The sequence below is a fragment of the Genypterus blacodes genome, unplaced genomic scaffold, assembly GCF_046128005.1.
Source record: "Genypterus blacodes isolate CSIRO-AG114 ecotype Tasmania unplaced genomic scaffold, CSIRO-AGI_Gbla_v1 ptg000003l_1, whole genome shotgun sequence".
Lineage (NCBI taxonomy): Eukaryota > Metazoa > Chordata > Actinopteri > Ophidiiformes > Ophidiidae > Genypterus > Genypterus blacodes.
The window spans coordinates 9,961,457-10,032,944 of record NW_027466817.1 but is presented as its reverse complement, the minus strand read 5'-3'; the positions used below and the strand labels follow the sequence as shown (position 1 = coordinate 10,032,944).

Sequence of the window (71,488 nt, the reverse complement as noted above, 5' to 3'; positions counted from 1 at the left end):
AAATTTTGACTGTCAGGTGTCAATAAATTCAAATCAAAAATTTGAAAATTTGCTTTGCAGTCTGAGTTTCACCCATAACTCCTGAATATATCTGTCAATAAGAATTCATGGCAATCAAGCTAAAAACAAATAGAAACCAGTCCACAAACATGGCAGCCATGACTTTGACTTCACAAAGGCTTTTGTAATTCCACTTGTTGCTGGATCCTTGATGTACAGAGCAGCAGGGTCACATTCACATGCTTCGTTAGACAATAATTGTGTTCAGTGTTCAATTTGTTAACCCTAACTCACATTGTGTGTGTGTGTGTGTGTGTGTGTGTGTGTGTGTGTGTGGAACAGGGACTTTGCCGGGTTTACATTCCTGACCTGCTAGTTTCTGCATACCACAGATAGCTGTGTAAACCTGCGAGACTGGAGGGGGAAGTGAATCCAACCCTCACACACACACACACACACACACACACACACACACACACACACACACATATACATGCATGACAAAACAACAGTTAAAACGCAAATATGCTGTTCCACCCTGCTGCTCTGTACACACTGTACACAAACACACATCATTTTACACCATGGAAAATAACATTAGGCACACAACCCTGAAGGCATTGAAACAGCCTGCCGGTTTATCACGCAGACACACACACACACACACACACACACACACACACACACACACACACACACACACACACACACACACACACACACACACACACACACACACACACACACACACACACACACACACACACACACACACACACATCCTGCAGAACTCAAACCCTGAAGCTACAGGCCATCGTGCACCAACAGAGACCCAACTTTCATGAGCTGAGAAATCACACAAATTGTCTTTCACAGCAGAGGTCATGGAGGTCAAGTGAAGAGTGAAGTACACACCTCCACCACCTGCACCCCCACACACACTCACACACAAGCACACACCTGTCTGCCTATCTGGCTACAGTGTTGCAGTCTTGTGGGCAAAATGGAGCTCAGACTGCAAAGCAGAGAGAGAAAACATCCGTGAAGAGAAAGTGAAACACACACAGAGAAAACAGCAGAAATGAGAACACGTGTAGAGAGGGGAGAGGGGCGAGAGAGAGAGGGGGGGGGGGGGAGAGAGAGGGAGAGAGGGAGAGATGGAGAGAGAGAGAGAGAGAGAGAGATTGAGTGGAAGAAAACAGGGAGAGAGAGAAGAGAGAGAGGGGGTGAGAGAGATTAAGAGAGATTCAACCTTCATCTTATCTGATTATTCTTTAATTGAGATTTTATTTTCCTCTTTATGCACGTTGGTCTCAATGATCTTTTTACCTAGTGTGTGTGTGTGTGTGTGTGTGTGTGGGTGTGTGTCTGCAGTCATTGAGCAGAGGAGGCTTAGTCTCGAGCAGGAGCTCAGGGACAAAGCGTCTCATTCTGCTGCGAGCATCAAGCAGGACGGGCAGGGAAACATGAGAGCCGTGGCCGGCAGGAGAGAGGGTCTGAGGATAAAGGAGGCACGCACGGCTGCTCTGAAGCGACCTTTGTTGCTCCTTCCTCCTTACCTCTATCCTGCTCCACCTCCTTCTCGGTTCTGGGCAGGTAAGCTGATAGGAACCTTGGATCCAATCCACTCTGTGTGCCGTGAACAACCCATTGATTCACAGCAAGAGTGTAAGGAGAAGAAACATTCTTTTAAGATGAGAAAGCAGGTCTGAGTAAAGAACTAATTAAGACGGAAACTAAACGAGCAACAAGTAGCACAAAAACTGAAACTACTTTAAGTGAGACTTTTTTTGTGACTGTCCAGTGAAAAGATTTGTTTTCCACAGCAGAGCAGAAAAGTGATCGGTAGCAACGTGGATGTGACTCTAATGCCTACACAATATGTATTCTATACATTCTTCTCACTCCTCTGTAAGCGTTGCTGAAAGATGGTTTAGGTCCCATCTACATGACAGTGAGCAGCACTGTGAGGTGCCACAAGGCTCACTGCTCGGCCCTATGATGTTTTCTCTTCACATGCCTCTGTGAGGACACCTCAGACACATTAGCATTCAGGTACTCAGCATCAGAATATCATCAACATACAGTAGTTGCAGAACTAGTTAACGTTTGTTTCTCCATGTCATTGTCTTTTGTTTCTGCATTTTGAATTTCTGACATCAGAGTGGATGCACTAATCCACCAGAGAGAGGAAATACCTAAGTTTGATTACTGATCCATACACACAGGCAAATACCACACAGGAAGTGTGGCACAAGCTCAGGAGTAAAGAAATAAAATACCTATTTCCTATCTTCTATTCTGAAGACTACAAAAGGCCTGTAACTCCACTCTATGGTTATAAAATGTTAATAACTCCTTCACGCTAATATTATTTACTGCTATTATATAAATGTTTTACTGCACCACTTTACTCTTTCTGATTCATGAATTCGTTTGTTTCCTCTTCGACGTGTTGTGGTGAGCAGCTCCAGAGAATAAGGAAGTGCACACTGAAGCACGTAAATCAGGTGAATGGAAACACAACACACACAGACGATGTAAGATAAGATGTAGATTTCCTTTTGGCAGGATCCTTAAAAAGGTCAAATCTCATTTGACTATCAGTGCAACAGATCGGGCCTCACCGAAGGGACAATTATCCTGTTAGTTAAAGTCTTCAGTTCTACATTGGGATATAATGTGTTAGCGTCGATCGTTTCTCACTTAGGATTGCGTTCATTTGGGCCTTTTAAGCGTTTTAGTGATAGGACTATGAACAGGGACGGTGAGAGGTGCAAACTTCACCTTTCTATGGTCACAAAACATGGAAACGGCTCAGTATCTGACAAAGAAGTCATAGTGTCATAGAGAAAATTTCAGTAGCATTAAGGTGTATGCATCACCTTTAGGAAATCTTAATCCTAGTATACATTATTGAAGGTTCAAAGTGGAACTAACCTGTAAAATGAAAATGCAGTGTGTGAAAGTATTTCTTTGGTAAGTAGCTACAAAACAAGCAGGATAACGCTCCGTCAGCAGGCGACTGGAGTGAAACACGCACACACACATACACACAGATGAAACACACACACACACACACACACGCACACAGCCTCTCATAAGAAGAACTGTTTGCACATTCTTTACATGTGCTGAGAGTGTCATGGACACACACACACACATAAATCTGCCTACTGAACACCAGAAGTAGGGACATTACTGCACCCTGAGTCATCTTCTCCTCCTTTATGTTTGTCCCTTCTCCTCCTCTCCACATGTTGCTGTACCTCTCCTCTACTCTCCTCGTCTCCTCGTCTCCTCATCTCTCCCCTCCTCTCTTTATCCTAACAACAACAGCATACACTTGTCGGACACAGACCATCTGACCTGGCCTGTGGACGGGGGGTTTCCACCTCCTTCCGACTCTCCCACAGGCTGATCAGACGATGCATCCTGCGGCATTTAGGCTTCCTATTTTTCTACGTTTCCTGCAAAGGTCCCTCACAGAGACTCTTCAGGTGTCCTCAGACCCCATATTGAGAACCCAGGGCCTGACTTTGTCTAGCCGGTGTCTTGTAGTTCTTTTCCAGGTGGTGACTTTTTCCTCCACACTGATGTCATGTGTTTATCTACTGAGGTAAGACTGCGACGCTGCCATTTTCCAAATAATACCCCCTCCAAACACATGCACACACACACACATAAATCCGCACTGCTCTAGCATCCCAGACCAGCTCAACACCCGACCCACCCCACCAGCCCACACACTGACCCCATTGTCTGCCATCGTCATCCTAAAAACTCATCACTTTTCACACACACACACGACATCAACGCAAAACCCCACAGCATCACTCACCACATTTCCATCCAAGGCCATCAATGTTTGTGCTCATCAAATTATTTCCTGTTACAGTCGTGAATTATCTGTTATATTGGACAAATGTTGACATAAACTTTTCTTTATCTGATATTTTTATGGTGACCCTTTCATGGCAGGCGAGTGTGTGTGTGTGTGTGTGTGTGTGTGTGTGTTTATCTGCCCTTGATCTCCAGCGGCCCGTCCATCCCTGAAAGAGCCCTGTGTTGTGCTGTTTATTTGACATGAGAGGAATTCTCTCTTAGCGGCTGGTACAAACGTGGAACCAAACGCCACTCGGCTCTGCTGCGCGGCTCACAATTGGATTACGGCACAAAACCCTTTTTTACCAATGCTAATCAGCGGATTAGTATCATAAGGTCTCCTTTACTCGGGAGAGGAGAAGGAATGTCGGGATATGCGAGGCCGAATGGGAACACAAACAGAAAGGAATAAATAAAAAATGTGTTGTTATTCTAACCAATAATCATTCACAAAAATGAAAACTTGTGCTGGGAAAATGACTGCTGCCATTGCCCTCGAACAAGGCACACACTCATGGGTTTCAAGCAGATGACACACTTCTTTGTACTTTAACAATAACAGATTCTTCAAAGTGAGTTCACAAACGATTTATAAACAAAAGGTTTTTAAACAAAACGAATGAGAACACGAAGGAACGTGTGTGTGAACGCAATACACCCAGAAAAGATCAACCATATTCAAATCGCAGCTATGGCTCAACATTAAAACTTTTTACATCTACATCCCACCATCCCTCTATCCCTCATCCTCTTATTCCTCTTCCTCTGATGTCTGATATGGTTCCATCCCCGCCACCAGGTGGTGAACCGCACTTTGAATAATCAAATAAACCTCCCTGTTAGGTTTAAAGCTATTGGTGCGACAGTCAGGAAACACGGAGCGAGGGCAGTCATGCAAAGCTGTTCCACTACCATGCAAAGAGAGAGAGAGAGAGAGAGAGAGAGAGAGAGAGAGAGAGAGAGAGAGAGAGAGAGAGGGAGAGAGAGAGAGAGAGAGAGAGAGAGAGAGAGAGAGAGAGAGAGAGAGAGAGAGAGAGAGAGAGAGAGAGAGAGAGAGAGAGAGAGAGAGAGAGAGAGAGAGAGAGAGAGAGAGAGAGAGAGAGAGAGAGAGAGAGAGAGAGAGAGATTTGGGTAAGCAGAACTGATACATGTGTTTGAAAAAAGACACCGTTTCCTTTCCAGCAGTCAGGTTTAACAAAGTAATTATGGCGGCTGTGTGTTTCACAGCGTTTGGTCAGTTGCCGTGTTGTCATTACTCAAATTTCACGCGACTGGATGAAGGTGCGGTTTGGCTACCTGGCAGTTTTCCTAATTGCCCAGCATTTATTCATGGAGACACAAAGGCCTGTGAGATTTTGACACGTACATGCGGCTTTTTAATCATGCAGGAAACCCAACAAACCGTGCATGAGTGCAGAGGATAAAGGTGAAGCTATAAGGTTTTAACCCAAGTGAGCGGGAAAAGCCTTCACACATTTAGCCCTGTTGTTGTGCGTTACAGTGGGGGTCTTTATCTGGAAAATCAGGGTCAATCGTTAAGTCACACTACAACTTGTGATGTGTGTGTGTGTGTACGTGTGTGTGTGTAGAATAAATGTGCAAGTGAGGTAAACAGGAGATGGTGTGTATGATCCCATTCCCAGGGCCAAACAGCTTCTCCAGGGAGGGAGATAAAGAAACAGCGCCTTCCAAAACGGAGGTGGAAACAATGGACAGGGCAGGACTCTCACAGCTGTGTGTGTGTGTGTGTGTGTGTGTGTACTACTGTATTTCTTTGTGTTTTTTTAACCAACAGTTAGTAACTTACAGTACTTAATAAGAACTAGGATGGATAGAAATGTTTGGCATAAGATAACAAGAAAATTTAAGTAATGACCGCGTACATCCAGTAGGTGATTTGACACGGCTCATCTGTTTCATGCGGTAACTCATTAAGCTGTTCACGTGTTTAAACCACGTAAGCCTGAGTGGAGCCTGAACAAGGTTTTTATCATAAATGTTTTTTGAGAAATATAAATATAAATGAAAGACGGATGATTCAGGGGACTTCCAGGTTCCCTGAAATAACAATGATTCCACTGAGTGGCGCTGTAGCACTGGGCCACTGGAAAGGGACAGAAAGGGGGATAGCTACTGTCCTTACCCAGGGTATGAAAGGTGGAAGCTCACCTGAGATACAGTATAACGATGTATTATATGTGATGCTGAATGCCAGAATGAGCAGAGTTGAATGTGAAATATGAACTTAAGCCATTGATACTTCAACAACAACTTAATGTGACCACAGCCCACAATGGCAGGACTCAACAAGTTTGATACACACACATACACTCCTGACTTCACACATTCTATTACTCATACATGCTGTAACACACCCGATCAGTGCGTCGAATAAAGAGCAAATAGAAAGCCAGCGCTGATCAGACAGAACTTTAAATCCATCAAGACAAGAAGATGTCTGCTGCATTCATCAGTCAGGATGTTTACAAACACGTGAAAACTTCAATTGTGCTCCGATTAAGGCTGTAAGTCATTCAAAAGGTGTGTACGCACATGATGCTTACTCCCAGTTACAGATGTAGAGTATGACGTTTGTAAATCTATTTATTCATGTGTGTAAACATCATAGCTGGATACCTGCACATTCATTTCAGACTTGCTTTGTCGCGTATATTCACCAAACCATATTACATCTACTCACAGTACAAACACATAAAGAGTTGTAGGTACACATAAAAAGTTAGTAGCGAATTTCTGAAGTCGCATGATTTAAGACTTCACTTGGCCTTTTGGCTCCAAAGTTCCCCAAACAAAAGAATAAAAGTGATGCAATGGTTAGTTTTTAAGTTTTTATGTTGTATCTCTTTAAGTTCATCTGCTAAAGAAAATCCAGCCCATGATTTTGACTCATCCCCTCCTGGAATGTTTGGCTTGAATTGTTCTCCTGACTGGATCAATGAACTCGATCATTGAGGAGGACTCAGCAGGAGGTGCAGAGAGGAAGAGGGGACTGAATGTGTAAAGGAGTTGAAGACAAGAGGAAGGGACAGGAGATGAGAGGATAAGGAGAGGAAGCGCAGGATCTAAAGGGAGGGAAAGGCGGGGAGCAGGAGGAGGAGGAGGAGGAGGAAGAGGAAACAAGCGTCATTACATGAACAAAGGATGGCTGACCTGATGGAGAGGAGAGGAAAGGAAAGGAAAGGAAAGGAAAGGAAAGGAAAGGAAAGGAAAGGAAAGGAAAGGAAAGGAAAGGAAAGGAGCTAAGAAATGTTTTCAATGATAATGAAATGATGTCAGATGAAAAGACATGGCGGCGTCAGAACAGTGTGTTTTCACCTGTCTGCAAACATCCAATATTTGGTAACCATGACGACGTTGAAGTTTCAAAGATGGTGGAGGAGCAGAGGTTTAGAATTACAAACATCAGCGCGACTGCTCAATGAAAAGCATCCTGGCTTAAAATCTCACAAAAAGAAGAAGAAGAAGAAGAGGAGAGAAGGTGTGGGATTTTCAAACACTGGGAGATATTGGTTTGCAACAGGAGTATAACAGGTGAATCCTGAGCAGGAACAGACTAGAACCTGGGAGGCGACCGTTAAAAGTGGATGTATTCTTCTGCAAAGGTAAACAAAGTGTTGTGTTGCATGTCAACCAATTTCCTGTCATGAGGCAAGTGTGAACTGTGCACTGTGGTTGATCTAAATGTGACACTGCTCACACGTAAATGTCTGCAAGAGTATAAAATAGAACAGCCCCGTCAACACATCCGATCGATACCCGATCGACACCAGTGTGGGTTCACTACGCAAGAGGAGAAGTGCAACAGAGCCTAAACTCCGAGTTGGCGTGGGGATCTGCAGCCAGGAGAGCGAGTCAATGGAAAAACGTGTGAATGGAAGGCGGGAGCCTGTGAATAAACAGCAGCGGTGACTCACGCTTTCTGGAGCGGGAGAGACATATGAGGGTGGGGGTGCGGGGTACCAAACACTGCTTTACCCCTAAACACACCAACGCGGGCATTCATGCATGCCGACATGCTCGTATCACACACACTCCCTCCACTCACTCACTCACTCCCTCGCCTGACCAGGACAAGCTGCTTATTGTACCAAATTCCCACCTAAAGCTGCAGCAGTTTTGTATTTAGGGGATTTTGGGATCTCAGCTACGCTAACAAGGCGTGATCTTGGATTTGTCTGACTCACAGTAACACAACAATGCAGCCATGCAAGCTTGTGTGTGTAGACCTGTGGTGATGGAAGTGTGTGCTTGTAAAGATAGTAGTTTAGGAAGTGTAACTGTAGGAACTATGATGTCCTAATTGGATCGGTAAAAAAGCGGTTTAACACTTATCGGGTTTGACACAGCATCTTTTCAGGAGAAAAAGAACCTAAATAATGCGAGAGATAAATGTAAAAATGTGAATTCAATTGTCAAACTACAAACTAAATGCTTGTGTTTATTTTCTCTCTAACTAACTGTTTTTGACGGTAAGCTAGAGACTAAAAATAACAGAAACCTAACCTTTTCTTCAAATACAATTTCTTCAGCTGACTATTTCTTTCCAAATTGAATGTTGCATACGGATATTTAAAAGGTGGACTCATCGGAATTCCTTTCTTTACTTTAAAATACCTCGGAAGTAAAGTCTAGGTGGTTGTTACCAGAAATAAAATGACCGCTGTAAGTATCCACTGTGACTGGAGGCCTGATTCCACTTTAGACAGCAGTAATTCTTTGTAGTTTGTACACACACACAAACTCACATATTTACAGTCATGTGGAGACTTTGTATTGACTCGGTGGCTTTTCCTGACCGGAGCCACCACACTACCCTAACCATCACTCAAGCCTGTTTCTAACCTTAGCACTCAAAACCTAAAATAAATGGTTAACATTGATGGTTCCCGGATTTTGAGGCGCGTCTTCCCATTATGACTCTGTCCATATTTTTGTCCCCAAAACATGATGAATGCCTGATTGACACACACATATACACATATACTCACCACAGGAAAGGAAACACCACAAACTAGTTCTGTCTGCAAAAGATATTGATTAGCTCTAGTGAGTTCTTGGCGGTTGATCAGGGCGACTAACTTGCCGCCTGATTGCAGATTTAATTTCCTGAGTTTCCTGGTGTGTTGCATGATGCTGCATTCCTGTGGTGTTGGAAAATATCAATTTATACACCTTGGATATTGCAATCGAAGTCGTATTTAGGTCGTATGTAAATAACGTCAACACGTACCTACCAGAGATGAACTCACTGAGGCCTTGTGGCTGTTCAGTGTCTAAATCTACATCAGTCGTCAAAGCAGCCAACAGATTTAACGGGTTTGGATCAAAAACGATGCGGTGCAAAAGCGCAAGGATGCATCTTAGCTTCCACCCTTCAGCGGCGACATTTCTCACGTACTCGCTGGTGTATTCTTTGTCAATACTCTTTCCACCAGGGGGCAATATGAGGCCTGATGTTGCTCAACAGCTTAAACAAAGATGCGATGATCATTTAACTTGACACAGCACCAGGTTGGTTCTCCGCAAAAGTTTCAGCGGTTTTTGCTTGCGAAAATTAAATCGTACTGAACACTCCTAAATGAGAATGTTCCAGATTTATTACTGTGCGTTTCTTTCGGAAATTAAATGAATACATGCTATGTCAACTGCCAGAGGGAGAACCATAGAAGAAGAACAGTCAGTATATTTACATCTACTTTATACTCTGAGCCTTTCTTTACTGTGATTAAAGGCAAAAAGTGCAAGTTGTGTATGTACACAGGATGGAAAGGATTGGGCCATTCTTTGAATATACAGTATATGACAACTTGGGTAATCGCGGTCGGAGGTTGGAGACTTTGGAATAGATTTACAATCAAATAATCGAGGTCTGTGACTCGGAGTAGGGATACTTCAATTTGTACGGATTTCACTCGCTTTGAGGTGTGTACATTGTGTCTGAAAGAGCCGGTCTATTGCCTTCAACGCTTTGTAATTGAAGTTTCAAGTATGAGTGTTAAAGTAAACCATCAGGTGAAACAAACTTTGTCCTCAACCTATCAAAGCTCTCCATCGGCAAGCTGCATTAAAGTCTTAACAAACACTGTGTTCTCTTGTAACTGTACGAGGAAAAATGCTAATTGCTGTAATTAGAGCAGAGCAAAATGTGACATAGTTTCCTACTTTTCCTCAGAATCTGCCAGAGCGGCCTGTTCAAACGCTTTGTCCCTCTGCATGTTTAAACCAATGAAAGGTGAAGTATAAACAAGTGTTTGTTTGTAAGACAGGGTGGTGTTAACACAGAGCGAGGAGAGAGAAAATCACACAAAGAGACAAAACAAACTAATAAATAGCTCAAAGATATGAAGACGAGACGAGTAAGTCAAGTTTTACGTGGGAGATGACGCCACACACACACACGTTCACACACTCACAAAGACACACAGTTCACAATTCTTACCTTGGTGTCAACGATGGAGCAGGCCATCTGTTTGACGTAGGCCAGGTCAGCAGTCTGGGGCATCAGGACGGACTCTCTGGTCAGGCCAATCTGGATGATGAAGGACACCCCCGCTGGCGTGGGAGGCCCAGGGATCACAGCCCCACCAGGGGCCATTGCAGCTCCACCAGGGACCTGCCCTAGTCCCAGGTCCATCAGGGGGAAGCCACCCTGAGTGGGAACAAGTGGAATGGACAGTGGTGTCCCCGGCTGCATTATAACTGAGCCTGGGGGAGAGGAGCCCCCGGGAGGAAAGAAGACCTGGGCCATGGGTCCTGAGGACATACAGGGGCTTGCGTTGGCCATTTAGAGTCCCGAAACATACACGCTCACAAACACACAGTGCACGACACAACTCACAGAAAACACACACTCATTCAAACTGTGTCAGTAAAGGAGAGAGTCCGGGTGTAAACACCCTGAACTACACACACACACAAACACACGCACACATCAAGCAAGGGAGTCCCAGTTCCTCTGGGTCTTGTGTGCACCTCCTCCCCGTGGCTGAAAGAAGAAATCCTTATCCAGGAAGAGGTGTTTTTCCTCCTTTCTCACACGCTCTGTCCAAGCTCGGCTGTCAAAAGTCTTCTATTGTCCCAGCATGAGAAGCATGAGAGGCTCTGAAAAAAAGTCTAAGAGGGAAAACCGCCCTCCTGCTGCTCTTCCTCCTCCACCTCCCCTGTCTAAAGAAGTTGTTCTGCAGAGGAGAAAGTCCAAGCTCGCCTGTGAAACTCCCGCTGTGGGAGAGTAAAATAAAAACAATGCCAAAGTTTGTTGTGCTCCTCTCCAGACTGAGTTACAAAATGGCCTCCTTGAACAGGAAACTGTGAGACTGAACGAGGGCAAGAGACTGCACTACTTTTACAAGTCTTGCCCTGTTTCAGTTTCAGCTCCAGTTGAGTCTTTTGAGTAGAAAAGCAGAGAGAGCGAGCGAGCGAGTGAGAGAGAGAGAGAGAGTGGTGTTAGTGTACCTCCCTCTCCCTCCCTCCTGCTCTCTCATCTGTGATCTCAGCACAGACAAGGAGGAAGTGAAATGATTGACGCAGCCCTCAGCCAATAGATTTCCCTCCTCAGAGTTGAGTGACGTCACAGGCCCTGCCTCCTTCCCTCCCTCCTGCCTCCCTCCTGCCTCCCTCCTCCCTTTCCTCTCTCCAGTGGCGTAACCCGTCCTGTTTGTCAGCAAGGGTCCTCTTTCACAGCCTCAGGGGCCACTCAGAGTCCCTCCCATCTCCTCCCGTCAGCCCCCTTTCTGACTGAATGAACTTCTCTCTGTCCCCCCCACCAATTTTGCCTTAAGACCTTTGACACCTCGCCTTTTCTATGCATCCGAGCACTGACGCATCTCTCGCCCACTGCAGGACCACACCTACCGCTGCATGAGATTAGATCTCAAAATGGGGAACTTGGCTTCAACAGCCCGGGAAGATGGGGGAAGGCAGGTTTCAGGCCCCTGGGTAAGTCGAGGAAACTGGGCTCGGTCGAATCAGTCAGTCCCATTTTAACTGTGTATCATTTTCCCTTCATTAAACAAACAGGACTGTCATTTAATAGGGCATAAAGTGAAGATGACCGATACAAATGCCCGCATAAAAGCCAGGGAAATTTTAAAAATAAGTAATAATATATATTTGTGAATTAACTACTAAAAAACACACAAACTGAAGGAAATTAAAATAGAACAAAACATAACGTATAGATAAAAATATGAAAAAGTGTAAGTAGAACTGAATTTAAAATTTCATTAAAAAAGGATATAATAAAGGGTTTTATATAGAGGCTTTTGTAAATCTAGACAGACAGACTCACTTCACTTCTCGTTTTAATGGACTTTCTTCTATATTTGGTCATGAAAACCTCCTGATAAGATTGGAACACTGAGGCTTACTCACCACATGAAGTTCATCATCTCTGACTTACCTTCTTCTTTCCAGCCAATAGTTACTCACGGTATGTTAAACTCAAAGTGATTAAGTCATTACTGTTAGATAACGAACCACAAGTTAAAATACACTGCTGACATGAGGCAAAGGAATATGAAATATGGTATGTACTCACTGGTGAGGGTGTAATGCTCACCACAAGAGGGCAGCGTTCTGTTCTGTTTTGAGGGACAGACTGATTTATCCGAGAGTAAGCCATGTAACGTTTTCTTCAATTTTACCTGGAGACATCTAAAGACACAAAAATAAACCAAAAGTAATGCATTTCTGAATTAAATGCTTTTCTTCAAAAACTTACAAACTATAATATCAAACAGAACAGCAGGCTTGTGAGAGTTTAGTTTTGGATACACTTATTTGGCAATTAAATTCCATTGCTGTTCCCTCACTTTGCCTTAATGTCAGAAGATTATAAGTACTTTCCAAACCTGGGAATATTTCAGCTTTTTAACCGACTTTGTGACCACAGATCCCCTTAATTGGAGAACTGAACCACTGCATCTGTCAAAGATGTTATTAACTCCTTTAGTTAAAAGGACTTTGAATTAATACAAACGACATGCGACACAATTTCGCTGTACAAAATCTTTCATTTTTTTGTTTTTCTTCCTTAATGACATACAACAGGGGACCCGTAAACAAAAAGAAAACGTCATTTGATACAAGCTAGAATGCAGTTCAAAAATATATAATAAAACAAAATTAATAAAAAGCAGGTCTCTTATCCCTTGCAGTTAGAGGAAATAGTATGAATACAGCTTAATATGATGTACAAAATATCACACAGTGATAAATTGCTAATAAAAAAATAAAAACACAAAGAAATGAGTCCTTTACCTTGGCCTCTGACTGGTAACATCATTTTTTAAAACGTATTTTCTTATTTTTTCGTGTTTTTTTTAAGTCATTTTCCTTTTTTACCAATTATACATTGCCATTATCAATCACAAGCAGTTTCTATGCCTAGCAAGGAATAATGATTCACTTATGATACTACAGTATTCTTACATCTTAATAATCATATTCATAGTGAGAGAAAACAAAGGCAGGAAGGAAAACATGGAAATGAGACTTTTACAGCACACAATGGCATTGAGTCGTCATTTACAGCCTCTGCTTCTCTTTGATGTGTCACACTGATTTGTCTGTCAGAAAGGGGAAACAACGCTCAGAATGAAACCAAAGCTTCCTTAAATCTAAATCTAAGCATTAACCACTTAAGCCTGAGCAGACCAGGTGAGGGGATCTTGATCAATGTTCTTTTTTGAATGGTCTTAAATATAAATAATGGCTATAAAATGGAAAAAAACTATTATTTAGGGGACTTCCGGGTCCTTGAAATAAAGATCATAACCTGACTGTCCACTGAGAGGTGCTGTGGCACTGGGCAACTTGAAGGGACAGGAAGGGGGATGGTTACCGCCCTTATCCAAAAGACATCCCTCCCCGCAGACATGAAAGCTGGCGCCCCTGGTGGAGGTAGAGCTCTGTGAAGCCTTTAGCGGCGCATCAAACTCCCCTTACCCAGAAATAGAGCTTCACAGGCTGCATGAACAAAGAGGAAGAGCGACAAACAGAGCTGGAGGTCTGCTCTACTCTGGATAAGGCTGCTAGAAACCACCAGAACTTCATTAATAAAGGTCACATTTGCACAAACACTGACATGAAAGCACAAAACACCTAAAGGAAACTTTTTGTGCAGACACATTTGAGGTGAAGTGAGGACACAAATACGTGGTCACTTAGTTTAATTTTGGCTCTGCTAAATCAAGACAGACTGAACAATTGTCGCCATGAGGGTTCAGGATTTATTGATGAGCTCACCTGAAAAAAAAAGTATTACAGGCGATGCTGACTGCATATTTCTTCAGCTACTGAGCTCGTTCTTGCAGAGTAAAAGTAGTATTTTCCCCACTGGGCTTAAGTGGTTAACTGTGGGCCTCAGCTGGTCACAGACAGCCTTACAGTATTTACTCCACATCGGATAACAAAAACGTACAAAACAAGATTTCTGCACCCTGTCTGTTACCAACGCACCCATCAGGGAGATCTTCCAGAGCTTATCCACTATTAGATGTAGTGCAACATGGAGCCTGATGGTAGTTGTGGTGATAACAGTACGCTACGCCCAGCAGCAATATATTATTGACATTGCACCTGGATTATTCAAAGCAAACGGCGCACAGCAGAACATCAGCCCACCACCCTGTTTGAGAACCAACATATCTGAGCTCTAGTTTAGTGTCACCACTGATTAGGAGAGGTTCCTTTCACCTCCAGGCTATGTTGAGCGCTGCGATCTGACCTCTGGCGTGACCCTGTAATCCTGTTGAAGAGAACATTTTCCAGCATTCTAGAAGGAAATGGCGTGGTCAATGACTTGCCATTCCTGATTTTGTTTTACGATTACTTTTTGCGACTTTCTGGGAAATGGCATCTGAAAGAGGTCACCGACATTGTGTTTTGGGATTTTCTCAGGGCCGTAAGCATTTGTGTTGAAAAGCCTCTAAATGCTCCTGTATATAAAGCTGGAAGTTTAGTTTGGAAGGCAATACGTTAACTGTTGCCTCAGCAAGTGATTTCCTTGAATATTGGGGTGATAAGACACTAATAGTTTTTATTGTGGAATGCATAACTTCTGCAGTTGAAGAAATAACATTGATCCATAAGGGTCCATCAGAGACCTGGTGAGTGGAAATATCTACAGAATGATGCAACTTCAAAAAAGAATATGTCAGTGACCAAGTTCAGACGTGACTTCCCATGAAAATTATGACATTTTGTGAACATGTGACTGCAGTTTATTAATAGAAATGCAGACGTGCGCAACACTCGAAAGAATTGTCTGCGATTGTAATTCTCGCTGACCAAAATCACCAATTGCCTCTTAAATCAATGGAGTTTGGTGCCTTATTTGCTATCATCCGATTGATTGTATGCAGGATTCCTTCAAACTTTCTAAGACAATTTCGACAGGAGGAAGAACACAGGGCCCAGGGACAATTCCACGACTGATATGCAACAATCCTGATCAACATCGGACATATTCAATCCTGTGATTGACTATTGATGGGTGAATTCTGGTCCAGGTACATTAATCAAACGTGCTTTTCCTTATAATCGCTGAACAGGGGTTTGCTCCCTTTGCCTCACAGCTGTTTGGACTTTTTTGGTCTTGGCAGAGGTGTGCGCTGTATTGATCTCCCTTCATTCTGTTGTTTCTGTCTGGTTATTTAGTGTGATATTGAGGGTAGTGCCAAAGTAGTTGCCTCCTTTTTTCCCAGCATGCCTCTGGAGACCACATCCTGACGTCTCCCCTGGCTCCAGTGGTTTTCCATGGATGTGGTCCCGGTGCCAGTACAGATCTCCAGAACAGAGAGAAGAGCTGCCTGGGTGCAGTTTTAGCCCAGAGTTGGTTTAGCACCAAGGAACCACTGACGCCAGGGGCTCACGGGCGGGGACGATATGGCACCGTCTCGGTTTGTTCACCAATAAGGAGGAGTTGATTTCAGAATTGTAAAAATGTTTTACAAGCAAGTAGTATTTACAGACAAACACCATCATCTTCCATTTTTGTTCTGATCCTGCCGTTTATCGACTTCTTATTTCCTGTTACATATCCCACAAACCTGCGCATACATGGGAGGGGGAGGGGGCTAGTGAAGGTTCTAGGCTCGGCGCCGACACTTTGTCTATGGCAATGCACTATGGGTAATGAGCTGCAATGCAACTGATGCACCTCATTGAACAAGAGGGGAGAGGAACCGAGCGATGGTACACCACCGCAAAAAGAGGCAAACAGTTTCAGTCCACATGGTCCACACACACACACAAACACACACACACACAGAATCTCATCAACAACTCAATGAAACAGAATTTAAGTCAATTCGATTCAATCTATAGCGTCACACCCACACACACACTTTCTTAGCATCGTGATTTAACTAGTGCATACACACACACACACACACTCCTCTGTACAGTACAAATGAGCAGGCGTCTTCCAAACTTAACACGAGGGGTCCACGAAGTGCGATACGGCCGTGAACTGGATGTAGGGACGCACAATTAACCCAATTCAAATTGAAATCGCAAATTAACCGAATGAGATTAACAAATCCCCAAAAGCTGCTATTCATTTAAATACAGAAGTGACTTTGCCAGAAAAGATTGCTGACACAAATTTACCATTTAATTTGTATATTTAACAAAAATGCACTGAGACTGATCCGTCTGTCACAGTTAGGGGCTGTGGAGAAAGTGTAGTCAACGTAGGCGGCCTAAATATTTTTAGCATAAAAATTTAGATACGCTGAGAAAACCCTTCTCTGCGTAGAACCATGCAGGGAAATTTTTTTCGTACAAATGCCTTGCAGCTCTGCCCTGAGGTTTTACAGGACCAATTCGGCTCTGACCTCCACTTTTTAACCCTTCAGGTACACACAAAGTACCCAGGCGAGTTTGTGAGTAATGAGGCTCACGACTCGACAACACCCCGACTCTACTCTTACCACCTGCACTTCAGCAGAACGACAATGGTGGATATACATTCATTCATCTTGTACAGTGGAGTGATTATTTCATTCATCTCGCCCGGGTGCCCACACACACATACACACACTCACAAGCATGTACAGACACACTCTCTCACGCCACTCGTCGCGTTATTGAAATACACAAGAACGATGAGACTTGGTGTCTTGGCAATAACGTTGAAATTAAAGCTATGTGTTTTTTTAACACTGGTATGCCACCGACTCGTTCTTCCTCACCAACAACTTGAAGTCACTCATCCTCCAACACCAAACACACACTTGCACACACACACACACATACACGCTCCCTGGAGTCTTTGGAATGTAATACGTTGATTTCCTAAGCAGTGATTGGTCGGGTGGTTGTGTCAACACTGGACATGGTTACGGTTGTTAGGCATGCTTACGTGCGTTATCCACAGGCAAGTTAACCTATAAAAAAAATCATCAAACGCAAAGCGGTGGTGCGTTTGTGCGTAGTGTGAGCGGTCCCTCGGCGGCTCTCCATCATCGCCAGCAGTTCAAGCGCACGAGCACACGCGGTGCGTCGTCTTAACCGTTTAAAGAAAGCGAAACAGAGCGTCGTAGTGTAGAAAAGTGTCACTCCAAACATACACGTTTGCCAGAAAGTGGGAGTTCTAAAAAAGCCGTACGATCCGTATCACAAGAAGTCACTGAGGCGTCGTCGTAGCAACGGCGAAGGGTTGAGGAGAGGTGACATCCTGTGGTGATGACCCAGCCAGTGGGGTGGGGGGAAGGGGAAGGGCAGGACAGCATGTGTGTGTGTGTGTGTGAGTTTTAGTGTGTGTGTGTATAAGAAGGTCAAATGTCTCCACTGTGGTCTTCAGTCTCTTTTGGCCCAGGTGATTTTGTAGGATTCTAGGGGAGGAAGAGGAGGAGGAGGAGGAAGAAGAAATCACAACGTTAGACGTAATATAAAGGCTGTTTACACTGGGACGCAGCAGAATTGAAAAATGGGTATAAACACACCTGAAGTATTGCAAGAAAATGTTCTTTGCTGACACGAGGTGGATTGAAGAGCAGCAATAAAGCCCTAACTTCAGTAAGTACAGATGCACACCATGTTTTGTTTTATGATTCATGAGCGATGGGGAGATCAACACACACGCGACACAAGGATTTATGGAGCTGCCAGAGGACATTGTGTCACAAAGGCTTTGATAAACAGTGGAAAGAGTACGATAAACACAGACAGATAAGAGAATGAAATGATTGTAAACAGCTCTTAGTCACACACATGATGTAATGGAAATGCAGAGAATTCACATTTTCCAAAAATGAACCACTCTTTTGGACAAAACAGGAACAGAAACTAGGGCTACTGTTTGTTTTTCTTGTTGTTATTGAGAGGTTGAATCATTGTGAACACCTTTGAGAGGTTTCAGCAGCTTAAAGCCTCCACAGAACAATTTCCTTTTGTAACCACATGGTGTGCAGTTTGAATGTGAAATAACCATTTTAATCACATACTTATAACCTCTGTTGCATTTTTTTGCCATCTGACAACTGATTTCTGTGTGTGTTTTCAGGCTGACCCAACCAGATATGACTATGGTGAGATTGGCGTCTGAACAGTGGCAGCTGCTTGCCGGTTAAAAATGCCTTCAGGATCTCAAGCATAGCGTCTACCTTATATCCCACAGATACTTCCTCTGACTACATACTCACCGGGACGAGGACCGTCCGTCAGACAAAGATCTTGGCGAGTGCGTCGGCACCGGCGCTGGCGATGAAGGGCTGCGACGAGTGGAAGGCCACGTCGTGGATGGCCTCGTCATGCTTCTTCCTGTGCGCCGTGATCTCCTGCACGCACGTCCTGTTGTCCAGCATCCACAGACGCACCGAGCAGTCGTGGCCTGCGAGCAGAGGGAGGAACAGTTTCAGTGTCAAAGTTCATTGAAACGTATCGTGGCATTTAGAGTGAAATGAGTGATTTAGGGTCGAAGTTGCTCAAAACTTCAGGTGAACGGTTTGTTACTCACTGCCAGAGATGAGGTAAGTGCCTTTAGGGTCTGTAGTTAGACAGGTGACTGCATCCAGGTGAGCGACCATGGAGTGGACCACTTTACCTGCACACACACACACACACACACACACACACACACACACACACACACACACACACACACACACACACACACACACACACACACACACACACACACACACACAAAACAAAACATCAGTTACCGATACACGCTCATGTTCAGATAGAAGCGTCTGATCTCCAACAGCTACCTGTCTTGTTGTCGAGGAAACGGATGGTGCGGTTCTCATGCGCGGTGATGGAGACAGGCTCGGACGGGTGACTGACCACGCGGTTTATCAGCTCGCTGCCTGCAGAGGGAAACCATGAACATCAGCCAGAGACACAGAGAGTGTGTGTGTGTTTATACAGCTGTGTGTGTGTGCTCACTGTAGTACAATAAACAACAAGGAGAACAGAACAGATGGAACAATGAGAGCAGAGAGGATTTCCACAGATTTTCTGAGGGGAATCAATAAAATCTTTTGTTTTATTACTAAAAACTAAATGAAAGCGCAAAAACCAAAAGCAAAACTTCAGTTCTATCAAATCTGGAATAAAGAATTCAGCAAGGATTTTAATGAAACAGACATTAACAGGTTGATTTGAGTGTTTTGATGTTATAACTGAACTTTGCATTGAGCTCTGCGGGTGTTTACGTACCGTCCTTTGTCTGCGTCTCAAGAACCATGATGCTTTGCTCGGTGTTGAGGTCATAGAGCTGCGTCTCGCCACCGTCGAAAGACACCACCGCCTGGTTGGGGTCTGAGCTCACAAATGCCACTGAGGTGGGTGTCCCGTGCTCTGAGAGGAGACACGAGAAATGGTGTTGGTTGCGACACAAAGACGGCAACAATGCGTGCAGACACTGAAACGCTCCGTGCTTACCTCTCTCTTTGTTGAAGACAGACAGGCAGGGCGACGAGTTCTGAGGGTCCCAGATACGCACGGTGCCGTCGGCTGAACACGAGGCCAGACGATGATGAACCGCAGAATACGTCAGACCCCAGACGCTGTCCTCGTGGCCAGCCAGGACACTGCTCTCAATACCAGGATCTGGGCGCACACACACATACACACACACACAAGAGGAAACTTAAGAAACGTCCCTTTACGGCCTAAAATGACGACCACCGCTTTGAGATGAATCACGACGATAATGAGGTTCTGACTGACCGTAATTGTCGTAAGGATCCACATTCAGGTCTGGCATCTTCCAACACCTCACGGTTCCGTCCAGGCCGCCGCTGTAGCAGGATTCTCCATCCTCACCCATAGTCAGCGCCAGGACGGCGCCACTAACAATGGAAAGAGAAATATCAAGGGCTGTGCCGCGTCTATACATCAGCATGTATTCTGAATTTAATAGTAAACACTATAATGCGAGTGAAAAATGCATAAATCAATTACTTAATCATTGTTTACGTCACAGGAGTTAACTACGGACAGTAATCAGAGTAAAATGTGGATGCAAATGTAGTTTGTGGGCGTGGCTTCAGCTCACCTGTGTGCTCTGAATGTGTAGATGGGCTCCACATCCAGCGCTGCGTTCCTATGGACAAACAAAGTGTTTATATTTAGATTTCTTTGTCATTTATTACTTCTCGTTTCCCCCCCCCCCCCCATGCGTCGCTCTTACTTCTTGGAGTGCATGGCCTTGTTGAGGTTCCATAGCTTTAGCGTTCCGTCCTCGGAGGCCGTGAGCAGCACAGCTTGGCTGGGGTGAAAGGTCAAAGCGCGGATGGCGTCAAAGTGGCTGCGCAGCGTGAAGCGGGGGTTCCACGTCTTCTTGAACTCCTCCCTGTTGTCCTGCATCTGTCGGCACGCACATTGACAGGGACGCAGGTAGAGCGTGAGCGTGCAACATTCAGACTACATTGTGACCTTTGTGTCAAACAGAAGCAATTGTGCCATTACATCCATGGAGAGGTCGTTGTCGTTGGCGACGGTGAGGTCGGCCAGTTCGCCCAGGTTCATGTCCCCTCCCCCGACGGCATCCATAATGAAGACGTCAGAGGAGAAGCCCAGGGCGCCACCTGCAGGTCCAGAGGGGGAAAGTCACAACAATCATGACTGCAGCAAAAACAACATGAGGGCCCCGCCGGCACCGGCTGAGAAAAAGTTTAGAAACTACAAGCAAATCTCACATCTCAAGCCAAAATCTGTCCTAGGTTTGGAAGCGAGACTGAATTTACATTTGGGATTCAACCTTTGAGCTACATTCATGCCACGGGGGGGAGAGGGGGGGTGCCTGAGGAAAACTATGTGGGTGCTGTGTTTGTTGCTCTCTGTGATTGATGGTGGGCGGGGGTCCGAGGTCGAAGTCTTACCTTCCCCAGAGCGAGCCTGTCCCGATACGGAGGGAGGCGGGGTCGGTTTAGGGGGGAAGTCCGACATCATGCCTTGTAACTTGTTCCTGCGGTTCTCTGAACCCGGCCAGAGGAGAGAGACACAAAACATCCAGTCATGCCAGAGACACGGAGGGAGCGGGGGAGAAGCCGACAGATGGACAGAGGTGAAAAGGAGGAGGAGCACGCATGGAGGCGGAGGAAAATATATACACGGCATACATCAATGTGTCATGTAGAGAAGCGAGAGTCTCCACGTGTGAGGAGGAGGAAAGGGGGGAAGGGGACGCAGGGGGGCGGAGCTTCTGAAGAGACGTAATCTGACTGGAAGAATGAAATGTGGATGTGTGAAAGAAGAGCGTCATGCACGGTGACCTCTGGAATGACCCCTGGGTATCGCAGCGCAATCACAGTGTGCGGACAGAGATGGCAGCCACGCGGAGCTAAAGAGTAACAGACCGACAGCGTGTGAAACAGGACAGAGAGACGAGTGCTTGGGAAAAGAGGTCGGTTTTATTGACAAGAAGAAGAAGAGATGCCAGGACACAGTGAGAAACAAAAGAGTAAAAAGGTGAGCGGGGGGAGAGGGGGGCAGAGCGATACACCGGTGGGGGGGATGGGGGTTTGGTTGGGTTTTTTTTTTTTGGCAGTGCCGGTGCTGATGATGTCGCTACGGCAACAGCGTACCTAGCTCCCGTCCGTCCCCCGAGATGCGGGCCTCTCCCGCCCCCTCCCCATCCTCCCCGGAGCCCAGGAAGTCAAATTCGCTGAGCGCGTCTTCCGAGTCGTCTTCGTCCTCCTCGTCCTCCGGGTCCAAGTCTGGGGTCATGGGCTCCGAACCCATCTGCATCAATGATAGCGGCGGCAGAAACACAGAGAACTGCGATTAAATCACCGTTACTCATAACAGATTGTGATCTTTTTCACCCTCTATCCTGTTATCGTACCTTCATGCGAGACTTCTTGTTTTTGCGCGGGCCGTCGATGCAGTCGGTCGCCATGCCTTGGAAGTCGTCTTCCTCATCGCTGTCGTCTTCATCGTCGTCCTCGCAGCCGTGCAAGAAGGGGATCTTGTCGAGCACAGAGCCGCCCAGGCGTTCCTTCGAGCTTTCCTTACCCGCGTTCCTACAAACACAAACACGCCTTAGCCTCCACAGGCGAGGTTTCGCTCGACGGACAGACGGCGTATTTAGGTAGCGATCGCCAAATCATATTGTAGATCCGATAAAGAGTAACAAAATGGTTCTTCAGATCATGTAAGTTGCTATGCAGCAGCTTTGGTTAATATTGAATCAAACATAAAAGAGTGACTTTTCAGTGAAGAGAAGGAAAAGTGATGTGAGCGTATAAAAAGGAGGAAATGTACTTCACCCTCTCAGCTCTCTGGACGCTCCCTGTACAAACCACACAATCAATACATGAGGATGGTGTTTGTTGCTGAATGGACTTGGAGAGGATTTGGGGTTTTACAATCATTTTCTACATCCTCGCATAAGGGAGGTGAGCAGTTCTAAATAGATGTTGTTCTGTCCTGTTTACCTCCTTTCCTGCCATTAAATTTGTTTTCTTCCGTGTGGGTCGTCTCCCGCTCCAGGGGCAGGCTCCCGCTTACGGGAAGTGGCAACACACACTCCAATAACTTTATGAATGAGAGCCAGCGGAGGCAGGAAGACGATTAACTCGATTTTATCTCACAAACACGTCCCAGATGCACGCATTGTTGTGACAGAGAGCCGATCTCAGTGAGAGCCTGACCACATTCATATGTGGGCTGACAGATCAGAGAGCTTTCGAAGAGCATTAACAATCAAGCTCAGGAGCCAGATAACAGGGTTTTGTGTGTGTGTGTGTGTGTGTGTGTGTGTGTGTGTGTGTGTGTGTGTGTGTGTGTGTGTGTGTGTGTGTGTGTGTGTGTGTGTGTGTGTGTGTGTGTGTGTGTGTGTGTGTGTGTGTGTGTGTGTGTGTGTGTATGTGTGTGTGTGTGAGTTAGAGAGAGAATCGGCTTCCACATTCTGACCTCTTGATTTGTTCCTCTATCTGTCTGACCAGCAACGATTCCCCGCTCGTCCGTGGCTCGGGCTCCGTGCAGGCGTCGCTGGGTGGGGGGCCGTTAGCTTCAGGGCTGCTCCGCCCTAGTAGGGAGCGCACGCGCTTTGAACGCATGTCCAGGATGGTGTCTGAGTAGCCCACTTCCTCCAGATATCTACACTCACAGGAAATAAAGCACACAAACACACACAGACATTTAACAAACAACAGGTCAGCGCTCATGAGAACACATCCATTTTGGAGAGAGGAGCCTTACTTGCGTAGTAGCTGGCGTCCCTCCTTCCAGGACATCTGATTGGCTGGCTCAGAATCTGACTCTGCTGGCCCGTTAGGTACTACAGCATTTTAAAGAAAAGAAGAAACTTTGAGTTAACGACACACCATTAGACAACAACTACAGTCACTTCAAACAGAAAGTTGATGAAGCTCACGTTGGTCTGCTTCTGTCTCTGGTTTCTTGTCCCCGGGACTCTGATCACTGCCCGTCTTCAGCTTCTGGTGCTTGGCCCTGCAACCCAGTAAACCACCACATGAGGGCAGCGTTACAAGCAAATGCAACTTCATCATGTCATTACGCTGCATGTAAAAATGGAACTTTGTCCAGAGAGACACGGAGACGAAGACGCTTTGTCTTACCTCTCTTGTTTGAGAGCGTACTCCAACATTTTGATCCGCCTCACTAGGTCCTGTTTCATGTTCTCCTGCCCTTTCCTCTCGCCCTGTAGAAAAGCCACCTGAGCCTGAAACACACACACACACGACTGGTAAGGAACACACTCACTGCTTAGAATTAACACTCATGACACAGTAGTGAGTAAGGTGCCACCTGCATGGAACCTTTGGGGTCAAGCGACTCCTTAGGTCACAAGGCTGTTAGTCTCACAACAGCCAAAGAGGTAGTCAGACCCTCCTGTGACCCACAGAGTCACCTGACCCAGAGTGTGAAGGTGATTAATGCAGATGAGAGCCCACAGAATGCTTCTTTAGACTCAGGTTAATGTGTTTAGACAGAGGCAGAGACGCAACCAGGTCCCATCCACATTCTCCAAAATGTAGGATGAACATTTGAGCCAAAACTGAGGAATGAGGTCAAAGAAAGAGAGAACACACACACACACACACACACACACACACACACACACACACACACACACACACACACACACACACACACACACACACACACACACACACACACACACACACACACACACACACACACACACACACACACACACACACACACACACGAAAGACTCTAGACGTGTGTGAGGTTCTTTGATATACCGTCAACAAAGATCACAAGAAAAATGCCATGATGATATGAGCAAAGTAAACATGAATCCTCAGGCTTCTCAGTGGACTAAGTAGAGGCTTGTGGAGAGAGGCTCTTATTTTTAACTTCCCCTTAACCAAGGGCTTCACCGCGCAATCTGCAGAAGAGGACAAACAAGAACCAGGCTCGCCAAATTCTCACAAGACGGTTCTTTCCTTAGTCCGCTTCCTGTCTCGCCTTCCGTCCCCTTTTGCTTCCTTGCCGGGTCGATAGCTTCTTACCTTACCGCACGGCGAGCAACAAAAGGAGGTCAGCGGGCAGGAAAGCGGCGATTATGAGGGAATGTGCGGTGACGGCGGCCTCACGCTTTGACAAGTCCTATCTTTAGATGCGGCGCTCCCCTGGGCAAGACGGCGTACGTGTGACTCAACCAAGGTAACAATGAGTGAATGGATAGAATACAAAGGTTTGAAGAGTGATGGCTTTACACCGGGCCAGAGGGCACTTCATCATGGCTGCCCCCTGCTGGATGAAGAAGAAAATGTCCCTAATAAAATAACAATAACAACAACATTAACCCCATTAATGTCTGCCATTGTCACTGGAGCATGTCTGCATAAACCTTCTTACACTGAGCTCATCTGTCACTCAGTATCAAACACAATGCATCATCTTCATCAGGACAAGCAGGACATGCATTTTAACACACACTTTTGACAGAAAAAATAAATATAAATTACACGTGAGCCAACTGAACTTGAAACTACAGAATACAATTTTATAATGTAAATTCTGACTTTACCAGGGATCATTTGTCGGTGTTTTGAGCTTTCCTGTGAATTCTTGTGTAAATCAAGCCACTTCTCATAAAGTTAGAGCCATTGTTGCAGCCTTCCAAAGCAGCAAACTTGGAGCACTTCCCCCTCGAGCATTAAGTGAGAGCTCTAATGCCAGTGCCAACCCAGAATGAATGAAAATTGATTAAATGGAACCATAATCTCCAGCGGAGAATTTTGTTTTGACAAATGCTGCTCTCTTGTGGTGGAGGTGTTTCATGTAGATATATAAAAGGTTTTATGAGCGGTGGGGCCGTTGTTGCAAGCCGGCTACAAAGCTCCCTTTTGGGTTGCGAATCATATCATGACAGAAGTTGTGATGTGAAATCCTCGGAAATGCCTACGCCGCCTAGAGCTACACCACACAAGCTATCCTCCTCATCTCTAGGATTTAGGTAAACAGAGTGCGCTCCTTTTCCCCTTTGGTGGCGGCCGATGACATCACAGGGTTATAAACCTCTGATGACTGTAAAGATCTGTATGCCTGTTTGACCCCAGCCCTCGCCCCTCTGGGCTGCCGCCTAAATCCTTTTATGCTTTACAGTTCATTTCTCTTCTAGATGCGTACATCTATGCTGACGCCTCAGCTCCCACACGCACTTCTGTTAAACTGGAGCAGTCTAAAAACACTTCCTCATGGGGGAGGCACTTGGTCTACTTGAGAGGAGAGTCCATCGACCAGACACACACCCACAGACACACACAACCAGCCGGTGACTCACATGAAAATGAGCTTACAGCTGCTGATGAGTAATCCTGATTAAGCTGGCATCATTTTACATGCTTATCTCAGAATTCTACAGATTGTTATCAAACCTTGTATGTCAAATATACCACAAACATAACACTGTCTAATATATGTAGCTGCATATTAGTTATGTACCAGTATCATGACAAAGACAACTTAATTAACTGCACTTATTTATAAGGAACAGCAGCGTAATCTAAAGTATGAGGAAATTGATCCGGTCCGCCATCTTTAAGGGATATTCCAGATCCCTTATTTCTGCTCTTGAGGGGTAAAGGAGGCTTCCGAGGAAGAGCACGTCATGAAAAGTACACGCAGTGGGAGAGGGCGAGCGGGAGAGAGAGAAAGAGAGGGAAAGAGAGAGGCCGAGAGGGCGAGCGAGAGAGAGAAAGGGCAGGGTGGTATGTGTCAGGGCACATGTTTCTGCTACAAGTCAGAGAGACGAGCTACAACCTGCTCGCAAACATTCACATACACAAACACAGCACGGATTGCTATCACACACACACAAACACACTCCTGCCACAGCGGTCATGCTGCACTCCTAGAAAGACAAGTTCCCACTGGTGTCAGACTACACGCCGACGCTGAAGAGCTCACAGTCCTGAGGCAGCTTTACTGGCATCAAGTGGCACTGGGCGGCATTAGGACGGAGACACACACACGCACACACACACACTAAGTAAGCACTACCACCACTATCATATCGTGCTGGTGTGTCTTCTGAAAACAAGACAATAACACAAGAAAGATGGAGGGCAGCAGTAATGCAAAGTTTGAGTTGAGTGTCAGTAAAGTTAAAGATCTAAGAAGCATTTGGGTTCATTGGATATATCATTTATTCCTGGACAAGAGTTTGTTGGAAAAGCAATTTTATGCGAGAGTAAACTCATACGATTCATTAAATAAATATATATATATATATGACAAGTAATAACAGGCCGCATTGTCACACTCAGATATGTATAAGATGCCAATAGCACATATAAAAGTGGCCCAAATCTGATATGAACCGATCAGATTCCATTTTTTTGGCTGTTCACACTGTTCTCAAAAAAATAAATCAGATCAATCACATTTGACGAAAAGAAACCGGGCTCCAGGCCACATTCTACCTGCAGTCTGAACGTAGACCATGGCTGAGACGTACATACTGTACCTGCGAGCAATTTTCTTAAAGACTCCTTCCTTAAACTCGTTTAACTCGTTTCTCCCTTTACTTTACTTTGATCTTGCAATGTTGTAGGGTAAGAGGATATAAGACTGAAACATAACTTATAACCAACTCATTGACTGCCACTGCCAGCTAGTTCGACTCTAGCATGAGTCGAGAAAAATCTGTAATCCCGTGAGAACCGTGACTGGTGTCTGGGTTGCTAAGGGGACGCCACAGTGGCTTTCCGGGTCATAAATCATTTTAGAACATCGCTAACAAATTCCTCAACTCTCCAAGACAATATCTCATCAACTATCCAAACACTTTCAGGTCCACAGAACACATCCAGGATTTTCAAGGCCATAGAAACTAGAATAGAAACCCTAATGCTTAAACACCAAATGGTTCAATCAAAGCCTTGCTGACGAGTAACAAAATGGACTGAAGCAATGTTTGTGTTTTGGGTGTTGCTTGGTGCGGCCCTGCGGCATTTCCCTTTGCGTTACGTAATTAAACTAACAAAACAGGAAATAAAAGGAAACCTGTTGTGCCATCTGATCTCTTTCCTGTAGGTGCATTTCCCTCCGCACGGCCTCCTGCTGCCTGTGACCTTTGGAGCGTTTGCCGTGGCGGGAGCGCCGACACATTTAGCCTCCCTGCTACAGAACAAGGTCAAGGGCAGCTTCCCTCATTCGCTGGCCACCCTTCATCTCCTCATCCCTCCATCCCCCGTGAGACCAATGCCCGAGCCAACAAGTAGAGCACCCAAACTTTTCTAGGACAGTGTTTTCAAGGTGTGTGCATGTGTGTGAGGTAAAGAATGGCATCTCAAACGGTGACGGCCTTACTGCGTATGTATGCATTGATGATGCTGATCAGTACATTTATAAGCACTTGAAAACTCCAATTACACCTCCAATTAGGTCACAGGTCGATTTTATTGAGTGTCGTATAAACACTTAAAATTGGTACAGATCGACGTAAGCTTAATTCAAGTAAGAGACCGAAATTGGAAAACGATTGGAAAACAATTTATTCACATGCGTTTACTCAATAACCTGACTGTTACAAGGACACAACGCAACTTGGACCGTCAACATATTGGAATCGATGCAGACACTAAAGCAGGGACACAAGCAAGACTGGGAAGTAATCTTGTTGGTATCCATGACTTTACAATGCTACCACAGATTTGCATAAAGGCCGAGCAGCCCTGTCCAGCTAAAGCTACTCAGAAGTCTTGACGGTCACTTCTTGTTCAGTCCGCAGTTGACGGAGAGTTTGAAAAATGCCGTATCCATCATCGAGCAGACTTAAAGCTGCCAAGTCCATTGGTGTCCGTCAAACATTTTCTAGAGGAATGCAGCAGACGTCATGTTTATTCAACAAACAGCAGAATTGCCAAATCATTCTGTCCAGATATAAATCTTGCTTGCATTGTAGCCTTAATTACAAGCCTGAACGTGTAGTGACTGAGAGACAGCGAAATACCTAGTGAGCTTTACACGATTCAGAAGATTGGGAAGGAGAAAGAAAGGGGCTAAAAGAACGCAAAACGGAAGGAAATCACAGACATTTGACAGGATACGTGAGGAAGAAGGCGCTTGCTGCAGCAACACTGTACATATGGACATCATATGTGTGTCATGGCAGAGACGGCCGAGCTATTAATTAGAGATGTGCACCCAGGCTCCCCCTGCGGCCAAACTCAACAGGAAGTGATGTCATCTGGGTCACCAGTAATCTATTCTAAACGACTTAGAGACACGTTAGAGACACAGAAGCAAAATGGGTAGAACTTTATCCCAGCTTGGTCCTGATAATTCTACAGGTAAGAAATAAAAAAGGTACTAAAGTTTGGCTTCTCTCTTCTCTCTACCAACATAAAAAATAATTCTCAATAACAAAAATCCCTAGAAGTCCTGTAAACGTCAGGAGGTGGTATCTTTAGGAACCTACGCATCATTAGATGTATTTGCACACGTGGGTTTCTGAAGGACAGCGTGCCAAGGCCTCGACCACCTGTCCACTGCATTGTCTCCGCTGGGACGTCCCGCCTGGCCCAGAGCCGGGAGGGCCTCAATTCCCAGCCTGTCACTGGAGACACAGCGCCACAGGTGGTCTTCCCCACCATTCCGCCATGTGACACTACCTCACACGCCATCACAGGAACACACCATCCAGCCAAAGCTTTGTATTGCATTTTCTGTTTGATCTGAGAAACCAGCAGATAAGTTTCCGCTCTTGTCGTGACCGGACAGCAGTTTGGCGTTGCCGGCTACAGATCTTTGCCTGTGAAATCCAGCATGTCTGCCTTTTCTGGAGCTAGACAGGAAGTGATGTCACAACACTTTTTCCTGTACTAAACACTTTTTGGTGGAGAGCTGGCGGATGATATGCACACGTGTTTCTGTACGAAAGCTCACATCCTGGGGAAATCCAATATCGTCATCATTAGTCTATAAACAGCATACAACTAATATGCACGGGTCATTAAGATCTTATGTGTTTTAGATGAAAGTGCAGCGTTTTACAATACAAAACGCACATTTTCGTGTTATGATTTCAATTTGAATTCAGTTCCTCATGCAGTCCAGCAGATGATTGTAGATTAGTAATAGCAGCCTAGAACGCACAAGATGTCACACACACGAGCACCATGTGATCTGGCTATTAACGCATGTACGCCTTGCTGTTAAGGGCGCAGGGCAATGCCAGACTTCATGCTAACTGGCATGTTGAGAGCAACATGCCCGCGAGCCCTCCGGGGACAAAAGCCAGGGGGCGGCGCTACTCTGTGGCTCTCTCAACGCCAGCCGAGTCCATTTTCCAGCTACGGTGTTAAGTGTGTGCCCGTGAATCCAGAGCATGTGCACAGAACACACACGCATGCACACACACACACACAAAGTTCCATAACAAGCTTTAATGGCGTGTTGGACATGGACACGTTATGCCTCTGCCTCAACCCCCTCTCCCACGCTGTGATAAAAGCAGCACAGTTTGTTATTGTTCATCCATATTTTATCAGCCGACTATTAATAACTACACAGGTTTGAGTCGGGGGCCAAGAGACACACACGGACGGAAGGGAGGCCATGGTTGTTTTTCTCAACGTAAAATTGAGGCTTAATGAGGCGATGTTTGAGCTCATTGACCAAAATGTGGGGTTATGAAATATAAAACATCTTGACTGATCACAATCAAAGCTCATCTCCATCTAAACAACAGGAAGATTACAAGAGCAACGGTCCAACGAGTTAACTGTAGCACAAATATACAGTTTCAAACCTAGACTTCACCCTTTGACCCCCTGGTTAATTCCCATACGTTGGTTCCTCTGTGGTAAGGTTGTGCTTGTGACCTCCAGCAGATAGTTCACCCTAATTACAAGCAAACCGTGGCTACAGGAGGAAGACCACATATGGCTGCAGGAATGAAGAAATGAACTGTATTTCAGTCCAACCGCAGAGCAAAAACATCTTTCTCCCTCTTTCTGTGCGTGTGTGTAAGTAACTTGCTGAGTAAGAAAAGTTCCTGACCGGGAATGTCGTACCTCACAGTCGTAAACGTGCACATTAAAACTTGGATTATACGGCGATAATAGGCAATAAACATTCTTTATCTCCTCACATCACGTACGCGCCGTAATGCAACTGAAATCACCCGCAGCTCTGCCTTAATCTCAGTACAGACAAATAAGGGCAGCACTGAGTGCATGCGACACGTCACACACATGCATGAAAGCGAGAAACAACTTGGAGGATGAGTGAGTGCCTTGCTCGTGGGCATTTCTGTGGCATTTACTCACACGTTTGCATTGATTTTTTTTTTCCCCTCACAGTTTTAGGAATTCAAACTGATGCTGCTTAAAGAAACAAAGCCCACGTCTCCACCCTGAAGGCATGCACGTGTGTGTGTGTGTGTGTGTGTGTGTGTGTGTGTGTGTGTGTGTGTGTGTAGGGGACGGCCACATCACATCACAGTGCTTTCGTATTGTATCACCTTGCTGTCAGTCAATGAAATGCTTCACTAACAATCATCTCAGGCATCAAAACAATAAATTACACTAACAAATAGATTCTCATCACACGCACACACACACACACACACACACACACACACACACACACACACACACACACACACACACACACACACACACACACACACACACACACACACACACACACACACACACACACACACACACACACACACACACACACACGATCGATCCTGTAATCCACTCAAACCACTGACTCATCCATCTGTATGACAGGCCCTCATTCAAATGCCTGTAAACTTGCTTTCTTGTCCTCAAAGACTCGGAGTAAACACAGATTTGACCACAGACAGTCTGAGGGGATTCAGTAATCAGATGGGGTTTAATATGAAATGTTTGATTTTCAGTGATATACAAGGACAGAGTGGACTCAAAGGTCACCCTGACAGCATCCTCTCAATGCTCAATGTCACTTTCACAACAAGTATCATCCTCTAATGCATGGATTTGAACCCTTACACATGCCAACCTGTCACAGTATGAGCTGGGTCTCTCCATTATCAGCACTCTTAACTATATTCTGAACCACAAATCCATAAACATCCATTCCGATATTAATAACAGGACCAGGAGTGTTGTCTTTGCTCTACTTTTTTCGACGTTGTATTTGTGTCCCATGTGTGTTTTCCACATTTTAAACAAATGTGTTACTATTCTGCTATTTCAGTATTTCCCTACACAATCACGCTGTCATTTAATTTGACCCTGAAATGCATCTCAATATACCGTATGTCAGTCACAAGCCTGGCGGAAATACCTTGAAATAATCCATTTACGATCCATTTCAGAGTTCATTCTTGAGAAATGCTGCTTGCTGAGGGTTTGTTGCTTACCACTATAGATGTACCTGAGCACATCTCTTTCTAAAACATCCTGAACTCGTTAAAACAAGATGAACAATGTTATGGAAGTCATTTTATTTAGCTCCAATTTGACCTGAGCATTATGTTTCTAAGATCTCACATGTGTCAGATGTTTCCCCTCACATGTGGGATCATTTGTCACTCATAACAAACAATATGACAGCGGTCTACTTCTAAAACTGGGTTTCAGACAAAACACAGTGTGTGTTTGGTCAGGCAGGACTTTGATGTCAGGTAGCCACACCTCATCTCTGCTTACACACCTTTTTTACTCCACTGGATAACTAACTGCTCTTTGTTTTTCATGCAAACCCAAACCGTTATTGTCTTATGTCACATAGTGCATGTTAGTCTGTTGTGGCCGACTGATTATGGGACCTGATTGGATGTTTAATGGAGTCTGTTGTTGTGTTTTGACCAGCTGGAGGTCACACGTCTATATTGTTATTTACTGCCTGGTAATACAGTATCATTTACTGTAACATTAGCCCGTTAGCATTCTGTCAGCCTGGAAGTGAATGATGAGAGGGCATGTGTGCTGTCACAAAGCGGCAGGAAAGAGGAGGAATATGACTCCCGGTGGCCTTTATTTGGGGCATTACGGTTGCAAACGTAAGCTAAATGATAAACACATTTACCCTGAGTTCGTCTCTCTCCGCCTCCCAGCGGTATTTCTCGGCCTGGAAACGTCCCCACTCGTACTGGATGAAGTGCAGGATCCCAGGAAGCGTCATGCCCGAGTCCCCGTCCTGAAGCTCCCGGAGGTGCGACGTTCCCGGTAGGGCCCCGGCCGCCGCTGCCGCCGCCGCCGCCGCTGCCATCGCTCCGGTCGCCGCGGCTGCTGATGTCGCCTGGCCCGGTGCTGCTTTGGGCCCGTTTGGGTTGCGCCCCGCACCGCTGCTGCCGCCACCTCCGGAGTTCGGGTTTGGTCCTCCGCCGGATCTGTCCGCCTCCATTTTATGCGCTCAAGCTTTCGCCAGGATAAGGAGGAGGAAACGGGGAGAGTGTAGGAACAATAACAAAAAGCCCCGTACCCCTTTTCCAACCCAGCGACACTTCACTACGACTATGCTCCTTTCTTCCTTCGCTCACGGCACGGAGCTAAATTACTATTCTGTTGGTAAAATACTACACTTCCGCTTTCTGACTTTCAAGATAAAAAACCCAAATACATAACTAAGTTGAAACTCCATGCGCCGTTTCCATATCAGTAAGAGACATTTCGAATCATTATGGTTTTACATTTTTGAATTAAATGAATTTCAAATCGTGGAATGCGGTGCCAATCGCACAAAGAAAGTATTGAAATTTGTCTACGACTTTTACTTTGTACGTCCCAACCTATTGCTTCCTCCTTGTGTCGGGTTCTAGTGGAAATGTCCTATGTCCGTGACAAATAAAGGCCTAATACACAATGAACGTGTCGCCAGAGAAGTACATTTCCTGCCATTTTGTGAGCAAGAACGTTTGAGGTCCGTAAAGTTCACCAGAATTATTTTCTGACGGTATTTCTGGTTTAAATTTTGCGACCCAGCGCAGTCTGGGGATTACAGCGTGCAGCTGTACCTCTCGGAGGAAAATACATGATAGAAAAAACAACATGGTACTATCTAAGTACATTATTTTATCTATTTTTATCCAACCCAAATGGAAAAGGAGGATTTCAAATCAATCTATATATCTGTGCTTTAGTTCAAATAAATATATTCTACAAACAATACTACTACTACTACTACTACTACTACTAAATAAAAAAATAATAACAATAATAACTATTACATTTAATCGTTTAGCAGACGCTTTTAACCAAAATAATAATGTAAAAGTATGGTACAATATTGTGCTGCAGAGAACCGAAAAACAAACGTGTTCTGTATCTGATATCGCGAATTTCGGTGTTTATCATGGATTACTTTATTCTGAAAAACTGGTACCGGAAACTCCAGTGTTGCGTTAGCGTGCTACGGTAAATCAGTACAGTTGAGATTCATTGTCGCGCCCACGTTAACTACACTTTAATAACACACTCCGCTGAGATCCTGCACCGTTAAATTGCGGAATTCTCTCTTAATTTTTGGAGAATCGATTACAACCGCATCTAACCAGATTTTTTCCAGCACTGCAGATTTTTGTTTCCAGACACAACTGCTTTCCCGCAGCCAGAGCTGACTGAGACGATGCAAACGAGTCGCGTCGTATCTACTGTAACCGGTTTAACGCTGTTAAAGGTTTTGGTAACGTAGCTAATGTCAGGTGATGGCCTGCGGTTAAAATAAATGAAGAAAGCTGCTATAAATCAAGGTAAGTAGAGGCTATGAAAGGTCATAGCCTGTTTTTCTTGGTTGGTATTGTGTCCATAAATAGGATACACATGCAGGTTTAGACTGAACTGGTTGGGTTTGGGTTACTGTATATTGTAATGACATTTTCTTCATCATTTTACAGTTTGGCTTAAACTCCCTGAAGACTTGAAACCCTCCAACATGACACTAATGGGGACTTAAGCACCACTAGATTACTTGAGTCAAACTGTGGTGTGCATTCTACGATTGAGAAGAACCGTGAAGTAAATTCGTTGCAATGCGTATCAGTTTCTGCCAGGGTCTGTTAACGGGAGCCATTGTCCTCAACCTCCTCATTCTCTACTATGTGTCCCGGGCGCAACAGCAGATGATGGAGAAACGAAAAGAACATGGCAGGAGCCCCAGGAGGACTGCCCACCCAGGATCTAGTCTAAGGGGAGGCGTTGAAGGACTTATAGGGCCCGGAGGTGAGCTGGCCGAGCACGGGGTGGTCGGGGTGGAGGGACATAGTCACGGGCCACGTGTAACCGTTCTTCTTCGGGAGTTTGAAAACTTTGAGAATTACGTCGGAGATGTGGCTAATTCCTTCCTTCGCCAGAGGCCCGAGCTCCCCTTCCTGGCCGTGGCTGACACCATTCCCTACCCTCCCCTGGCACTTCCGGACGGGGCTCGGCTTCTGGTGCTCTCCCCCAGCCCTGATCAGCAGCCCCAAGCTCACAGGCCGGAATTCCACGTCCAGACTGAGTTTGCCCTGCTGGTACCCGATGGAGTTGAGTTGGAGCAGGCCCGGGCCATCGAGAGGCTGATCAGGGAGCTGGAGGGCGAGGGTGGGGGGCCCGTGAGGCTGGTGGCTGCGCCTGTTCTGGCTCGATCCGCTGTGCAGTGTCTCCACCTGCGGGTCAACCTGAGAGAGTGGACGGCCACCTACTCGCCGGCTGCATCTGGGAGCAGCGGGAGTGTGTGCACAGCATTACAAGGAGATGCCGTGGTCCTCATCCGCACTGAGGACCTATTTAACCTCTCTGTCCCTCTGGGGCAGCCGCTCTTCTCCTCCCTCTTCATCCAAACTGCCTTGAGAGGATGGAAAGTCAAACTCCTGGAGAGCCCCTGTTTCTCTGCCAACCACCGGCCCCTCTTCAGCTCAGCGCACAATCAGTGGAAGGCCGACACTCGACTGAAGGAGTCCACCGGGAGGCTCATGAGGAGCTTTGGTCTGAAACGTCTTCTACTGTCTGACGGGAAGGAGCAGTGGTATGGTTGCGGGAAGGAGACACCTCGCTGTTTCGGCACGGTGCAAGATGACACCCCAGACTACCTTTATCTGGATCGCTGGACTCCACCCTGCTGTCTGCGCGCACTCCGGGAAACGACAAAGTACGTCATCAATATCCTGGAGAGCTCTGGTGTTCGCTACTGGCTAGAGGGTGGGACCCTGCTGGGCGCTGTCCGCCATCAAGACATCATCCCGTGGGATTATGACGTGGACCTGGGGATCTACCTGGAGGACATACCCAACTGTGACCACCTGAAGAATCTGGACTCAGGCTCTCTGGTGGATGCCAACGGCTATGTTTGGGAGAGGGCGGTGGAAGGGGACTTCTACAGAGTCCAGTTCAGCGAGGCCAACCACCTGCACGTCGACCTGTGGCCCTTCTACCCGCGCAACGGTGTCATGACCAAAGACACGTGGACAGAACACAAACAGGATGTGGAGTTCCCAGAGCACTTCCTCCAGCCTCTGGTCCCCTTGCCTTTCGCTGGCATCACCGCCTACGCCCCCAACAACCAGCGTGCCTTCTTGGAGCTCAAGTTTGGGGAGGGGGTGATTGAGAACCCCCAGTACCCGAATCCTGCCAAGAAGAAGCTGGACAGAAGTAAATTATGAGAGAGGATGAAGACTTTATGACAGACTTTATGCTGTACAGAAGTTCAGCCTGTTATTAGCAGGAGAAGAATCGATGCCTGGAACGAAAGATGGTGCCAAGATGTTCACACTGGCTGAATCACTACATGCCTGGATGCATCGATCTGTATTTATTACCAAAATGTGGGCGCCAGCTGACATTGGATCGCTATTCTTTCTCAGACGGGAAACATTTTGCTTATTACTGACATCATGATTCTTTTTAATTATTAATCCCAAACCCATGGCGGTGATGTAAACGGCCACATATTGAAGAGCTGGCAGAGACTCAGCTGGCTGTGCTACTCCATGGAAACGGTGTAAAGATGATGAACACAGACTGTAAATCACTGAGCTGACATCGGCGTCTTGTTGAAAACTATCATGTACGATGCCTTCAACAGGATTTAAGATATCGTACAAAAGCTTTAAGTGTTGAATAAGTGGTTTTGTGGTAAAAGACGTCTTATGCAGTGTTACGCATTTGTCTCGCCAATTTTGCACTGATTGTTTTGATTGTTTACCATTTGCACAATTTCTCTGTGGACGTAACATGTGGACTCTGTGGTACCTGACAGGTGTGAGCGAGTAATATCTCAGATTCGCACATCATCATAGATGTTTGATTGATAATTGGAACTGGGAGATGATGAGATTGTATGACTAAATTCTTAAGTTAAAACAGTTCGGACGATGTTTCAAAGAAAATATATTATTTTAAAACTAGGAGGGTGCTCATTAGAGCTCATACCTCCGATGAGGCCAGACATGCTAAAGAATTGTCTTATTCAACTAAAATGTGTCATCAATTATCATTTTTCCCACCTGTGAGTTGATCAAAAGTCTGTGGCTGGCACAGGCATAAGTAGGAGGTAGAAGCTACTAAAAACTATGAATAGTCATAACTTTGTACATGTTTTATGTATGTTTTGGTTAGGGGAGGAGTTATGTGAGCTCAAGCGTACAACTAAATAATATATTATATATATTTTCAACCAAAACAACAAGTACAACATGTCTTTGCCACATGATGGTGATCGCCCTTGTTGCCGGAACAACAACAAAAGAAGCCTTGTGTACTTTGATCATTTTTTAAAAATTGATCAGGTTCTTCCTCGGGTCCCATTCCTCCATTTTGTTCCGTCAGAGTCGTTGCGGGAATTCTTGTGTTGTCCTGCTAAAAATAAAAAACAGCTAAAAGGTGAAACACAGCAGAGGCTCAGAGAAAGGTTTACGTTAAGACACACCAGCTGCTGTGTTACTATGTGTGTCTGTTGCTGTATTCCTGGAATGTGATGTCGCTCCATTTTACTAAAATGGGAAAAATAAAGCAAGTCTAATAATTCCAGGGCTTTTACTTTTTCTTCTTCTTTCCTCAATCGTAAAAAATCTCTTTTAAGGACTGCAGAGGAGTTTGTCAATTTGGTTTTAATGCAAGTAGTTTTACCTTCTGCACACTAGGTGGCAGAGTCACTTTATATGTTGCGTTGACTCTGCTGTCAATGGAGATATAGGAGCGTGTGAGTTCTTCAGACATCTGGCTGGAGCCTTGGAGATGGAGGATTTTATGACGGGCAAACAGGTGTGCAGCGTTCCTCAAATAACCTACAGTTGCCATAAAAAACAATGCGGCTTTTTGACAAAGTCTTATGTGGGGTTCACCATTGGATGCAGTTAACAACAACACGGCACACTCAAATATTTGTTTTTTAAAAAAGCTTTTATTGTCGAAATTCAGAACAGAACATTCAGACAGTAACCAGAAAATCTTTGTAACGTTCATTTCCCCCTGTTAGAAAACCACAAACTGCAGCCATGTGCTAACACCAGAAACAAACACCATGATCTCACCACACAGACATCCACATGAGATCTCAGGACTACTACGGAATGTTCTCCCGCCTTTACCACCTTGTACCTAAAATAGCACAACAGAGTGGAAATTGTAGCATAGCGAGTCATTGTGAAGGCGCGTGGTTATCCATTCACTCTTATGACGACCAGACCTCGGGAATTACTCCTATTACTATCAATAGCACAATATAAAGCGGATGAAGCAAACATGATTATTTTAGCACTATGTGGCATATTTGGTGGAGCTTTACACAGTTAAAAGGACAAGCTTGTACACATCAAGTTCAGTTTATGCATCATGGGGAGTAAGACTCAGCACATGAAAATGACCCAACTGCAGAAAGTAACCCACTGTGTTTGATGTCATACAGGTCAGGGACAGCTGTTACACGAGGACTCTCCAACCCGGTCCTACAAGGGCCCCTATCCAGAAGGTTCTTTCTATCCTGCCTTTAAATTAATTGCTTGCACCTGGTATCCCAAGTACCCGAGAGCACACCTGAGTACACCCACTTGGAATACCGGGTGCAAGCAATGATATAGTGGCAGGATAGAAAACCTGCTTGGATAGGGGCCTTCGTAGGACTGGGTTGGAGAGCCTGGCGTTACATTGTCGATTTCACATGCTGACTAGCTCTCCCCATGGTAAAATCAACTAACCTCAACAAACAGCAGAGTCCCAATTTAAAGACGATATGGATCCACAGTGTCAAATAACTTTCAATAACTTTCAATAGTGCAACTGTAACTCATTCATATATTGCATTAGAAAATTCATCTCTTGGGTACGACGAGTACAGTTTCAAACGACTTAAAGTGGCGACGGAGACGAGCGCAGCAACCTTGGATGCGTCTGTGCCGTTCGGTGCAAGCGTGAAGTTGTCGAGCCCATAACCTGTAGACCTACTGCGCTGACACAAAGACGTTTCACCCAGTAGAGCCACAGGCTAGGAGGAGCGGTCAAATTCTCGTAGAGCATTGATCTATTCTTTTTGGTCACCGCTGCGGGGGCCCTTGTATGCCGTCAGCACTACCAAGTCCAAAATCTCATCACCTCTACACGACACATACGCCAAACTTATCCAGCGCCCAAACCTCCTTCGTAACAAACTGGTAAAGAGACAAGTAGCGCGAACACTAATGGTCTAGACTCACACACAAAGGCTGAAAATGAATCCAAGAAGAAGAAGTGAGCAGATGAACAATAAAAGAGCCGCCAAAACGGCTGTCATCAACCATTGATTACAAAGAAAAGGCTGGCAAAAGGGTCAAGTTAAGAGTTTTTGTTTAAAAAGGCAAAAACGCCTCTAAAAACCGCTTTGGATATTGATTAAAGAAATAAATATGAATTATCAGGCAATAACAACAACAACATACAAGGAGGCCTAAGCTAGAACTAAATTCTTTGTGAACATTTATCACTGACAAAACATGACCTTTTTTATGTCTCAACAGTCGGAGTATCAACACAAGTATTTTGATGATTAACAGGTTATGGTTACTCACACACAAACTACACTTACTCGGGCACGTTAGAACACATTGTCCTCGCTTTGGAACTTTTTCATTTCTTTTACATTTGTGCTTTTCCGAGATGCTGTGACTCAAAACTGAGCAACGTGTTTTGGAAATAAAAAAAAGCTCTAGTGTTCATGGAACAGGCGACCTCCCCTCAGCGATGTGAGTTTTGGTCTCGGTTGCAGGACAGTCATTAAGTTAAACCTGAGGTCAGGTCGCCTGCCACAGCACCCGGGTCCATTTCAAAGGCCAGAGGTCAAGACATCTGTGTGAGTCTCCTAGTGTGTCGACAGACTTCCAGTCCTTCAAAACCCTCCTTCACCTTTTGGAGATAGCTGAAGATATTATTTTGTTTGGTGCTTTGAGGTCAAGAGTGATGTGAATTATAATCCTGTGAATGTCCTTCTCCCAGCATGATAAAGACATTTGTCCACACAGATCCACTGGGTGGGAATAACAAACACAAAAAGGAGTAACGGATAATATACGTCTTAGAGTCACAGAAATATCCCAAAATGTATATATGTAGTATATGCTGTAGAATGTACACTCACATACTTTGTATAATGAACATACAAAGCTTGTGTATTACGCCTTATATGATCACCACCACTTTAAGTTTCTCCATTATACTAAAATTATACTTTGTATAATCAACTTTGTACCTCATATTCTGTTCTGACATTTCTGCCAAACACAGAAATTTTAAAGGAGAAAAAAACGTTTAAGGAAAATGTTAAATGGAATCAAACTGAAAGTGGCTATTATCATATGTTACCATATTACCTATATTTACATTTTACTGCATAATCATATACTCTTTATGTATGTTAAGGTGAAAAATGTTGACACAAAATAAAAGAAGCATTAGTAGAAAGCATTAGTTGTTGTGAATGACTGATTGACTGTAAGGGTAACTAATGAGGATTTGTCTGGCTAATGCAGACGGCATCACAGCTGGTCCTCACAGGATTCTAAAGTCAAACATTCTCACCTTGTACCTACAGGAAGTTACTCTGAACGACTGGAAATTCGGGAGTTCTTTGATGTGGAGTTCTTTGGAGTGTATGTGTGCAAGAATCACCTGAACACTTGATGATCGATTGGTGATAATGCACCTAATAGTAAATATATATACAATTTCAGCAGATATCAGCACACCTTCACATCCATGTCTGACAGCTCAGAGATTAACCGTTAACTTAAAACACAAATGTATGCACATCTTGGTCATGTGATAAGATTCTGACTTTACAATCGAAGAGGACCGACCACAAGCTTAAACGTTAATCCAGTGACAACTCAAGACACCTGACTGACGAAAAATATTGTACCTCAAAAATTTACATTTTGACCGTATGGTGGACAGGTGGCCCCTCCTCCATGCTAGTCACTGTCTTTAAGTCTTTAAGATGGCCAGAAAAGAGTCGGGGGGGGGGGAGAGGGCGTGAGGTTTGAATTCAGAGGCATCAAGCTAAAAAAAAAGAAAAAGGCGTGGAGTGGGTCACTGGCGAGACCAGCGCCTGAATTACAAGAAAGACTCTTCATTGGCTAGGGCGGCTTTTTCATTGCCGCCGTCCGTCCCACCTTGTTTCCCAATAAGCGGCGAGTGCTCGGGCGCCATGTCGACTGAGTGTCCTTCTAGCCGGACTTCCCCCAGCTCCGTCTCGGGCTCCGATTTGGATGTGCGGTCCACGAAGTGCTGCAAGAGCCCGGCTCCGAAAGCATCTCCCTCCACGTTCAATATCGTGCAGGTACGATCACTGAGGGACAACAACACATAGGCTTTCAGTTAAATCTGACGCTATCATATTTGGAAAACTGCCCAATAACACAAGGCAAGCATTGACTGCTCATGTACAGGTGTGTCAGAAGCCAGGACGTTTATAGGGCCTCCTGTTTTAGCCTGTATGGATAAAGTACTCTGACCTACAATGACCTAGAAGTCTGTAAGTTATAGTCACACATCCACAATGCTTGTGTCGATACTAAGACAGAGAGAAGACGCCCCCGCACAACTCATAGATCATCGTCTATGTCACACAGCAAGGTCACTATGTCACAAGTGGCTGCTGTCTCCACAAGATGTTTGCGTTTGATAGCCTATCGCATCTAATGTTTCCTTGTCTTGTTAGGGACAAAGAAACGGACAAACCCCAACTAATACAGGATCGTGCAGATGGATCACTATGGTTGTACACTCACACGAGCCAGTCGACAGCCAGGATGAGGGAGATGTCGCTGGTGGGCAGGCCTATCGCCTCCAGGATGATGGCGAGGGTCAGGACACCACCGGCGGGGATGCCTGCTGCTCCCACGCTGGACGCCGTCGCCGTCACTCTGAAGTAATCAGAGACGATGATACAGTTAAAGAGAGCGATTCAATACATCAGAGAACAAGCTGTACAATACGGAAGTAATACGATCAAAATATCTTCCGAACTGCACAAAGCTGCATCATGTAGAGCGAGAGAGAGAGACAGGTTGACATTGTAGGAAGAGGCCGAATATCACTATGATGAGTGCAAGATCAGTTAAAAAATGTTATTAAATGTTTTCAATAGATTAATACATTTAAATAAACCGACTGATCAACTGAATGAAAGAATGAAATGAAAAAATTAAAACTTAAAAAAAAAATTCACTTGCTGACCCCATGACCCCCTACTGTATGTCTTCAGGACTCACAGGATGGTGATGACTTGAATGAAGTTGAGGTCGATTTCGTTGAGCTGAGCGATGAAAACAGCCGCCACGCACTGGAATAGCGCAGCCCCGTCCATGTTGACCGTGGCGCCGATGGGAAGGATGAATCGGCTGATGTGCTTGGACACGCCGTTATTCTCCTCCACGCACTTCATCATCAGGGGCAGGGTGGCAGAGCTGCGGGTTTAAAGGGCGGAGGGGTGTGTGTGAGAGCATGAATGAAACGTGTGTGTCTGTGGTGGAGACTGTGTGTCTCTGTGTGTGTGTTTTAAGACACTGTGTGTGTTTAGGACTTCAGTATTCACTAAGCAAACATGAATGTGAGGGAGTCGGAGAGGCACGTTTGCATTACCTGGAGCTTGTTCCGAAGGCTGTAGCCAGGGCGGTGAAAATGCCCCAGAGGAAGGTGTACGGGTTTTTCCTGGTGATGAGGAAGTAGATGAACGGCAGCACCAGCAGGCCGTGGATGGCGTGGCCGATGATGCAGCAGGCTATGTATTTCCCCAGGCTGGCAAACAGCAGGGCGACGTTCTCCATCTCAACGATCTTACCAGCCACAAGGAACATGATACCGAGGGGAGCATACCTGTAGAGACACCAGCAGAAAACATCTCAGCAACCTAGCTCAAAGACCCACGTTTCCAAAAGAAATCTGATTTCATGAAGGTCCCCCGACTTACCACATGATCCAGGAGACCAGCACCATGGTGGCCTCGTTGAAAGAGTTGAAGAACTTGATGAGGATCTCTCCTTCCTCTCCCAGCTTCCTCAGTGCGATGCCAAACACGATAGCAAACACCACCAGGCCGAGGATGTTCATGCCGTCCTGGTCTGTTCCAAAGGGCACCTGGAGGCAAAGGGCATTCATTCAGCTCAGACAGGATCAGGTACCAAGTGTTTGCGGCTTACGGCCTCATGCGGGCAACTTGTCCTGGTCTTCACTCTGCTTACCTTCTCTGCTGTGATGTTAATTCCACTGGTGCTGTTCCTGGTGATCAGCTTGTAGCTTGTTGCATACTGCAGCGGAAACAAAGATGCAATGTTTAGTCCGATCGGCTCGTTTAAGTAACAATTTAAAAAGGTGCTACATGTCAAGTCAAGCTTAGATACATACCGACTGAAAAGCAGCGGACACCAGGTTGGAGGGGAAGATGTTCCTGTGGAGAGGAAGAATACTGTAAGTTCCTCTGCTTAACATGAACAAGAAGCTTCAGGAAAAGAAATGCAGTGAGTAAATAAAGAACAGAATGAAATCAAAGTGTTTAAACTGCCCTTTTTTGGCACATATAACAGTTTTTAGCATGGACGTGTAAAGAGTATAGAGGGTTAGACTTCACATTATACTCCATTAGTACTGCAATTTAAGTGTTTAATAGCATTTCTCAATTCCCACAAACGTACATGAAGCGTCGCATAAGCAGGAAAGATGTGCTGGCTCACAATCCAGATCCTTTTACTGAAGGAAGTTGGCGTTAAGCAAGACTTTTATGTGATCATCATGTTAAGGAACTCCTGTCATACAATAAATGGGATTCTGTTCTCTGAATAAACTGACCGCCGGTGTTTGCATGCCAGAAAAATCAGTTTACAATCGTGTAACCTGGGTCTGTTCCTCGATATGGTGTTGATAAGGTCTAATTAAATGTTCCGATTGCCATAACAAGAGAGCGACCGGTCGAGAGGGTGCAGCTCCTACACAGTCCGAATAGAGTCGGGCTGTTTGCAAGGCGCACAGCAGAAATTTGAGCTCCAAACCTGCAGTTTTTTTTTTTAGGCTCACAACTCACTTGTCCTGTTCTGCACGGTTCTTGTGAAGACAGAGCTTTGCCCTCCAGTCATCAGCGACAGTTCAAAGGCAAAACCACGAGGCTGATCATGTGGAAATAACTGAGAGAATTTCACTATTAATCTCCTTCTTCTCTCAGCCCCCATTCCTAATTAACGCTGTATTATTCAGTACATACACACACACACAGTAAATACACCGAACAAATCTCGGAAAAACTCCTAGAACCAAATGTTCCCCTGACCACCCTGCATGTAATGGATTTGGAGCAAAAAGGCATTAACTCCAGCAAACCTTTCTATCCATTCATTCACTGATTTCCTAAAGCCACAGAGCGTCCAGATTAACCATCATGTGACTGACATGCAGCTCTGGATCTGAGGCTGAGGTCTGGCTGTCATGCAAATTCAGTTGAAACTCAGCACAGCGGGATGTCGCGGAAAAGTCTCAACATTTATTCATTGCCTTTTTTCACACCTAACAATGGCCTATTCAGAAGGTGATAAAAATACAAATAATAAGAAAACAAAGACTTCTTGAAGCGGTATTTGGTCACCTGGAGTTTGAACTTCTTATACCTGTTGTGATGAGTATTGTTGGAGGTGATTGTGCTTTGCTGTTGGATATTTGTGTTTGCTGGCAGCGATGCCTGAAGCTAAGCTGGCAGTAAAGAGCGGTTTAGGAATATTTAAGTTCTGCTCCAGCGTGGCAGTTAATGCCGTTGATCAATTGCATTTCTACAGTGATTGATTGTGACCTGAACGACCTCATCCTCAGCATAACAAAACCCAAAGACAACATGAGACCACTCCCGCTTTACGTCCTCCTGCTTTCTTTGTCTTTCATGTTTACAGAGAGCCCCAGGAAGAAAACGGTTGGAGAGAGTACATTTTTTTCACCAATCATTTCCATTGCATAACAAACGGCACATTTGTGTAAATGGACCCATACAACAACAGAACACATGCATTCCTTTAACACACTGTCATGAAATTGATAGAAAATGATCCGACGTCGGCCAGGAATGCCGTTAAACCACACACCCCTTGCAACAAGCTAGGAGTGGCTAAGTCACCTAGAACAAAAACACACGCAAATGTTCAGACAACTTACGCAGTCGGTGAACATGATGCAGCACCTAGAAATAACCAGGGACAAAGATCTCAAATGAGGAAAGAGAAAGGTGGCAGTTTAATCGCGTGTGATGTTACCAATTTACGTTTGAGCTATCCACTAAAATGATGTCAATAGATAGGCACTTAATGTATTTTCTATTCATGTAATAAAAATCCTTTATTCCCCTTGGAAACAAATAGCCCCAGTGTGTTTCCACTGAGTCTACACTGCTTCATCAGTGTTTCACAAAGTGCCCCGGAGTGTGTTTAGGATGCGATATGCGGCATTTCACCTGTGAATGTGAAAAGGTGAAGTGTGAGTGTTCAAAGAAAAGGCAAGAAATGTCTTACGGCAACACATGCGAGTGGCTCCTCTTCACGTGTAAGTACAGTCTAAGTATATTCACGGTGCTCTGAAAGGGGGGCGGTGATGAAAGTGCAGCCCTTTACATACTCTATTGGCATGGAACCTTTTTACTGCATTAACACCCTACAAGCAAAATAACGTGCATACTACGGGCCAGTTTGGTTACAGCTCAGGTTGAATTCCCCAGCAGTTGAAAATTGCAAATTATCAAAACTTAACAGGACACGAGACCAAGGTCGACTAATAACACACACGAGATTTACATACTGCCCTGTTTGGAGTGTGTGAATGTGTGACATGACTCCCCTCATTAAGTTTGTCAGAGACATCACGACAACAGAAGTTAAGGCGATAAATCTCTGAAACACCAAACATGGACAAAAACTCTTCTATCCGAAAATTGTAACAGAATTTTTCTTTGTTGAAGGTCTTTTAAAGTATCAAACATTAACAGACGCGTCACCACAAGGCGATAATCTCTGAAACACCAAACATGGACAAATACTCTGGTACTCTAAAATTGTAACAGATTGTTTCTTTGATGAAGGTCTTTTAAAGTATCAAACATTAACAGACGCGTCAACACAAACTTTCTGAGCTCTTGAGCTCTGCAGAGCAGAACACGTTGCTTTAATGTAAGGACTTCTGTTAGTAATCAGGGTAACAATGTTGAGCTATGAGTGGGTTTGTTGGCTCTCTTATTCCAACACCACTAATCTGCGCTCCGTGGAACATTTTAGGAGGGAGGCAGGACGGAAATTCTTGCTTTTATTGCACATTTCCCCAAAGCAGGACTGAGACGGGAGATCGGACGGAGCAGCCGGGGGGACATTACAGACACAGCGCCTATAGCCTGCACGTGTACAGCATGGAAAGGGTTTAAAATAGACCCCAAGCACGCATGCAAAATGTTGAGGAAACATCTTGGAGTATGTATGGCGTCTCCTTTCAATGTCAGTACAGCTTTTTCCTTTGGTTCTAACGATGTAAAAAAAAAAAATAAAAAAAATGATGTCATCTCAACCAACTGATGCCATAGTAAGAAATGATGTACAACAATGATGTCACATTTATACTATATACTAAATTGCACACCATACAACAAAGAACGACCCACTATTTTTGTTGTCAGATCGAATCTCTACTTACAACGCTTCCATTTGCCACTTTTTTAACAAATTTGGGTCTGTTTTACCCCCTCAATGCAAACATTTAATTTCCTGCTTTACTGTCGTCTTTAACATCCTTGGTTTGCAGATAATTTGAAGGTATTGTACATCTGTCTGTCCTGTTTCAACTGTATTTATTCTCTATGTAAAGTGTTTGTTAAAATGTTAGTTTAAAACACTTAATACAAGACAAAGCAGAACAGAACAAAGTGATATGTAGACGGAGAGACGTCAAACCACAGAGAGAAGACAAGATGGCAGCGCGGGACGTGTCTCTGCATTCTGACATATTTACAAATGAGCCTGAAAGCACCGTGAATTCTACTCATGTGAGAGGTGCGATACTTGGTTTGCCGTCAATTCACTAAGATAGATCCGGTTTAAAAAAAACCCACCGAAACTATAGCATAGACCACAGGAAACTCCACCGCGTATCAGAAGTGTGTGCGTGTGTGTGTGTGTGTGTGTAATGTCTAATGGGGTTGTCGCCCTGCTTTGAAAGAGTCGACCAGATGATGAAACATCCGGAGTGTTAGAGACACGTGTGTCACAACTACACGTGTGTGTGTGTAATGTTTTAAGACAAATTGAACCAAAAACAGAAAAGACTTTTGTTGATTCCGAGCATCAATATTATGAAGCGCTTCCCTGGCGGTCACTGGGTGTGTTGTACCTACACATGGCAGGAATGATGCAAGAGCGGGATTCCATTACAGCAAACATCCCATTAAGGAACCGAGTGACATTCAGCATCAACGCTAACTATTTACCTCTAAACTGCACCGACACCAGGGCGGAGGGGGCTGTTATCGGAACCGGACCACACACGCTAAGGTGGGGCATGTTGTGACATCCGAAGGACGAACCAAACACCCATCAATCATATTTCTGGTACACTTGAGAACGGGACACGTGGCTCAACATCTGTCCATTCACTCACCGGATCAAATCTAAGAAGGAGTCGATCACTTCCTTCGGATCCGGCATGCCTTCATCCAGCCCCTGCGTCTTCGGCTTGTCGACAGCGCCCGGTTTCATGATGAAAGCCATGATCACGCCGATGGACGAAGCGATCAGCGTGGTAACCAGGAAGAACAGCATAGCCCAGCCGCCCAGCTTGCCCAGGGCCTTGGGGTCGATGCTGGCAGCACCGGACACCAGACTGCACACGACCAGCGGGATGATGATCATCTTCAGGAGCCGGATAAGGATCTCCCCGGGGAAACCGATGTAGAGGATCTGCGTCCTGGTCAGCTCCACGTTGCGCACGCCGAGTCCGATGATCACGCCGACGAGGACGCCGGCCACGGTGAGGATCACCAGCAGGTTCGACCTCACCAGCCTCTTGACCCGCTGGCCGAGCGTCTCGCCGCCGCTCTTGGCGTGGTTGTCCAGCCCGTTTGCAATGTCGACGTGCGCTTCGCCGTTGGTCTTCCCTTCCTCCATGTCGATCTTATCGGCCATTGTGTGCGTTTAAAGTGAAGCCGATCCCAAGCACAAGCACTTCGTGAACACAGTGATGTGTGAGGTGAGGTCTGCCGGTAGGCTGCTGCCTTTTTAGGTCTCTACTCTGCAATGACTGGTCTGTCTGAGAGTGAGGAGACTACACTACCCCACGGCTACGCCCACAATACGTCACATTATGTACAAGTAACGATATTATGTAAATAAAGTAAACAAATTGCAAGTGTTAATCATAGTATCATATTTGCACAGCAAACAATACAAATAACAATTTTTAAAATGCTATATAGATTTTTAAAAAATCATCCCACCGAAGTACAAGGATTGCACAACATTTAAAAATAAATCAAGTTCTTTTCTATTTGAGATACTTTGATGCGTCAGCATCATCTATTACAGTAATTTGGCAGTGGATGCATGTATTTATTTCTGTGTCTGAGCCCATGACAGGAATGCTGCTGCGTAAGTCAGGTCAGATGCTGAGCCAGCGAACAAACTGAGCGAAACACCACAGTTCATCCGCATCTAGGCCCCGCTTCCAAAAAGTTATCTTTCGCATCCTTCAAGACGACGGGTGTTGGTAACATTGGCATCTTGGCGTGCTATGTGTATAATCAACAACACCAAACGTGTTTGTGTTGTCCAATACCACATAAATGTCTCAAAGGGCTTACAGGCTCACACAAAGCAGTCGCTGAAAAACTGTTGCTTACAACGATGCTTACAACTCTGAAGCTCCTTGGATAATCAATGATCAAACTAAGTGATGTTATCCAATTTTGAGAAAAATTTAGTTCATCCTTGGCTCTTAAAAATGTAAATGGGCTGATTTCTTCTCAAGTAAAAGAGCAAGAGTGTAATGCTCTTGCATCATTCCACTTGCTGGAATAGGATTACATGAGGAACGAACGCAGAAATACACCACAACCTCTCTGTTATTGATAGGGGTGTAAAGGAGAAGTGAAGCATAAAAGTCAGCGAGTGAAAGTAAGTCTTGGTAGGTAGATTTTGGGAAGGTGTGTGTCCCCACCTGAAACAAGAGACAAACTCGCATTGTCTGGATTACAGAAGCCTACAGTCCCATGGAGGTTCACTTACACTCAAACAACAATCGGGGCTCTTATAAAACAGGCTCCCACTGGTGGAAATTTGTGGGAAAAGCACCTCTAAAGGCACAGAATGCCTGCAGGAGTGGGACCAAGGCCGGTAGGAAGCTGCCCTCACAGCACCCCGGTTTGTTATCTCAAGCTTGTTCTTTGCTCCCGCCGACTGTGCGAGTGATTGGAGGAACCGCTGTGATTCTGTGAAAGAGCGATTTCGCTCTGTGAGAAAGGACGACTTCAATAGCTGAGCCCCTGGGAGCTGTGAGAGGTTTTTCTAGTAGGTGGGCCCCATCTATGAAAACACACACATGCAAGCACACACACACACACATGCACACGCGCTAGAAGTGATATAACACATCATAATTTGACTGGGCTCTTAAATATAGACTTCATCCACAGATCAACACAGTACAGAGAGGAGACTTCAATGGATGGTATTATGGAGTTAAAGTAAGCAGTTTACAGTGGCAATCCGTCTGTTTAACACCTAAGATATCTGCAGGTATTGAGACAAAATGTAAACCAGAGATGGAATTATTGTCTTTCTGGGCCATAGTCTTTGGTGGACAAAAGGAAAGAACTTGGAATTATGTGGAACGTGACAGGTTATTGCTGAGACCATGGAAAAAAAGAATTGGAAAAGGTGGAGAAGTGGTTATAGCATTTACCAGGACCAAAGCATCATGGGTTCCTCCTTTGTTTCTGTCCAACCTGCCCACCAGATTTTACTGAAAGCTGTCAAAACCCTTTTGAAGATATTCTGCGAACAGACAAACAAACCCAAGTGTAAACATAACCCTCCCTGGCTGATGTAATAAAGGCTGCATTCCATTCTGATGTGCCAGAGCATCATGCATACTATTCTATTTATCCATCCATTCTCTGTAGCCACATATCCTGTGCAGGGTCTCAGTGGACTGATCTGGTTGACCTGTAAAGACAGACAAACTCACTTCAAAGCTTTCACCACACCAGTATGTGCTCAGTTCTGTGGTAGGAAACAAAGACCTGTGACCTTTTTGCAGCGAGGCAACAGCAGACCAGCACTGTGGTGGCCTTTTCCTGCTGTGACAATTGCGAATGCCTGCAGCGAAAAAGCTCCATAGAGACCAGTTCACCATTAACCACATTTCAGGTCAATTAGGCCTGTAGCATAATTACAACATTTCCCATTTATTTCTGCATGCAGGGACAGACAATCCAAAGACACTCACTCCAGTCCTATGGACATGTGTTGGACAACAAACTGTCAGAGGTTACGCTCGGACGTTGTACCTGCACAAAGGCATCATGCATCAAGCACCGAGGCATCATGTGATCCCTGAAATTAGGCCGCTTACAGAAAACGCAGCTGTCTCAGGTATCATGAGGAGAACAGGTGAGAGAACAGCAGACAAAACAAACCAGAGAGGAGAAGGGGAGCAAACAAAAAGGAAACATAACACTGCACCTTGACGTGCCAGGGGCGACTCCCTGCCTCTTACTGGGTCTCTGCAGCAGGCTGATAGTTCAGGACAGAACTGGTTCTACTGCCTGGAAACTAATTACACCAAAGAATTGTTCATATTCAATTTAATAATGGTTTAATAAGGCTTTCCTAGAGGATCCAATCAAAACCTGTCTGCCCAAAAACTGCTGAGTCACAGTAGGCAGGATGCAGAAAGCAGAGTCATGATGAAAACACACAACTGTTTCAAATCAAAAAGGAATGCAGGAAAGAGGTGCACAGCCAGACAATCTGTACATTTCTAGCCAAGATCCACAGGGGCAAATACCGTAAATAGCTCGTTTATATGAGGATTATGGAGGAATTTCATGAAGGATTTGTTATTTTTGGGTCTTACTCTCTCTTTTCCTATTCTTTCTGCTTCTTATTGGTTTAAAGTGAGTAAGATAAACACGCTGATTGATTAAGAAATATGCTTCCGGGTTTGCTGAAGCGCTTTGTTAGCACCCGTATGACAATGTGCTGAGTCAGCGTTGATCTGTGTTCCAAACATTGGCAGGTAGTTTCTGCCGCTTCATGATCTAAATCTCACCGTAAAGCACAACTTTAGAGGTTTAATGTGAAAAGACTGATGCGCTCCAATGAATTTCTTAATTTGTGTGAACAAGATCAAATGTGTGTGTGCAAATCTTACATTGAACTGTACATTCACACAAACAATAAGTTTAACATCCTACGCTTACATTGTAGAGAAAGGTGAAACATCGCCGTACAAGAGAACTGACCGGTGCTAAAAACAGCCAGAGAAAAGAATCGATGAAAACGAAACAACCGAGGGAAAAGAGAAGAAAAGGTTTTCAATGAAATTAAAAGATTTCTTTGAAAATGAAATGTTTGATTTCTTGGAAAAAGTGGATAAATCTTAATCCACAGGATAACAGATGGTCGGTAAAAATGAAGAAGTGAAAGATGGCTTCGGATCATTATTGGAAACCAGGGCGTGACATTCTGGTTAAACCAGAGTATGTCAGGTCAACATCTCTTTTCACAGAAAGTAAAGTGAGTCATTGGAAAAAATTATGAAACCAAACTAAATTTTTTTGGTTCGCATCACAAGTATATTGTGTTTAAATTTTACAATACCAATACATCAGGACTTTAGGAGGTAGTTGTTGTTTACTTAAGTACTTACAAGGTATATCTAAACGCCAGGCTGTGTTTGGTGTAGGTGTAATGGTACACATGTGAGGTATTGCGTAATCTTGGGAGGAAAAGAAATGAATGTGGACGTGACCTCAGAAAATTATGCTACGGTGTGACAGTATTTTCTTTTTTATATATATATAGAAAATGTGTTTGTATTTGCATTTAACTACAAAATACTGAAATGCACTCAAAACTTTCTCATGTGCTTGAATCGCAATACTAAGCCCTTGACATAGTAACACTCTCATAGTCTGGGTCTGTTATTAGGAGACAGCACACATGAGCAAACTTTTAACATGCATGTAAACCTGCTGACTCATGCTGTCATGCTATGGCTCTGACAGATACGGAGGCCCTCACTGCACAACTGTTTCAGTACTTTTACAACCGAGTGCTTCTAAATCCGCATTCCCGTCTTGTGTTTCAAATCGAGAATGCACTGTGTGTTAAGTTTCCAACAAGTTTCCATTTCTTACGTGTTCCCACAGTCGGGCTGAATTGTTTTCTTTGGAGCCTCTAAGTGACAGGAGTGCTCCTAAACCCTGTCTGATCTCCCACAGCCTGACACGGTGAGGGGGCCTCTCAAAATCATGTATGCCGTGCAGTCACACTGCCCGTGCTTCAGCCCACCTCGATAACCAGCTGGGGCTCACAAAGGGAGCAAACACTGACAGGTACTTTGATTTGTCCATTTTGTTCATGTCCAATCATTACCTACATTTAACCATACATAGTTTGCCACTGATCAACTTTTAGCCAAACATCAACAACAACTTTTGATCATGTGAGATGACAGAGGACAGAGATGATAGAGATTGCTGCCAGCGCTGTTACTGTGTTGATACTCGAGTACAAAATGCTGACTATGTATTGTGGGGGGTTGTTTGTGGACAAACAGACCACAGTGTGACCCACTTCGGTTGCTTACATCTTAGTTTATACTGCCATAAAGGCCATAAACCCTTATTTTCAAACATCAGGCATTATTGAAGAATGTTTACTCAGTGAAACAGACCTAGATTGTACGGTTGTAAATGTATTTAGATGTATTATGACATTGCAATGTCTTAACCACAGTATGCCGCCTCCATTTACATTTCCATTCAATGGGCAGAGTCGTCTCACAGCGCAATTATGCAACACGTGGTGTTTACTCAGAGATCTGCAGAGTCCTGTTGATTCTGTACATGTATACGGCTTAGTCACATCTTTGCTTATAATCATAGTAAGGACAAATACTTGCTTGGGGTTTGAATTTTGAGATGTGGTGTGTCTGACGTACTGTGACGAAGGTGGTGTATAATGAGAAGGTAAGGGCCCAACATTGATCCCTGAAGTACCTAAGTGGACACCAAGCTCTAGTTTTAACATCTCAAGTTTCAAGTGTGCGCCACATAACTTTGAAGATCCTGAACATCCTGTTAAAGATGCAGGCACTGTGGTCAAACTTGTGACCTTTAGTCCAGAGTGTTAGGAGGAAGGTAATGATTATTAGAGGGTTGTTGTGTCTCTTGGGATGTAGAGAATGTTTTGACAATGTTCCCATCTACTCTGATTGGTGTTGTGTTATTAACTTATTACCAACGCAAAGGGGGGGGTTTTGCTTCAGTTTGCTTTTGTCAGTTTTGGCAGCATGACTCAAAAGGTTGGACGGGTCGGGGCCTTAAAACTAACACATACACCTTGATGGACGATATTGAGAGAAATGTTCAGCAATGGACAATACTTGAACTCTCTGAGTGCTTTGTCCTTTTGTTGTTTGTGTAATATGGCGCTAAAATACCAATATTGCCTATAGAGCTTGAGCACAGCGCAGCAATGATACAAAAGTTATTTTAAACTGGTTAAAATAAGCCTCCGGCGCCCGTTCAGCCCCTATAGAACACGTTATTTACATAGCTGTCCAGCCGTCCTCACACCCCCCACACGTGCTCTGTGTCTTTTCCTGACACATGCACGACAAACCTCCATGCTGTGTTAACTCCCTGCACTCAGCGTACATCTGCATTCACACAAACTGCAGCATGTGTTCACGTGTTGTGGAGCTGTTTTTATGCCCCACATGTTTTAGGTTTATATGTTTACCACAGCGGCGCTCCGCCCCCTGTTTTGGTGGACACCATTGGCCTCTGGGTTTGGAATTTTCTTTGGGGCCTGATGCAGATTTACCAGTGAGCTCGATAACTAAGCTGAGTCAAAATCCAGAATCCCTTCAAATACAGAACAACAGACCACATAACAGGACTTGGTGTTCTTTCCCTCAGATGCTCTGTTGAATCCTCTGTTTGATTTCATGGTTCCATGTGAACTGCTGTGAGAAGCCCTGCCAAATCTTCCTGATGTGGAGGAGGTGACGTGGTGCATCCTGGGAAATGCAAGTAAACATCCTATCCTGTGTGAACTATGGAAAGATGTGTTCACAGTTGGTGCAAAAGATAATTAGAGGTGCTGTCATGCAAGAACGACCCACATTAAAGCACAGAACACACCGGGGAGTGGGTTATTTTTCTGTCAATGAATTACTGAAGTAAAAATAACAAAGTATTTCCAAAGGTAGAATGTGATCAGCTGCTATTGAATGATCCAGTGCTTACCTGCTAAATATAAAAGAACAATGCAGCTGGAAATGATTCCTCCCCTCCCCCATCTCTCCTCTCTTTCACAACACTCTCACTCTCTCTCTCTCTCTCTCTCTCTCTCTCTCTCTCTCTCTCTCTCTCTCCCTCCCTCCCTCTCTCTCTCTCACTCTCTCTCTCTCTCTCTCTCTCCCATGTGTGTGTGTGTGTGATGGGTAGAGGTTCTACAGCTCTTTGTTAATGTGTCTCGGAGCTCATTTGCATTTTTTTAAATAAGTATGCGGATACTGTATATTTGAGCAACTGTGTGTGCTTGTGTGTTTTCACGTGCGACCTGCATTAGGCTGCAGTCGATCAATAACACAGAGGAAAGAGGTGATCGATCTGCTGCTATTGTTTACCTCCGTGCAGGCGCATCCCATTGTTGCAGCCACACACAAAGTCCTGCATTACATCACGCAATCAGACCTTTGGCGTGACTTCTACCCCTTTGTTTTGGGTTTGGGTCTTTTCTAGAATTCTATCCATTAAAGAATTGGACTTTGCTCCTCCTCCTCTTCTTTCACCTTGAACACCTCCCGGCTTTGCCTCTATGAACATATGGCTGCAGTAAAAGGTCAGACCCAAGATGAGACGCAAGGGAAGGTTAACATTCCACAGATGGACCCCTGTGACTGTGCATCAGCTCAGGTTTGGGCCTCTATACGTCCATTCCGGCCTCTCTCAGCGTACAGCCTGGACAGGTTGCCCAGCCATCATAGGGACTCGATTACAGCTTCTTCTTTGCCAAGGTATTCTGAGATTTGATCATTCTTTACTTCTCAGACAGCTTGGTGAGTTCTGTTGGTGCACCTGCAGGGCCTCCAACTCTCTGCCAAAGTAATTCAGCTCTGCACAAAAAAATTAGGGTTTGTACGATACTTTTAAATCAGGGGGGTTACGCAATATGCAGTGGTGGACCTATTCTGTTGGTTGACATGTTAATCAGTAAGGTAGTCATTGTGCCTCGCAAGTGTGTGTATGTGTTTGTTCATGCTGTAGGGACATGGGCAGGAGCATATCTTGATCCAGATATTTACCTGTGAATTTCCACTATCATATCAACAGAAAGTGACACTGTGACTTACACAAAAACATTGCTCTGGTCTCTTCTGTCTCTTATGTCACAATGCAATTTGTGTCTCTCCCCACCTAACTCTCCTCTTCCCCACCTGGCCATTCGAGTTTTCCTCCATTCTTTCCTGAAACGCTCAGGTTATTGTTGCGCCCTTTTCTCCCTTGTTTTCTCAGACAGCTTTGAGCTGGATCAGGGCACGGTTCACCGTGTGGGCCTGTGAAGCCCTTTGAGACGTTGTACGTGATACCAGGCTATAAAAAATAAACGACATTTAGCTGCCAGAGCGTGTGGGGCTACGGTGCAGTCAGAGGGGGCAGAGAGGCCAGGCGACCCGTGGACTAAAAACACTCGGAGAACAAAATCTTCCCACGGGACGATCCCAGGAAACATCTAGCCCAAGGCGGTGCAAACCAGAGGAAGGCTGATTTGCTGGAATCAACACAGCCGCCTCACCACGCCCCCTCCCTCCTCCCGGTCATACGATACGTATGGCATGGAGCAACTCAGCAGTTCCTCTGTGCATTTCACCACAGCCCACAATCCAACTCTTTCTCTCTCTCTCTCTCTCTCTCTCTCTCTCACTCTCTCTCTCTCTCTCTCCCTCTCTTTCCTTCTACCTCCTACGTCTTTCTCATTCTCTAGTTGTCATTGTGTAGCCGAGGCCTTCGGTCCCAAAGGTCGAGAGGGTTCTGGGAATCGAGATCAGCGCGAGGTTCGAGAGACAGCGAGGGCTCGTTCAAACATGCTCTGTACTTTGAAGTGAATTCATCCAATTCCTGGCATCTTTCGCCTTCTCTCTACCCCCATCTCTCTCTCTCCCTCTGTCCCTCTCCCTCCCTCTCTCTCTCTCTCTCTCTCTCTCTCTCTCTCTCTCTCTCTCTCTCAGGTGCAGAGGGCATGAAAAGCCTTTCTTGTTTGCGCGCTCTGTTGAACACAGACCCGTCTGTTCTCCACAGGTCCTGGCTTGTGTTTCACATAAATATGCATGTTATTAAAAGGCAAAAACAAACAAACAGATGTTGAAATTTCACAGTGGTTTGACCAGTTCAAGCCTGAAACACAGCTGAAAAAGATTCAGGATGCAAATGTAACTGTCCTAGTAGTTATATTTGGTGATCAGTTTGTTTGTCTCTCAGAGTTAGATTTCAGTGAATCTTGTGTGCAGTTTGGACATGATCCAGGAAGAACCCAGTACATTTTGATACCTGATGGTGGTGTTGTAATAACTGCTTTTAGATTTTTGCCAACTTCTGAGCAAGTCATAAAATCCAAACTGTTCCTGTATCGACATTTGTTGTATTAACCACAACTTCTGCCATTATTATTTATATATTTCTGAGTGTTGGCAGCCCATTCTTCAAAAGGTGCTGTATCTCATTAATTAATTACAAAGTAGTTTACAGCGACCACATTTCTGTCAACCTGATGGAGGCACTCTCTCACTCTCTGAAAGCCGTGCTGTTTTATTTGCTCAAACCTTTTTAGATTAAATTTGGAAAATAATGGAAAAATGGAGTGAGAGTGTAATGACGTGTGCGTGTCGAGCGTTCTTTCTCATTGGTTTACTAAGCCCAGAGGCTCATCAGGCTCATCATCACAAACAAAACATGACGTAGTCATTTATTTTTCTCATAAGTCGATATGTAAACATCCACAGGGCAGAGGCGAAGCTGCACCATCTAATACACCATGCATCTGCACTAAGTTATCTATCACCCACCAAGTGACTTCAGTATTTGATTTTATGAAGTATGCACAGGGCTCAAGAACCTTCAGGACCAATGCTTCAACACAATTTTATTTTATTTTTATTGTATTTTATTGTATTTTATTTTATTTTATTTTATTTTATTTTATTTTATTTTATTTTATTTTATTTTATTTTATTTTATTTTAGCATGCATCCATGTTCTCTCTCTGAGTATGAAAGCATTTTTAGGTGAGGTGTTGTGAAGGTGAAGGTAAGACACTTTGGGGCGTGTTTGTTTTGTTCAGGCTACTGCAGTGTGATTTGCTGGCCTGACGTCCTTCACGTAACCCTGACGATCATACACTTTATCTACACTATACCAACAGAAACACTGAAAAGGTGCCCTAGAAGCAAATCCCTTTCCTTTGTTTATAAGAGATAAAAAGTGACTTCTCAAACAAGTCTGTGACAAAGTAACCTGGCTCAACCTGATCAGATGTGACACAAGAATCAGGAAGAAGGAAGTTGTTACACATTTACCTCATCAGATAAAAAAAAGGAATTGGCTGACTCCCCTCCAGCAGTGAAAGAGACCAAGGTGAAGCTGTCAACCTTTAAATGCTGCCATGGCAACAATGATGTCAAAAACAATGATGCAATCACCTCCCTGCAGTCAGGCTGGTAGAGGATGCTGTCAACCACACAGCCTATAGGTGTGGGAATGACAGTAGCCTCCATATTGTAGCTCAGGATTAACCAGGATTTAGATTTGATTATGTTGTCAATGATCCTTCATATATGAAATATTTCTCCTTTTCCACATAAACCCTCTGTGCATCCACGTATGTTTTTCCCATACAGGTGAAGGATTTACAGTGAAATATCGGCGCCATCTTTGTGCTTTAAGGTCTTAAATGCTGAGGATTAAAGGCTGTAAACTCAAATCTTGTCTGAAGTCTGCACGACTCCGAGATTCTGTTCAAAATTAAAATGCAGTCTGAGCACAACTAAACTCTCATTACCTCAGTAATGAAATGAAAGCGGAGAGCAGGTCACGTTTGCTTTCCATGGGGTTTAGCAGGTATGGAGCATAGACACAGGTCAAATTAAAAGGAATCTCTTCATCTACGCTGCCTGACGCAACTGAAACACTGCACATCCTCTTCCTACCCTCCCCCATGTGTGTCACTTCCTCTCTGTCCCTGCTGCTCCTCTCCTCCCTCCTTTACCACATGGCAGCATAATCCTGTCACAGTAGCTGCAGCTAGTGGAATAGCTGCTGTTTGTGCTGCTGTACTGACACGCTTTACTGTGTCTTCACACGAGGCAAAAATGACTCTGAAACTTTAAATCAGCGTGACTGCTCAAAGCTCAGACTCATAACTCACCGCTGCTAAACCCTGTGTGCACGTTACCGCCCGTCTGTGCCCCAGATTAAAGCCCTAATCCTCTATTCTACTGACCGCGCTGCTCTTCTCTTGATCCTGACGAGTCCTGGCTCACTGAGCAAGCTGATGCTTACTGGAACCCTGACAGGGAGTTCTTCTCTTGACAGACAAACAGAGTTTGTCTATAAAATCTATGAAATATTTGCAGTGAACATCATTATACATACCTAACAGAGTGCACATGCAGCGTAGGACTGCTCTACATCAGTGTGTTTACGTTTACTCGCAAGTTTACGTCTGTACAAAAGCAGAAATGTGAGTAAGATGTACACACGGACGGAATTAACAAGATTCAGGTGTTTGCTGAATATGTACACATTGCTGCTTGGGTGGATTACAAGGACGCTCACAGTGTGTGTGTGAAGGTGTGAGAATGCGGCCCCCGCCCCAAACATTTGCTCTGATGCTATAGGCTGACACTGCAGGGGCTGTGACTCTGACACCACTGTACACCTCCCAAGGTTTTTCAACCTTGCTGCCTCTGCCTAGCCTGAAACAACCTTGCATGGGGGAGGAAGGTGAGGGAGGGGTGGGGTCACGCCGAACTGCGATGGCGGCAGAGCCCGATGGGGCCCAGCAGCAGTAGCAGGTAGAGGTCAGACGGAGAGGTCAGACAGTCTAAGCCCCCCTGGATTGGAGATGGGCGCTCAGACGCACCCCATCCCGTGAGAACGGTCTCACTGCACGGCTCCCCTGGGAGGCGCCGATATGCTGCCTCTGCCTAGCCGACCATCCTTAACTCTGTCTGTCATTCCACACACACACACACACATCACATTTTACACAAAGAATCTCTTGGCCGAGCTGGATAAAAGGTCTTTCTTTGTTTGTTGGCTTCCCTTTGCTTTCTTCCACAATTTGACGTCCATGTCGAGCGGTCATGGCTCGCGCTACATGCTACATGCTACATGCTACATGCTCATCTCTCTGAGTCATATTATGTACGTTAGAGAGAGAGTGACAGAGATAGAGATAGAGAGAGAGAGAGAGAGAGAGAGAGAGAGAGAGAGAGAGAGAGAATGTAGTCTGTCTTGTCTGTTGTCTTCAGGCACCTCTTTGTACACAACACATACTTACACATACCACTTGACCAATGCATACACATACATACTTACTTGTATGCGAGGAAACAGGATTTTAATTTGACTATAATACACACGTGTGTACACCCCAGGTGAGGTTGACACATGCCTCTGACATTCAACCCCCTAATTACTATACTCTATTCTATACTGAGCACACGGCCTATTACCGTGGCAACTACAGATATGACCTCAGTCTAGCGGCCACGTTAAAGACGGCGAGGCTCAGATATACGTTGGCTGAGTGATGAGAGATTGTCAAAGCAGCAAGCGAGAAAATGTTCTGACATCAGGGCGATCACCGGTTTGCTCAAGGACAAGAGGTGTTCCTGTTCCATCTTGAGAGCAGAACAGGAAAACAGCTGAGTGTCACCGGTGTGTCAAAATCAAATCAGAATTGCCAAGATTTCAAAGCAATTTTGCTTCCTTTTTTTAATTAATTTCTACATCAACACATTTATTCCCATCTTTGACTCATGTTCAGTTCTATTTCAGTTCAGTTTTGAGGAACACGCCCAACCTTGTTGAGAAAGCACACAACTTAATGCTGGCAAAGGCAAAGCTTTAGTTAAGTATGAGCAGAGAATCATGAGAAAATAAAAGAAAGCCTCATTTGTTGTAACACAGAATGTTAGAGGATGTCCATTATCCTGCACATACAACAGTAATGTATTTAATTTAATTTATATATGAGATTTATAATTTCTTCCTGTTAAAGAGGAGTTTTTCCTTGCCGCTGTTGTTGTGAGGGAATGTTTGTACGGTGGCCGAGAACCGCCACCGCTGCAAATAAAAGAAGCGCTGCAAAAATAAAAAAGCTGGTGTGCAAAAATAAAAAGCTGGTGCAAAAATAAAAAAGGCGATGCAAATAAAAGAAAGTCTGCAAAAAAGAAACGCTACTGCAAATAAAAGAAAGTCTGCAAAAATAAAAAAGTCGGTGCAAAAATAAAAACGGTGATGCAAATAAAAAAGCCACAACGGAAGAGGGTTACCGGGGACTGTTTTTGCCGATGCACCTGTGTGAGTAGAAGACGACGCCGACGCACCTGTGTGAGGAGAAGAAGACGGCGACGACGACGAGAAGAAACTACGAATAGGAAAACGAACTAGAAAGTAAGTGAACATGATAGTGTTTAATGTCGCTACGTGTACTTTTTAATGTGTTATTTGGTTAGGCCAGGTAACCCCAGGTTTGAAGTTGAACTGGAGAATGCCGGTGTATTGTTAGCTTCGGCTAACACGGGGAGACCACTAACGAGAGTGGAAGCAACTGACGGCTACAGCTTATTACTATCGTTGTTGTTGTTGCTTGTATCATTAATAGTCATGCTAACAATAATCTAAGGCGTGGGTAACAATAGTTATTTGGATGAATGTGAAGTTTAAGCTGTGTGAGGTGGCCAGGGACTTTTGTGAAAATACCATGACCATAATGTCAGATTGAGGTATTGAACTGACGGCTAAAATGTTCATGCAATTTAAGTCCAAAGCAACCTAATGATACTTGTTTTTTTTGTTTGTTTTTTGCAGATCATAATGAATTGTCCTTTTTGTGGACACCAGCAGCCTCCGAAACTACTTTGTCGGATTCAGAGGTGATCATCATGAGTCCAAGCTCTGCAGAATTCAGTGCAGCTGATACATTGGTGAGTGCCACATTTGTTGTGTCTTACATTGATTATATTGTAAGTTATGTCTGAAAATGAAAATGTTTCTAGATTTTACATAGAAGCCATGTTTCTGATGAAACGTGCCAAAATAGCATTTTAAATTACAGTAAATGTTGCAGTGTCCTGGCCTACACATATTTTACAAACTTCAATATTTATGTTCAAATTTGTTCAGCTCTAGTTCTGTCAATCAAATTTGAAGTGCTCACTGATATATTGTTTTTTACTTCCAGATATGGGAACCTGCAGATGGAGAGTCAAGCACTGATTCAGCAGCTCTGGTAATTGTAGCTCCGAAACATAGTCTATCGTTCACACTTAGCCTTGTCTGAAAATATTGTCACACAATCAAGGCTTAAACTACTTAAAAGAATGTGTCACGCTCTGACCTAGAGATCCATGTTTGTGTACATTATATTAAACATTTCATTTTTAGACTGTTGTCAAGACCGCACATTTTTATTGTATTTGATATCAGGAATGTGCTTGCAGCTTCAGCTTGTTTCTTTAAATAAAAAAACTACAGACTGTTCTTTTTTTTTTTTTTTAAGATTTTTTCAGGCATAGACAACTTTATTACAGACATTTGTACGTTGCTTTGGACAAAAGCCTCTGCCAAATGACAGGGGAGAGAAGAAAATGACAGCAGCAATATACAGCAGCAGCAAATACAACACATAAAAAGAAGTTTGTTTTGGTGTTGTCACAACACAAATATGTCCCTAAAATTTTTACAGACCAGCCATGTTTTTCAGGGTGATGTAGTTCTCTACAGCTGATTCCCACTGCAAAGGAGCTCTTACACCACTCTGTCGTTGCAGTTCTCCAAAAAGAGTTTCATGCTCATCCCCAGCAGGAGTTGCTGGCACTGGCATGATGCTGGTGATGTGGTTCAGGGTTTGGGCAGATGCTGGGAAACCACAATTGCTAGGAGCAAGTACAGGAAAGTGTTCACACTGAGCAACACATCAATTAAGTTTCACTTTCATGGTCATTACAATTATCTCCAGAGTTTCTTACAGGACAAGGATGCAGAGACCCAAAGACAAGCAATGATCTTAGGTTAAACTAAGTATCAAATATTAGAGAAAGCATTGCACATGAGGGAAAACTTTATTGTGAATCTTAAATTTTATAATCAAAATGTTACAAAATATTTTCAAGTGCAGTTAAGTACCCACATTTTAGAGCACCACATTATTTCAGTTTTTACGTAATTAATAATAAATAAGGTGACTCCAGGAGGTGAACTTTGTGTTTGCAGGGCTGCCATTGAAGAGATGCCTCTCCCTCAAGTCACTGAACAGATCCATCCAAAATTGGCTCCTAGATAGAAAACACAAATTCATCCAGGTCATCGTTCTTCAAGAGGTTTAGATTAATGTACAAGTCCACTTACTACTGACTCATGCCTTTTGGAGATTTCACTACAATATACCCTTTCCTTTAAAAAGCACAGCAATATACATTAAACTGAGAAATAATATAAATGCATACAGCAAATACAATAATCCAGGGTCAAGTAAAACATAAATGAATTAAAAGTGACAGAAACCTTTGTTTCCGGAACCAGCTTTCAATCCGCTGGTTGGATGTTGAAGTGCCATACATGTGGCTTTAAGCTCCTGCAAACTCGTCTGCATGCTCTGATCTCATGGTACATTGAATGGCGGCCATTATTCCATTTTCAGTGCCGCAATCTGTGCGGAGCCGCTTTGGAAAAACTCCATGCTCAACTACACAGTTGATGTAGTTTTGAGCAATTACTGAAGGGTCGTTGTTCGTCTTTCCACAATTCAGCCACATAATTTTTCTGGAGAAGCCATCAATGCAGCCACTTATGCCAATTCCAAAAGGTTTTAATTTATTATACCCATCAACGTGCCAGGTTTCGTTTGGTCCCATTGAATGATATGCCCTTCGAACAAATCTACGTCTGCAGCGATTCTCTGTTCCACATGGATCCAGCTCTGCCATTAGGTGCATCGTCTTGTCTGACGACAAGAGAGTGTTTCCGTTTCAGAATCTGCAACATCGCTCTATACCCTAAAAGCTGGCCTGATCCCTTTAGCTCCTCGGAAATAGCTGCCTGCACAGTAGCAATTGGAGTGTAGTTGATCCTTCTGGTCAGGCTTGCATGTTTTAGTCTTTTTTGTAGATTGCGAAAACTGACTGATGTGTTGTGTTTGGTTTTCAGTAAGTCCACTATTATTTCATAACTATGGCCCTCTGTGAAATATTTTTGGATAAGTTCATCCACTGGAGTACTAGCTTCAGGACCTGAGGGGTAGGACGGAGGACACTATATTAGAGGCTAAATGATGAACTGCATAATGAACATTTTCAATTTTTACAGAGGTGAATAAATGAGATTGTTAAGATTATCATGTGTGGGTGACATGGTAGTTAGTGATTAGTTATTGAGGAATCAAGCTATTCAATGCACTCGTTAAAGTTAATTAATTGAAAATGTCTTTATATAAAAGTAGCATAGTGCAAAACACTCAAAATTGTTGCATAGGATTTTTTTACAGGGATCAGTAGCCTACTAGACTAAGAAACTTTCTTAATTTTTCATGTCTTCAAATTCATTGTATTCCACATGCCTCTGTTATGGATTTCACCATATGAAGTGGTATATTCATGACTAACAGACAGTATATTCTCTGAAAAAGCATAGCAATCCATCATGTTTAAGAACCTCATTAACTGTCAGAAAGAAATGTACCTTCATCTTGAAGACTCCTTAGGAACCTGACATTTCTACAGCATGAGCCACAATATACCAGGACGGATGGAAGGTTCACCCCACAGAATGGACAAAACATGACCTGGTAAATGACAAAGCAAAAACAGTCAAGTTTAGGATTCAATCTGACATTATGGTCATGGTTCTTTCTCAAAGGTCCCTGGCCACCCCACACAGCTTAAACTTCACATTCATCCACATAACTTCTGTTACCCACGCCTTAGATTATTGTTAGCATGATTATTAATGATACAAACAACAACAACGACAGTAATAAGCTGTCTTCACTGTAGATAGTCACCACAAAACGAGCTCACTCACAGAGTCACAGTCAGATGTTGGTCCAGAAAGTGTGTCTCCAATGCTGCTGAAGCTGTTTGAATCTGAAGCTACTTAAATAAATGAGTGTGATGGCATCACGCTAACAAAACGATGTCATCCAATAACTCAAACTCCAGCTATGATGTCAAACTGACATCTGGTTAGTGGTCTCCCCGTGTTAGCCGAAGCTAACAATACACCGGCATTCTCCAGTTCACCTTCAAACCTGGGGTTACCTGGCCTAACCAAATAACACATTAAAAAGTACACGTAGCGACATTAAACACTATCATGTTCACTTACTTTCTAGTTCGTTTTCCTACTCGTAGTTTCTTCTCGTCGTCGTCGTCGCCGTCTTCTTCTCCTCACACAGGTGCGTCGGCGTCGTCTTCTACTCACACAGGTGCATCGGCAAAAACAGTCCCCGGTAACCCACTTCCGTTGTGGCTTTTTTATTTGCATCACCGTTTTTATTTTTGCACCGACTTTTTTATTTTTGCAGACTTTCTTTTATTTGCAGTAGCGTTTCTTTTTTGCAGACTTTCTTTTATTTGCATCGCCTTTTTTATTTTTGCACCAGCTTTTTATTTTTGCAGCGCTTCTTTTATTTGCAGCGGTGGCGGTTCTCGGCCACCGTATGTTTGGTTTCTTTAAATGCTCTGTATGTTAAGTGCCTTGATTGTGATTTGTTGCTATATAAATAAAGCTGACTTGAATTGAAAGATGAATAAACACACGCTCACAGAGTTATCTCTAAAATCAGAAATGATCTTAAACTCTTCTGTAACTGATTACTCAGACAAACGACAGCAGTGTGTCCTGGACTACACGATGCCTCCACACTCACTGGTGTCTACAAAGTGTTTTCAATTGTTACAGGACATTGCTGTGCTTGACACAAGAAAAATCCTCAGAACCCTGTGATCACACTTCTGCTGTCAGCGAACCAGATGCTCTAACAGATTGAGAAAGGTTGGAAACGCTGACAGGAAAAAGAGGCAAAAGGACATGACCCCACAACAGATCAGATTCAAATGAAAAGATTTTTCTGAGGCGCTATGGTCTGTGACAATCCCCAATTACTGTCTGAACATTCCAATATTAAGGGAGTTATAGCAGATGTGGGGACTAATAACATGCAGAGAACAGTCTGAAGATTTGACTGCTGATAGTCTGGGTGACCTGGATGTTCAATCCCTCGCATCTCCTCTGTTGGGATTCACAGACAGAGTGTGGAAGAGCTGGTCAACATAAACCTCCCCCCTCAGCGTCTCATGTGTCCACCACAGTCTTCACTGGGCACACAAAGCACAGGTTGCCCTTCCTGCCTTGCTGTCAACAACAGAAAAGGGAAAACAGCTCGTTCTTAACCAGGCTGATACGGTCAGCAAGGTTGAGATAGGGATACTGCCAACAAGCAACAAGAGGTCACAGAGCTGGATATGCTGGTCACAACGTTGGCTGCTGGTAAACTGCGTCTCCACATGGCGGAGGATCAACAAGGTCCCACCACCCCCAAGTCTCCACAACTTGTTCCTGATGAAGAGGATTCTCGTCCAAGTATGATCAAGAAATGTGTGCATGCGTTCATATTCAGCAGGCTGGACGAACAAAACTCCAGTTCTGCCCGAACTCTGAATTCTTTAAAACCAGCAATAAAACTTTTACAATATCTGCACTACAGATTTTTTACTTCACTGTTTTTGTTAGTCATTGCTTTTGAATATTTTTAATGAATTTGGATATTGTGTAAAGCATTTTGAATTTTCTTTGTGTTTGAACTGTACTATATAAATTAATTTACCTTGCCTACACTCCTTGTATGTATAAGGTCCAACCTTTATTGAAGACGTGCAGTGTGTGTGTGTGTGTGTGTGTGTGTGTGTGTGTGTGTGTGTGTTCCACTCTCAGCCTCTAATCGAATGATGCAGTGTGTAATCATGCACAGGCCAACACTGCACTGGGTCACCAGGTTCATCCAATAGGATCTAACACAGTGAGCAAACAGCCGTCTCACAGCTGCTCACACACACACACACACACACACACACACACACACACACACACACACACACAAACACGCACACGCTTCATGTTTACAGAACGAAATGACTTCAGGTAAGATTCATAAGACGCCTGAACACTTTAAACTCAGGCAGCTCTTCAAATTAATTATACTACAGGCGAAGATGAAGGCTGCTTCACTTTGGACCATGAGAATTCTGAGGACTCCAGGATCCAGACCAAAGTCACCTGTGGCATAGTTGAGTTGCTTTATAGTTCTAGAAATGCATTTCCTGAAGCAAATGCACTGCGATTTCAATTGCTGAAGAAGTGCCTAAAAGATTGAAGTGTAAAGGCCTGAAAAATGTTTGAATGGTTTCTGAATGAATGAAAAAGTTAAAAGGGCCTATATGAAAATACATTAATAGGGAATGACTTAAAATCCTTTAATATGGAAGCATTTTAAACTTGCACCATCTAAAAAAAACATGAAATATGTGAAAATGCTAATAAGTAAATTAGTTTCTGTACCTGTCACCTATGCCACAGGTGAAGTCTTCAAACTGCTTGAAGAAGTAACAAGCAGTTTGAGTGGCTGAGCTCAAACCCTTTGAAGCTGCTGATTGTTTAGAAACAACAGGTATCTCAACTGGCTCTCAAGCTAAAACTATATTACCTGCCATCTGAAAACGAGATTGTGAGAAACAGGATAACTTCTTGAATGTACGGATCGAGTTGGATCGATGCCGCAGAATAAAAACAAATCAAAATAGCGGAAAATCTCTAGGGTTAAGGAGAACCTGGGGAAAACACAGAAGTGAGCGAGAAGAGTGAAGTATCAGCACGACCAGGAAATATTCGACGACTTCCCCTTTCACACTGGCAGCCGGGACAACAGCCTGGTCAAATGCCTCGCCGCCAACTCCGAGCTATGTCCCCATCAGCATCCTATAATCATAAGGAGACAAACCCAGAAATTATCATATTTCCGGACAAATTATTGTACGTTTAAATCCAAACTACGACGCTGCCAGAACTGCATTTGCAGTGGCGGCCCAATTTCCACACGTTTCCACACTATAACGTGCACTTTTGTTCTGTGAGTCCTGCTTGCCGCCAACACACTGAAGGTATTGTCACGAGCAGGATACAGACGTCCTTGGCACGCTCGCTCGTCCTGAAATGTCCCTGCCGCTGTTCTCACGTGAGCAACAAACGTGTCCTCGCACACCGTCTGGACAATAGCAGGAGCTCCAGACGTACAGATGAAGAACAAACAGCCAGCATATTGTTGAAATGTATAGACCATGCTGAGGACAAGTTGAAATATGGCTTCACACACACACACACACACACACACACCGGAAATCGACAAATTCTTCATATCATGGAAGATGAATCAGACACCAAATTTCCTGACCAAGTGACTTACAAGCTAATATGAACATGTTGTCGTGTTACAATGTGTGTGTGTGTGTGTGTGTGTGTGTGTGTGTGTGTGTGTGTGTGTGTGGTGAGAGAGTGAAACATCTGCCTGACATGCTCCACATAGCTTTGGTGGACGAAATACTTGTGAAACCAGAATAGGAGTACTTAAAATAGCAGCAGGAGTACAGTCAAAGTAGGAGTTGAGTTGTCATTCTCCTTAAAATGAGATGAAACCCAAGTAAAGTTCGACGGGTTTAATGAGTTCCAGACACAGCTCAGTGTGCACAGAAATATAAGTGTTCATGCTCAGTTTCCCTCCGTATTCATTTCAAGCTGCAATTAAACTTGTATTTTTAACGTGGCGACGGACGATGATGACGACGACGACTAAGGATAAGACCCACAGGGAAACCGTGATGGATATGAACATACACTGCCTGGCCAAAAAAAAAGTCACCACCTGGATTTAACTAGGTCTAGGTCTAGGTCTAGGTTCAGCAACATTATGTGCCCAAAGAATGAGGTCAGCTGACTACCTGAATATACTGAATGACCAGATTATTCCATCAATGGATTTTTTCTTCCCTGATGGCACAGGCATATTCGAAGATGACAATGCCAGGATTGATCCGGCTCACATTGTGAAAGAGTGGTTCAGGGAGCATGAGACATCATTTTCACACATGGATTGGCCACCACAGATTCCAGACCTTAACCCCATTAAGAATCTTTGGGATGTGCCGGAGAAGGCTTTCCGCAGTGGTCCGACTCTCCCATCATCAATTAATCATCATCAATCACCATCATCATCATTATCATCAATCAATCAACAAAATAAAAACATGACGAGAAGCGCCTCAGCTGAAAGGAATTAAGGAAACAAAGAATCCTGTTCAGTTTCCTGTTCGTAAGATATGTTCACACCTGCTACATTCCCAGGTGCTGGGCGTGTTTTTAGTGTGTGTGTGTGTGCAGTGTGTAGAGAGAGAGCGAGAGGGAGAGAGAGAGAGTCACTGGTCCTCAGAGCCTGATGGTCATGATGCCGTTTTCATGTTAGTCTTGTCATCCAGCGCCCTCTAGTGGTTAGATGTAAACATTACAGTTAAATCAGTCCTTAAGTGTTGGGCGAGAGAATAGCCACTAGGTGGTGTGAGATGACAGCAACAGAGCAGCAGGAGCTATCCAGACTGACAAAGCAGACACACGCGGTGTATGAAAGCAGGGGAGATGTGGAGTGTCTCAGAGCTCATCTGGTGATCAGGTCATTGTTTTGCACATTTGGATTCTTTTGTTGTCGTCTCCACCATTTACCTTATCTTAATAATAGCAGAAATTTGGCATGGCATCAGCTGTGAGCAAACATGAAGCACAGTGTTCCACAGTACCAGCTGAACTATTTTCAACACAAAACTCTTTCAGAACTTAGAACTTAATAAAGTTGTTCAGTAAACAATAACCTGCTCAAATTTAACCGCTGAGAGACGGGTTATAATTGGAGGACGTCTTGGCCGTCTTGGTGGAGGTATGAGTTCTCCGAGGTCAGGGTAGCATTTTAGTGTGTGAACCATTTTATAAGCTTATGAATGAATGATTATTAATCACTTTTGTTCTATTTATTTTGTAAATAAATCCTTAATCTTTTCTGTACGTAAGCTGTTAATGTGTCCCAAGAAGTACTGCAGTACACATACACATACTCACACACATGGAGCAGGTTTCCATGGGTTTTAACCCAACTTGTCAACATTGTGATTAATAAGATTAATAAGAATGAATGCGTCTTTCTCCAAAACTGTCTCGTAATTTTCCAACACATTTCCTGTGTCTGGAAAATATTTTGAAGATACCAGGATCACAACCAAAATCAACCCAATCAGCCAGTAAATCAATGACAAACTCTCTTGTGTACAAAAACAGGCTTTAATTAAATACTCCAAAAATTCGAAAAAATTTGAACGATTTCATATTCTTTCCTTTAAGCTTCTTTTGCGTTTCGACCACAGCACAGAAATGTTATACATTTTCAGTGAGATCCTATCATTCACACATGCCGTTTCAAACAATAAAGTGCTTCTTAAAAAAATAACCATCTTATTTTAACCCTACACACACACTCGCACACTTAAGGACACACACACACACACACACACACACACACGCCAGCAGTCTGTCCCTGCAGTGTGTGCTTACTCTGTGCTTATAGATGGGACTTACATGTGCGGCCTGAAAGTTGTTTAGTCAAATGTTTTCGTCATTAAAGCTGTTATTTGTCGTGTGTGTTATCAGACTGTGCAGTGTAAGGTTGGTCAAACAGCGTCCACACTGAGACTTGTAAGAATGTGGAAAAGACAAGTTAAACCTGCATACAGGTGTGTACATAGTCATACACACTCAGGGTAGTATTTGTGCAGTTTTACAGACGCCGCATACACTGAGTACTCAGATTGCTAATCTGAAAGTCACACATTTATTTTCCCCAAATTTTAGCCAGAGAAAGCAACGCTGGAACTGACCCGGGCGCTTTCTGAAGTACTCGCTGGTCTTTTATTATTCTTAGTATTTGCATTTTAGAAACTGACTGGTCGATTGTTCGTGTTTTCTTAATAAATGTCGTTGAAGAGGACGGCTAAGAGATGCCAGCATTCCTAGCTAGCTACAAACTAGCATTGTCACTACGCTCTAGTATTGCCATCTTCTTGGATGCTTCAGTCAAACTGAAAAGCGACAAAACGTCAACATCAACATCCCGAGAAGACATCCTACTCATCCATTTTAGATTGAAGATGCCTTCTCTACAAAAAAGGGATCTGTACTTGACTACCAATGTTACCAACAAGTACATTACTATACTCAAACATTAGAGGCCAGGCCTAGAGTACGACGACACTGTGTAACCCTGGAGCGGAGCCATTTCAGGGTCAGGTTGGTGCTTGAGGCTGAACAGAACCGCAAAGGATGACTTTCCACTGGATGTTTACAGCCAGGGGTCTTCACCCAGAGAACACACACTCTCACATGCGCGCACACACACACACACACACACACACACACACAATACAAAGGGAACATCAGACACAGAAATTCTGGGATGCAAGCCCATGCCCCCCCCACTATAGACCTTTTCCACATGACATCACAGGTCCCACATTCTATTCCAGCACCACACCGGGAGGCTCACAACATATTTCCTGGTAGATGTCACAAC

General features: G+C 44.3%; 5 protein-coding genes and 2 long non-coding RNA genes across 11 annotated transcripts in view; 2 read left to right on the top strand and 5 right to left on the bottom strand.

Annotated features, from left to right (window-relative positions):
• The window catches only part of prkd2 (protein kinase D2), a 34,055-nt gene extending 22,680 nt beyond the window's left edge, over positions 1-11,375 (bottom strand). For both annotated transcript variants that reach the window (XM_076141473.1, XM_076141479.1), the window contains exon 1: positions 10,346-11,375. In XM_076141473.1, coding sequence (XP_075997588.1) covers positions 10,346-10,690 — 345 coding nt within the window. In that variant the 5' untranslated portion in view covers positions 10,691-11,375. The remainder of the gene's footprint in view (positions 1-10,345) is intronic.
• Positions 11,376-12,897: 1,522 nt separating this feature from the next.
• Positions 12,898-33,380, bottom strand: strn4 (striatin, calmodulin binding protein 4). The gene is made up of 18 exons (XM_076141446.1): positions 32,893-33,380; positions 23,946-24,049; positions 23,741-23,817; positions 23,566-23,644; positions 23,278-23,463; positions 22,208-22,385; positions 21,948-22,104; positions 21,243-21,338; positions 20,830-20,948; positions 20,552-20,727; positions 20,417-20,464; positions 20,089-20,210; positions 19,801-19,968; positions 19,576-19,716; positions 19,125-19,223; positions 18,869-18,955; positions 18,555-18,742; positions 12,898-17,744 (listed from the first exon to the last, which is right to left on the bottom strand). The coding sequence occupies exons 1-17, from the start codon at positions 33,208-33,210 to the stop codon at positions 18,573-18,575; spliced, it is 2,325 nt and encodes a 774-aa protein (XP_075997561.1). The 5' UTR covers positions 33,211-33,380; the 3' UTR covers positions 12,898-17,744; positions 18,555-18,572.
• An 839-nt stretch (positions 33,381-34,219) lies between these two features.
• fkrp (fukutin related protein) lies at positions 34,220-37,805 on the top strand. The gene is made up of 2 exons (XM_076141591.1): positions 34,220-34,555; positions 34,700-37,805. Exon 2 carries the CDS (start codon positions 34,835-34,837, stop codon positions 36,440-36,442), a length of 1,608 nt encoding a protein of 535 aa, XP_075997706.1. The 5' UTR covers positions 34,220-34,555; positions 34,700-34,834; the 3' UTR covers positions 36,443-37,805.
• Positions 37,806-39,604: 1,799 nt separating this feature from the next.
• slc1a5 (solute carrier family 1 member 5) lies at positions 39,605-48,550 on the bottom strand. Its single transcript, XM_076141432.1, has 8 exons — positions 47,916-48,550; positions 43,653-43,695; positions 43,490-43,555; positions 43,219-43,385; positions 42,891-43,124; positions 42,521-42,715; positions 42,038-42,172; positions 39,605-41,595 (listed from the first exon to the last, which is right to left on the bottom strand). Exons 1-8 carry the CDS (start codon positions 48,437-48,439, stop codon positions 41,361-41,363), a joined length of 1,599 nt encoding a protein of 532 aa, XP_075997547.1. The 5' UTR covers positions 48,440-48,550; the 3' UTR covers positions 39,605-41,360.
• A 12,427-nt stretch (positions 48,551-60,977) lies between these two features.
• On the top strand, positions 60,978-62,249 carry LOC142991859 (uncharacterized). Its single transcript, XR_012960999.1, has 3 exons — positions 60,978-61,224; positions 61,642-61,757; positions 62,015-62,249. It is a non-coding gene; the product is annotated as an uncharacterized LOC142991859 (long non-coding RNA).
• An 84-nt stretch (positions 62,250-62,333) lies between these two features.
• LOC142991851 (uncharacterized) lies at positions 62,334-65,303 on the bottom strand. 2 transcript variants are annotated; one of them, XR_012960998.1, is made up of 4 exons: positions 65,155-65,303; positions 64,510-64,612; positions 62,963-63,107; positions 62,334-62,708 (listed from the first exon to the last, which is right to left on the bottom strand). It is a non-coding gene; the product is annotated as an uncharacterized LOC142991851 (long non-coding RNA). The 2 variants fall into 2 exon arrangements; XR_012960997.1 differs by lacking the exon at positions 62,334-62,708 and having other exon boundaries at positions 62,844-63,107.
• Positions 65,304-70,274: 4,971 nt separating this feature from the next.
• The window catches only part of egln2 (egl-9 family hypoxia-inducible factor 2), a 13,689-nt gene continuing 12,475 nt past the window's right edge, over positions 70,275-71,488 (bottom strand). For all 3 annotated transcript variants that reach the window (XM_076141402.1, XM_076141411.1, XM_076141422.1), the window contains exon 6: positions 70,275-71,488. This exon is cut by the window's right edge and continues 1,436 nt beyond it. The gene's annotated coding sequence lies outside the window, so the exon portion shown is untranslated.

Excerpts from the sequence above, each read along its gene's own strand:
- fkrp (XM_076141591.1), top strand. The coding sequence starts at position 34,835 with ATGCGTATCAGTTTCTGCCAGGGTCTGTTAACGGGAGCCATTGTCCTC.
- strn4 (XM_076141446.1), bottom strand. The coding sequence starts at position 33,210 with ATGGAGGCGGACAGATCCGGCGGAGGACCAAACCCGAACTCCGGAGGT. Across the intron at positions 23,818-23,945 it reads TACGCTCTCAAACAAGAGAG|GGCCAAGCACCAGAAGCTGA; the intron begins GTAAGACAAAGC and ends ACTGGGTTGCAG. Across the intron at positions 19,717-19,800 it reads TGTCTTCAACAAAGAGAGAG|AGCACGGGACACCCACCTCA; the intron begins GTAAGCACGGAG and ends GTCTCCTCTCAG.
- slc1a5 (XM_076141432.1), bottom strand. The coding sequence starts at position 48,439 with ATGGCCGATAAGATCGACATGGAGGAAGGGAAGACCAACGGCGAAGCG. Across the intron at positions 43,386-43,489 it reads TTAACATCACAGCAGAGAAG|GTGCCCTTTGGAACAGACCA; the intron begins GTAAGCAGAGTG and ends CTTTGCCTCCAG. Across the intron at positions 42,173-42,520 it reads ATTCAAGTCATCACCATCCT|AGTGACGGCGACGGCGTCCA; the intron begins GTGAGTCCTGAA and ends TGATTACTTCAG.